The sequence below is a fragment of the Nuphar pumila genome, chromosome 6 (assembly GCF_984573655.1).
Source record: "Nuphar pumila chromosome 6, dmNupPumi1.hap1.1, whole genome shotgun sequence".
Taxonomy (NCBI): Eukaryota; Viridiplantae; Streptophyta; class Magnoliopsida; order Nymphaeales; family Nymphaeaceae; genus Nuphar; species Nuphar pumila.
This window is the reverse complement of record NC_143254.1, coordinates 98,981,962-99,054,050: the sequence shown is the minus strand read 5'-3', so window position 1 is coordinate 99,054,050 and position 72,089 is coordinate 98,981,962. Positions and strand designations below refer to the sequence as shown.

The 72,089-nt window shown below is 38.9% G+C and overlaps 2 protein-coding genes and 1 long non-coding RNA gene across 3 annotated transcripts; 1 reads left to right on the top strand and 2 right to left on the bottom strand.

Moving 5' to 3' along the window:
• The first annotated feature begins 12,049 nt into the window (after positions 1-12,049).
• LOC149835372 (protein RGF1 INDUCIBLE TRANSCRIPTION FACTOR 1-like) lies at positions 12,050-18,566 on the top strand. Its single transcript, XM_090009573.1, has 5 exons — positions 12,050-12,244; positions 16,600-16,671; positions 17,018-17,266; positions 17,374-17,514; positions 18,240-18,566. The coding sequence occupies exons 1-5, from the start codon at positions 12,050-12,052 to the stop codon at positions 18,564-18,566; spliced, it is 984 nt and encodes a 327-aa protein (XP_089865699.1).
• Positions 18,567-25,381: 6,815 nt separating this feature from the next.
• Positions 25,382-26,657, bottom strand: LOC149835371 (uncharacterized). Its single transcript, XR_016432619.1, has 2 exons — positions 26,452-26,657; positions 25,382-25,627 (listed from the first exon to the last, which is right to left on the bottom strand). It is a non-coding gene; the product is annotated as an uncharacterized LOC149835371 (long non-coding RNA).
• A 13,724-nt stretch (positions 26,658-40,381) lies between these two features.
• Positions 40,382-40,996, bottom strand: LOC149835370 (uncharacterized). Its single transcript, XM_090010510.1, has 2 exons — positions 40,756-40,996; positions 40,382-40,651 (listed from the first exon to the last, which is right to left on the bottom strand). Exons 1-2 carry the CDS (start codon positions 40,950-40,952, stop codon positions 40,546-40,548), a joined length of 303 nt encoding a protein of 100 aa, XP_089866636.1. The 5' UTR covers positions 40,953-40,996; the 3' UTR covers positions 40,382-40,545.
• Positions 40,997-72,089: the final 31,093 nt, after the last annotated feature.

The window sequence follows — 72,089 nt, the reverse complement described above, 5'->3', positions numbered from 1 at the left end:
ACAACATCCAATCCCCACCGACGAAGCACAAAGGCTGCACCCCAGTCATTCACAACTTCCTTGATGAAATGTAGGGCTCGCAGGTTGACCCTCAACGGGAGATCGAGAGCAATCCCCCAAAAACGGCTAGACGAGGGGCGCATAACCAATCGACGAAAGGCACTGATGAAGGGGCCTACGAAACTTTGAAAAAGGGAATATACGAGATAGAGGCACACCTGTGAGGGTTGGGGACTCCGGCTGTGATCGACATGACCAACAAAACTTGGCACAAGCTAGGGCATTCGACGTTCGAGCCTGCCGTTGGAAATGCATACTTTGACACCTTCATCAGACTTCGATCGAGATTGCCGCCGGAAGCCAGTAGCTGAAGCCTGGCCGTTGCAGACTTGTACTCGGATTGCCAACGACTTCCACAGAGGTGAGGAACGAATTTCAGGTGGGCTGAGATGTTGGCGGAGATGTTCCTGGATATCCCGATGAACTGAAGGGCCCCTTTATTGTCATAAACCACATACACGCCCGACTGGGATGTGATTGCCTCTTGCAGCTGCGGTCAATTGCAATGGCCTCCAACTCACTCAGCTTATAAACTGCCCTTATTGACACGGGAAAGGCTCTTCAGGGACGTGCGAGCCCTGACCACAGGCCAATCGACAGGCGCACACAACAGAGGGCAACAAAGAGCGTCCGACGAAGGGCAACCGGTAGAGACTGCACAGACTGGGAATGAAAAGAAGAATGGATTTGGGGTTTTGAGGATTTGGGGTTTTGAGAGAGGGCCGATAGAGAGAGAGAGAGAGAGATGTCGGACGGGAGGGACCAGTCGCCGGCCGAACTAGAGGGGAGGAGGGTGAATGACCGTTTAATGGGGGGCGGAGGGTGGTGCCCTAGCAACGAAACGATGGCCCTTACAATAACGTTGATGGTGACACCCAGTCCGTGAAACCAAAGGAATCATTGAGAGAGAGAGAGAGAGAGAGAGAGAGAGAGAGAGAGAGAGAGAGCTCCATTGCATCTTTATGTGAAGCTTAACGACAGCATTGACACCAACTTGTTGAGTGAAGCAATGATAGAAGTGATGCGTATCATGGTCAGAACCCAAACTTGTCACTTGTGAGGCTCGAGGATACTATTTTTTAGTTGGTAGACAAAGGGAATAAAGAAGGTTTGGGACGGATATAAAATAATAAAAACAAGAGAAGAGAGAAAAGCCACAAGGAGAGCATGTGATGTGCCTTAGCCCGTTCAAGTGAAAGCATCCAAAATGAGGCACAGTCTCTTAAAAGCCTACCACGTGAGGAGGGAGGGAAGCCCAGTGAAAAGAAAAAGAGAAAAAGTGGGGAAGGGCGAGACTAAGTAAGCTGTGCACGCTCAACGAGCAAAGGAGAAGTAGGTGATGAGGGAGCCTTTGAGTCACACTTTTTTTTTTCTCTTTTTTTTTTTGGGTTGGATCCCCACGTGCGCAGCGCACGTGCATAGTACAGTCCTGCGTAGGATTCCCTGACTGTGTGCAGAGGGGCTGACCCACCAATCTTTGACCAATAGACTGCCGATGGGAAGGAATATATATATATATATATATATATAATATAGATAGAGAGAGAGAGATGGCCAGCTGAAAAACCCCAACAAAGAGGTTATTGCTCACCGTGGCTCGAAACTGTGACCACGTCCTCTGTTGAGAGCCCCCAAAACTATGCCTTCTGCATGTATAAGATGGTTGAAGCTTTCACATTTTATAAGCTGCAGAGAGTTTTCACTTTTTTTCCCTCCTCGATATGGGGCTACTATTTCAGAAGCAATTTTTTTTTAACACAGGTTTCAGTGGGAAATGCAATTTTTCCTTTATAAATGCATTCGTAATAATTCCCTCTCTTTCTCAGAGGGCAAGGCCCTCCCAGAGCTTACAAAAGAGGCCTCTTTTATATTTTAAGTAACAAATTAGCAGGTCATTGGCCCGTGTGGAGCTTGGCAGGTCTTGATCTAAAATGAATTGGTAGGTATTAACCAAAGAATTGATTAATACAATTTCGAGTTGAGATTAACCCAATAATTATAGGTCATGTTTTTTTACTATTTAGATTCATTTTAGGGGTTATGTTTTGTTTTTTCCCTTCAATTAGCTAATATTGTATGATTTTTTTAGGGTTTAGGGTTTTGATATATATTGTTTAATAGAATGAATGTTTAGGGATTTAAGGTTTTTGTATTTTTTTCCAATTAGCATTATGCATGAATCTATAAACAATGAGTGGTTGGTTTTAGTCAGAAGGGTTTTGTTTGATTGTTTTTTTTTTAAGTAATTATTTTTTTCCTTTTTTTATTGTGTTTGTGCTTAAAGGTTTGGTTCCAGTTTGGACCCAGATGGGTCTGAATTCAGTTTTGACTTTGAGATGTCAGTATTGGGTTCAGACGTGAGTCCGATGGATATACAATAAGAAAAAACATACCCAGGTGTCATAAGGATTATAGAAACCCGTAAAATAATACATTTATCTTCTTTACATTGAAAACCCATGAATCTTAATTGAAACTTATATTGGATCTAGGTCTCGTATGAAATTTCACAAACTATACCTACCTCAATCTACTAATCGAATCCTTAAGATCCAACCTTGATTCTAAACGAGCCTTCTTTGTCATCAACCCTGACTCCATAAGGTTTGGTATGGGTCGGGTTTGTGTCAATCCCAACCTATTGACATCCCTATTTGTGGCCACTCTAGCTTAGATTCCTAGCTTCGCCCCTAGAGAGAGGGTAGGGTGTAATGTCGAATATCCAAAATGTTTGATGTTACAATGGACGGATGAGTGCGTGCGGCTGATCGCGTTGGCTAATTAGGCAGAAAAAAACCTTTAGCGCTAGTAATTGCTGCTAAAGGTTTTTTTAGTACAAATTGGATGCTCACTAAGCTTCTGACTCGTTCGACGGGAAAGGGGGGTCCGATGATACCTCCTTTCATGCTAAATGAAACATGTAATTGGATTTTCAATGTTTTTCAAAATTTTGACTGTACAAATGGGATCTATATATTTCTTTTAATAGAAGGATTTTTTAGAACGTTTGATTCCAATGCATGGATAAGTTTTTATAAGGTTTAAAAAATAAATGACCTGCAATTTTCATAATTTTTTGAGGCTTCAAATATCATTTTTTCATCCAAAATGCATGATTCAATTATTGATTTTTAGTAAATCAATCATGCTGAATATATCTATTATGTTAGAATTTGAAAAAAAAAACACCAAAAATCCATTTGCATATTTCATTTAGCACGGTCCCTATATATATATATGAGTAATGCATCCTTAATCCTCTTTTTTGTTAGGTCTCATTAGGCCCATTCAAAAATTGTTGTTTAAAGTATTTTTTTGTACATCTAACACTGTAGATGTGATCTATAGAATTTGTTTAGTGGGAACCGGCTTTTGGATTGCCGGAATATGATATGTATACAGGTTTCTCGGATTATTCAAAATCAATGAATATAAAGGTACTAATTTTTCATGACTCATAAAAATAGCTCATTAAAAACATGCATTTTTGTTGAAAAAACATGATCCAAGAGTTGATTCTCACTAAATCGATCACGCTAAACACATCTAAAAGTTCAGATCTTTCATAAAAACGTATAGGGCAGAATCAGAAATGGGAGGCTAATATGTTCAGCTCTCTCTCTCTCTCTCTCTCAGTGTTTAGACCTATATCAGTGTTAGGGAGTTTATATCGCATTATCGCCAAGGTCTTAGCTAACAGGATGCATTCAATTGCTCCTAGGATTTTCTCAGAGGCTCAGTTCGCCTTCATTCCTAACAGAAGACTTCAACATTCCTTCATTTTGGCCACAGAAGTGTTGCACTCTCTCAAGATCAGCGGGGGGGGCTTTTTCACTCTGAAACTTGACTTTCATAAAACCTACGACTCGGTTCATTGGCCGTTCCTCTTCAACATGTTGGCAAACTTGGGCTTCGGTAGGCGTTTCTCTAGTTGGGTGCATGAGCTGGTAACCAATGCCCAATCACAGTTTCAGATCAATGGGGTCAAGGGAAAACAGTTCAAACTTAGTCGTGGTCTTCGACAAGGATGTTCTCTGTCTCCGTTACTCTTTAACGTCGTCTCTGAAGGCCTGATGGTCTTGGTTAAGAGGGCAGTGGAGGGTGATCTAATTGAATCTCTCGGTATTCAAGAGTGTCGTAGTCAGATCCTGACATACGCTGATGACATAATTATCTTCGGAAGGGCCTTCATCCAACAAATGTTAAGATTCAAGCTTGTCCTTCTTTTTTTCCAATCGATGTCAGGTCTATCCTTGAACTACGAGAAGTGTTGTCTTTCCATGGTCAATGCTCCTGCTTCAATGTTGGACTTGGGCCAGCGGATATTCGGATGCTCGGTTTCGGATAACTCTTTCTCTTATCTGAGTCTGCCGCTTCAAATCAGTCGTGTATCAACGGCAGCCTGGAGCACCACTATCCAAAGGGTTCAGAAAAAAATTTTGGGCTGGCAAGCGTCCTACCTTTCTATCGCAGGTAGACTAACTCTCATCAAGCACGTTCTTTCTGCTATGCCAGAATTTTTTATGTCTATGTTCCTGATGCCCATGGGGGTTAGTAAGAAGATAGCTCAGGTAGTGACGCACTTCCTGTGGTCTGGGCGTGGTCATAAAAACAAGCGCCACCTAATAGGGTGGGACACTCTTCGACTACCCCAAAATAGGGGGGGTTTGGGAATCAAGGACCCCCGGCTGAGGAGTATGATTCTTGTCGTGAAGCAGAGCTGGCTTGCACACCAACCTGGGTCTCCATGTGCAAGCGTGCTTTTAGCTAAATACGGTGGTGTGGAATCATTGGTGGGGGCCATAAGCGTGCGTCAGCGATCTATGTCAAAGCTTCAACGATCATGAATCCAAGCATGGTCTGCAGTTCTGTCTCATAATGGCAATGTTGAATCGCAGTCTCTGTTCTTTGGTCGTAACCTTGCTCCGAACGGATCTTTCCGCTCTAAAGAAGGCTACCTCACTCTCCTTCCGTCGAGGGTGGACCAGTTTTCGACGAACCTGATCTGGGGCAAGGGTCCCACTCTGAGATCATGTTTCCTGGCTTGGCTAATCTTACACAATCGGGTGCAGACTGACAACTTCCTCAAATCCATCGGATTTCATCTGTCGAGTAAATGTGTGTTGTGTGAGGCGGCTGAAGAATCTGCCTTTCACCTTTTTTGGGAGTGCTCTGTTTTTCAAAACATCTTTAAGGTGACTTGGAATAAGCCGGGGGTCAGCGTGCGTCAGGAATCGTTCGCCAATGATTTGTTGTGGGGTCCTCAACCAGTTCGTCATTGCAACAAATGGCGTATTATTTGGCGAACTTGGCTTCTCTCGTCATGGTGGGCCGTATGGATGACTCGCAACAATGCTATTTTTCGGCATATTCCGGCAGTGTTCAATAAAAAGGTGAACCTTATTTTGGCGGACGTATACGCCATTCTCCGCATTAACATCCCTGATCTGCAACACCATCTGCCTCCAGGGACCATTCATGATCCTGGGTGATGCTCGTCGCCTAACTGTATTTGCTTCTTGTTTCTTTCTTCCTTTTCTCCTTGCATCTCTCCTTTTCTTTTTTTCCTTTTTTGGAGCTCCTTGGCATGTCTTGGGCCCGTGTTTGGTTTCCCGGTAGGTTCAATGTTGGTTGAACCTGTTTTCGTTTCGTAATGTTGATGGTTATAGTTCGTCTCTCTCTCTCTCTCTCTCTATATATATATATATATATATATATATATATATATATATATATAGAGAGAGAGAGAGAGAGAGAGAGAGAGAGAGAGAGAGAGAGAGAGACTTGTCGGGATTGGCTGACTGGTTCTGTACTGATGCTGATCATACTTTGTTCTTGCACGTGCGGTACTCTGTTGAAACCACAATGAAACCAACGAAAATCGAAAGCAGATCCACTGTTCTGGGCAGAACACTTCTCCCCCTTATGGCTGCGTGAGGCTGGAGAGGGTCAGTCTTGTGAACCTAGTGGACGGATCCAGATGGATCTCCTATCACTTACCGGACAAATGTTTTGCTGGTTTATCAGCCATGCTGCCTCACCTCATGTTCGAAGTTCAAACCCCGCAGCTTGCTAGCTTATCCTAACTGAAGGATCTCGGGTTTTCTCTCACAAAAAAAAGAAAAAAAGCTACCCTTTGACCATGTGTTAACTCTGTTTTTGTTGACGATTTGAGGAAAAATCATGATTTTTGTTAAAAGATAACAGTCAGTTGTACAGAATTTGAACTGATCACGTGAATGCTTGATGCTGATAAAAAAAATGCGGCATTCCTCTCCACTTTGTAGTAATCCGGATACGGCAAGGTCCATTATGTAAAGTGACCATTGTTTAAGTTTCATTGTAAGAAAAAAATATTAATAAAAATTGGTATTAACTTTATTTAGTGAATTAGTTGGTTAATCATGAGATTTACCAATTCATCACACTATTAGTTGAAATTTGACCAGCTGACTTTAACTGATGTTTCTCTTAATTAATCACGATTGTTTGAATTTTCAAGGACAAGAAAAGCTGCCCACAGGGCTCTCGAAAAAAACACTGCACACAAATCTTGCATGCACGGAAAACACGATTTTATAATGGTTCGGTCCAAACGTGACCTACGTCTACTGTTGGGATCTCTCTCTCTCTCTCTCACACACACACACAAACACGAAAGAGAGGAGGTCTCTGCTACTGCAAACAGGTGACAAATAAGGATTTAAAGAAATGGAGATCTCAAGCCTAGAGTAAGATCACTATCTTTAAAACTTCAATCGCCCCACTCCGAAAATTCTGAAGATGCGAAAAATGGTTTGTTACGACTAAGTTCCCAGGATACAACTAGGCTTGAACCTCAAGAGAGTCACTGCTTCGCAGAAACAAATGATCTCTCCCACACTTGAACTCTGCAAGCCAAACCGGAAAGAAAGAAAGGAGAAAACTGGAGAATCAGAAATTTGGATCCCTCAAAAGATGAAAACTAAGAGATTTATAGACTTTTAGAAAGGCCAAAACGTTTTGCGATAAATGATATTAAAGACCATAAATCTGATGATTTGAAATTAGGACGAAAAGGTCCTTGAATGGTCACCCACCATTGATTATTGATTAAAGGCCTTTAAAATCGTCCAACAGCCACAATGCACCATAAACTCTATATAAATGCAATTAAAAACCTTTCAAACAGCCAGACAACTCAAAACTGAAAAGTCAAAATAGACATTTTCACCTCATATGCACCTCGCACCACTGCGAGTGTGCGAAGTGCAAAATGTGCCATCAAAATGTTATATTGTGCCTCAAGCACCCTTGCACGCACACGCGCACGTGCACGTGTGCGCGAACGGTGCATCTGTTGCTGCACGATGCACAACAACGTCCGCAAGCCACCTAAAGACTCAAAAATTACCAAAGTAAAGAATAGAGAACAAACCCTTTATTTAAACCACTAGAAAAACTTCTCTCTCTTAGATATGGGACTAAACATTTTCAAAGCACTTTTGGTGGGAAACAATAAATCACCAAGATTTTATAGTTTATATTTTAAAACTTTTCTAACAATCCTCCACTAGTTTTAAAATATACTTGGCTTGCATAGAAACTTATGCATCAGTGAGAGTGTCTGCATGACTTGAACCCCCACTTATTGAAAGAAAACCTAAATTAACCAAGGTGCTAAGTGGACTTACCTTGAACTTAGCTCCTTATATTGTTAGCGAGTTTTCAATCATACATAGGTTTCCAAAAGTTCAATTGTGTAGATTTCATGTTTGCACATTTTGAGCCTTGTGCTTCCCTGGATTCATGAGTGCTCTAGAGAATTGCCAAATCTCATAAGAAGCGACTCACACTGCTACACTCACATAGGTGAGTTTGTCTAGGTGTATTGTAACATACACCCTACCCTTAAGGCCTACAAACTCATTAAGAGCTATTAGCTCAACCCTCACATTAGTTACAACATATGAGCAAACATCCGTAATGGGCTCACATAAATATGCTCAATATCTGTCATTCACCAATTCATTTCTCATTGAACCTAGGCATGTGGGATCTTCAGCGCTCTAGGTTGGGTATCCTCAGGTGATAACTTAATTGGCTTAATTCTCATTCCCCTCGATGTTTTATTGATGACATTTCTCGAAAGGACTTTCGTAAATGGGTCTGCCAAATTTTGACATGACTTCACATATTTCAATGATATAATATTGTCATCAATCATTTGTCTTATAAAACTGTGTCTTAGACTAATATGTCCAAACTTTCCATTGTATTTCATATTACATGCTTTACATATAGCTGATTGACTATCACAAAACATTGAAATAGCTGATATAGGCTTCTCACCTAGTGAAATATCCACTAGCATATTCTTAAGCCATTCAACTTCTCTACAAGCAGATGCCAAAGCAATAAACTCAGATTCTATAGTAGAATGGGTTATACAGGTCTGTTTCTTAGACCCCCATGCAACTGCTCCTCCACCAAGGGTAAAAACCCAACCACTCATAGATTTGAAATCTTCAAAATTGGTATTTCAACTTGCATCACTATACCCTTCAATGATAGCAGGAAACTCGGTATAGTGGATTATGTAGTCTAAAGTATGCTTAAGATATCTAAGAATCTTGTTCACTGCGTTTCAATGTTGATGACCAGAATTATTAGTATATTTACACACCTTACTCATTACGTAGGCTATATCAAGCTTTGTGCAATTCATTGCATACATAAGACTACCTACAACATTGACATATTTTAATTGTTGAACACTTGCACCAACATTTGGAGTCAATTTCATATTTGGATCATATGGTGTGCATGCCGATGAATTATTAATATATCCATACTTTGTAAGAATTTTCTCAATATAATGTTATTGACATAATGCAAAGTCATTATCGTTTCTTATAATTTTGATTTCTAAAATAATATCTGCAACACCTAAATCTTTCATACAAAACATGGAAAATAAAAATCTTTTTGTTTGATTTATGCATTCACTATTGGAACCCAAAATAAGCATATCATCAACATATAAAAAAACAATAATAATTGAGTTACAATCTACTTTACTATAGACACACTTATCAGCATCATGTATTTTAAAACCATTATTTACCAGAGAACTATCAAAATTTTCACACCATTGCTTAGGGGCTTGCTTTGATCCATATAATGATTTCTCAAGTTTGCAAACTTTGCGCTCTTGCCCTAGCACTATAAACCCTTCAGGTTGCTCCATATATATCAATTCATCTAATTCTTCATTCAAAAAGGTTTTTTTTCATGCCCATTTGATGGATTTGAAGCTTATATATGGTAGCCATGGCAATAAGAATTCTAATAGTAGAAATCCTAGTTACAGAAGAAAAAGTATCAAAATAATCAATACCTTCTCTTTATTTAAATCTTTTTGCAACCAAACGAGCTTTAAATTTATCGATTGTACCATCAACTTTTTATTTCTTTTTGAAAATCTATTTGTAGCCAATAGTTTTGCAACCAACAGGTAAATTTACTAATTTCTAAACATTATTAGACATAATTGATTCAATTTCATCATTTATAGCTTCTCTCCAAAAGACAGCATCTTGACAAAACATCGCCTCTCGAAAAGACACAAGATCATTTTCAATTAGAAAGGTATAATAGTCAGAACCAAAATTAGTTGGTTTTCTAATGCGTTTATTGTGCCTAACTTCAGTTTCTAGTTCAACAACACAATCATTAAAATATCCAATCATGTCATTAACAAGATGTTCATCTACTATAATGTGACTATCATCAAGAAGAGAATCAAATGCATTTTTATATTCTATGAAAGATGCATCTCTAGATTCTACAATAACATCATTAACAAAGTCCAGAGATCTATATGCTTTACTATATTCAACATATCGAACAAATGCACATTTAAATGCTTTAGGTCCAACCTTCTTTTTTTTATTTTATGGAATTTTAACATATGCTAAACAACCCCAAACACGAAAATAACTAAGATTAGGTTTTTTTACCAAAACACAATTCATAAGGTGATTTTTCAGATTTGGAATAAGAAACTCGGTTAAGAATATAACAAGCAGAAAGTATAGCCTCTCTCCATAAGTTGGAATGCAAACTCGTATTAAGAAGCATAGCGTTCATCATTTCTATAAGTGTTCTGTTTTTCCTTTCTACTACTCTATTTTGTTCAAGAGTTTTAGGAGCATATGTTTGATGGATAATGTCATTATCTCCACAGAATTTATCAAATTCTCCACCTAAGTATTCACCTCCTTTATCTGTTCTTAAATGTATAATCTTTGTTTTAAACTTATTTTGTACTTCAGCAGAATAAAGAAGAAATTTTGAAAATGCTTCAGATTTATGCTTCATCAAATAAACATAACAGGATTTTGAGTAGTCATCTATAAAGGTAATAAAGTACTTATTGCCACCATGACTCAAAACATTATCCATCGTACACACATCAGAATACACTAATTCAAGCAATTTGTAATTCTTTTTTACACTAGAAAACGAGAGTCTAGTTAGCTTGGTTTGAATGCATGTCTCATACTTATGATTATGTTTTATTCTAACATGACAAGGAAGAAGACCAAAGTTATTCATATTATGAATGCAATGAGAATTTATGTGTCCTAATCGTGAATTCCAAAGAAAATAAGAGTCAATCATATAAACAGAAGTAATAGATTCATTTATGCTTATCTTGAACATACCACCAGTGGCAAACCCTTTTCCTACAAAGATTTTTCCTTTGGTCACAGTTACAATCACAAACTCAATAACAATCTTGAAACCATTTCGTAACAGTAGATCTACAAAGATTAATTTTTTTTGAACTTCTAGAGCATAGTGGACATTCTCAAGTGTTAGGATTTTTCCGGAGGTGAACTTAATTTCCACACTCCCTTTTCCCAGCACTTTAGTTGAGAAAGAGTTTTTCATAAAGAGATTACATCCCTCCCCCACTACTTCATATGACTTAAACAAGTTTTTGTCGTTTTCCACATGAACAATACTTCTAGTATCTAGTCACCAGTCCTTATTTGTTGCCACCATGAAGGTTTAAGAGATTACAAAAACAAGCCTCTCCTCTGACTCATTTGGCTTAGGACCAGTCCTCTTCCTTTCTCTGCACTCTCTAGCAAAATGGTCAAACTTGCCACAAACATAGCAACTGATTTTCTTTTTATCGGTTGGCTTTTTCCTTTTCATGATTTTTTATTTTTATTTTCTGGGTTTTCATGATTTTCCCACCCTTGTTACTAACAAAATTCACTTTAGGATAACCCTCTTTAGGACTCAAATTCTTTTTTTCACGAAGATGAGTCTCTTCCTCAATTCAGATATCCTTAAGAAGACCATCTAAAGTGATTTTCTCATTTTTATGTTTTAGGTGATTCCTATATTCTTTTCAGGAATCTGGTAGTTTCTCAATGATGACAACTACTTGAAAGTCATCATCAAGGTACATACCTTCTCCTTTGATCTTATAGGCCAATATTTGCATCTCATGAATTTGAGCAAATATAGGTTTATCATCAACAATAGAAAAATTAACATACTGATCTACAATAAACCTTTTATTACCAGCATCTTCTGCATTGTACTTGATCTCGAGAGCATTCCACAACTCTCTAGTCGACTCCAATGGTGAATACAAGTCAAAGAGAGAATCGACTAAAGTGTTCAGAATATGCCCTTTACATCGGTAGTTGTCAGTATGTCACTTCTCTCGCTCTTTCTTTTGTTCTTCTGTCTTAACTTCTCCAACAACAATAGTGGGATAAGCCTTTTTTAGGACATAGTCGATATGCAGCTCAGACAACAGGAAGGAGACCTTTGATTGCTACCGCTTGAAGTTTGACCCATCAAATCGATCGAATTTTTCAAGGTCATGGCTAAGCAGATTGATAGAGTTGGATGTCAAACCAGAGGCCATGTTGAAGTTCTAAATTTGTTATTGCAAACAGGTGACAAATAAAGATTTAAGAAAATGGAGATCTCAAGCCTAGAGGCATGTTCTAAAGATCACTATCTTAAGTCAAAACAAACATTTGCACCTCAATGCACCTCACACCGCTGCGAGCGTGTGAAGTGCGCCATCAAAATGCCATATTGTGCCTCAAGCGCTCTTGCGCGCGTGTGCATGAACGACGCATCTATTGCTGCACGATGCGCAACAATGTCCGTAAGCCACCTAAAGACTCAAGGATTACCAAAGTAAAGAATAGAGAACAAACCCTCTATTTAAAACACCAGAAAAAATTCTCTCTTTTAGATATGGGACTAAACGTTTTCAAAGCACTTTTGGTGGGAAATAATAAATCACCAAGATTTTATAGTTTATATTTTAAAACTTTTCGAAGAGTCTCCTCTCTTTTATAGATATTTTCAATAGTTACATGATTTGTAAACTTGAATACAAGGAGTTCATAATATATTTAGATTCCTTTTGGTTACAATCATATTTAAGAATAATCTCACTAGGAGTCTTTATTTCCTTCTTCTTGGCTTGCCAATTTCCTTTTCCTTCCTTCTCATTAGTTGTCTTGTGAGATTGGTTTCCTTGTTTTGTAACCTAATTGGATCTTTTCTTCATAATATTGAATCTTTCCTTCATGATGTGTGGTCCATTCCAATGTATTGACCAACATGGTAAGGATCCGTTTTGACATGTGGACCATCTTGATGAGGATCTAAGATAATATTGACTGGATATAGATATGGATTTGGATTTGGATTTATCTTTACAAGGATGATGGTAATTTATCAGGTGTACTCCTCAATTGGTAGGGAGACTTCAATGGTCCATATTGTTAGCTAGGTGTTTCTTAGAATTGCATTTTCCTCGTTCTTCTATAGAGTATCCTCCCATATTGTCAATTGCATGGAATAGACTTTCAGTTGGACTAACCAAATGTGCTATATTAATTAAAACACAACTTCTCTAGGTGGTTTCCTTAAAAAAAATCCAATTAAAAAAACAAAAAATCTCTAGATGGCTGATCGGGAGTTTTGTTTCGATAGAATTGGATCTGACCTAGGTGCATATTGACTTCTATCATATTCAGCAAAAAAAAAGAAGTAAATTTAACTTTGCTTTTCTCTTTTAAGAACGATTGTCAGCTCATGATAAACTAACACCCATGATAACAACAATAATTGGTGGTACTTTAAAAATATCATGAAGAATTTCAATATTATCAAAAAAATTGAAAATAAAAAGTGATTTTTAAAAGTCTATTTTTTTCCTCATTTATTTATTCAAGTGAATTTCAATAATATCATGAAGAATTTCAATATTCTCACTAAAACTACCATGTAAGCACAATTTCACTAGGTGCACTGCCATTGGGCAAGGGGACCTCAAGGGTTTTACCAAATGTAAGCCTTGCTAATGTGTTGTCCGTATGATGGGCTTTTTCCTTAGCATAGTAAAAAAAAGTGTTGTTTGAGACCCTCTCAGAATCTGATGTCAGATGGGGTCCGCACTTAAGTCCCAGGCATTCAAGCAACATAGTAATGTGTAACTTTCATACCACTTATTTTCAGGATTGTCTCTGTCTCGAACTGATCTTTCAGAATGGGGGCAGTTGTAGTGCAAAAATCTAATGACTGGAAAATGCATCGACTGTAAGAACGTGCAGTATGCATTGGCTTGTCGGTGAGGTGCGATGATAGCAATATGGCACATGATAGGCAACATTATCGTTGTATGGTGGCACAAACATGGAGTATTGTTTGGTTAAACTGTGCCAGTAGATCAGAGGATGTTGCCTTTAGAGATTTGGTTAAGGACCTCTCGGCTTGCAGTTTTCCACGCGTAGCGGTTGGATGCATAGGGGTGTATGTGGGTTAGGGATAATTCTCCCAGGGATCACATTAGGTGATTCAAACCAAGTATGGTGACTTGGGGCTAGGCGAGTGAATGCCTAGATGTCAACGAATGAGTCTGGGTGGTGCTCTTTGCAATGGTGTTCAATCATCAACTAGTCTTTGGACTGAAGGTAAGCAAGGTCTTGTTTATTTAGTGGTAAGGTTTTGCTGTAGTGTGCGCATGGAGTTGTAATGTGCTCCATGGAAAGCAAGGCTAAGGCAAGTTCATGTTCTTTTCAGAAGTGATAACTGGTATGGAACGACCATTCACTAAGCAGCATGGACTACATAGAGTATACATTTTGGAAATCCGCTTGATCAGATTTTGCTAGGTAACTGTGCATGGGGTGTTGTCCAGAGCCAATGAAAATGATTCAACACATGGAAAGGTTTTGGTGTGCGGCCTTTGGCCGTTAGGCTGATCAGATTGAGCAGCTTGGCACGTCGTGAGTTTGCAAAACATTCTATACCCGTGATTGAGCAATAGAAAGACTTGTGGGGGTAAGGAAGGACCGCCGCACCGCACTGCCTTATTGAAAATGTAAGCCTGTGACAGTCTCAAACTTCTTTAAAAAATATACTTGCATGTGTTTTGGCTTAATCTAGACCTGTAGATGTGTTTATCATTATTTATTTACTAAAAACTATGCTTTGGATCAAATCAATTTAACAAAAATTTTTTATTTTTAGTTAATAAAGTTTTTGACGTAGTATGAACTATTATTTTTTTATTGAGCTGAAAACACATTTGAACATGCAAAATGTTTAAACTAATATATGTTTTGCACTAAATAAATTAAGCATATAGATCACATCTATGGGTTTAGATTAAACCAAATACATATACATGTATGTTTTATAAAGGGGTCCAAGAGGGTCTAAGAGATAAACTAAACATTACTCTCAAGCCACATATCTCAAATCCTTATGATTTGAGAATAAAAAATGCATGCTTGAAGGGAAACACGAGTCTTTAGCCCAACCTGAGCTAGAGATCGTCAGTTGTCAAATTTGAGGTTCTCAAATATCCCAATCCCTCGGATTTGAGAACAAAGGCTTTTAAACATGACCTAAGGATTTATGAAATCTAGGGACAAGGAGCCACCATTCTTAAACAAGGTGTCTTCATTTATCTTCTTTTTCTGATTTTGTAAACACAATCATTCTTCTCAAACATCAGCCACCAAACATAAAATTCCTCCACTGAAAATCTTTTCTTTTTCTATCAAAATCACCCGAAGGCAAATTTTCAAGCATTAATTTGAATGGTGCAATTCCTGCTCCATAAGGAAATCTGCAGAAAATAAAGTCATGCAAACAGAGCATTAATGGTTCGATGGAGTCTTCAGGCTCCTAGAGTCTTCCATTGGTCTTAACCTGGCTTTAGTGAACGGTTGGCAGAATCATCACTAGGCTACAAAGGTTTGAGCAATATCAGATTATTATCCCCCATGTTTCTTTTCCTTGAAATATTCATCACTCCCACACGCAAGGGCACGTACATGGGGACTCGCACTATAGTGTGGTCCACTACTCTTCATCATCATATTTAATTTCATAACTTGAAGATACTTAACATTAAAATAATCAACATTTGCATTAACCACTGTGATACTTGATGAGTTTAGCATCGTTCTAGTTCATTCCTATTTACATGGCTGATAGGACTTCAAACGAGTTGGACCATGCCATAAGGTGTTGGGCTAAGTCTCACGATCGAGCACAAAGACCTGGTTGCACTGGTTCAGCCTGCCATACCTATGGTCTTCGTGTCAGCTGCGTAAAACTTCGAGGCTAGGACTCCCACCCCTTGGGCCTATTCACAAGCCCTTCCAACCAGATGGGCGGTGTCCAAATGGGTAAGAACCAGACCAATTATATCAGCAAATCAGGATTAATCCAAGCCATTTATTGTGTTGATCGTGTGATTAGTCATGTGATGCACCTTTCATGCCATTGAAAAGCTAGTAACTCACATGCACGTGTATTGCTTCTACCTTTCTATAATCTTATGAGCATCTTTGACTGAAATTTTGACTGAAAATAATCTTATGATCATATCAGCAACTACTCCCATGTTGACTTGTTTAAACCTTGTGATACCGACCGTGCTTAACAATTCTGAACCGCCTCCTGGTTTATCATGATTTTGCTGGCCAAGTTCCTATAAGAAACTGCCATTGCATTTGCACTGTCGGTCTTGAAGACTGAGGATCCTATGAGAGTTCACCCAGGTGCACATGAGCACAAGAGCCATGCAATTGAACCTTTAAATAAAATATTATGCTCATCAGGGTCATGCTCAAACTCAAAAAAGTAGACACAAATATATGATGTTTATAAGTTAAATTAAGTACATTACTACACAGAACTTGAGATATTATTAGTGCATAACCTAAACTAAGGATGGTCCCTATGTAACCCCACCTAGATGGTATTGTGAACAAATATTTGGACATGTCAAATTAGTGAGGTGACCTAGTTGCTCCCCCTAAGAGGAATATGGTCCTCTCTCAACTCAAGCATAACACACAATACAAGTAGGAACAGATAAAAAATTTCTAGGGTTGGCACTATGGCCCTCTCTTAAACACTACCACACAAACAAGTAGGAAAAAAATCAAAGCTTTCTAGGGTTGGCAACCACTGTGACTATTGTTTATTTAGGGCTCAAATTCTCGAGACAAGGTAAGAAATGTTAAAAAGGAAGAGGGTGGGAGACACGGAAACAGTGGCCACGTTCTCTCTCACACACTGCATCATACTTTAATCCAGGCCTCACACAACAATCTCTTGACAAAATGAGATTTGTATTGCACCAAGGAATAATAAATGTGTACCTAATGTTGAATTCCAAACCTCCATAAATAAGCTCTCCCCCTCCTATTCTTTTCTCTCTTGCCCCGTCTTCAATTACAAGTCCGTGTTCTAAGCTAGGGAGTGAAGAGGGAGAACAGGCTCTAAATGTTACTATGGTGAGTCCAATTTTCACCGTTTTACCTTTTTATGTCTTTGTTTTGTCCATTAGGTGTGCAACTCAACATGTGTATTTTGTGGCTGAATTTCCTTTCTTTTCTTTCTTCAGGGGATCATTCAGAAGCCTGCTTGGCTAGAAGCACTCAACACGCAGAAGTTTTTTGTTAGTTGTTCTGCACATGAGAGTGCAAAGAAGAATGAGAAGAACATATGTTGCTTAGACTGCTGCACTAGTATCTGTCCTCACTGTTTGCCTGCTCACAGACTCCATAGGCTGGTTCAAGTTCGACGTTATGTTTATCATGATGTTGTTAGACTTGAAGATCTGGAGAAACTCATTGATTGCTCTAATGTTCAGGTAGTAAAGAGTTACAGACAAAACATGCAGTGAATTATATTTTGTGTTTACTTTTGTTTAAAGGCTTTCTTTTACTTGGTCATGTTTCTCATTCATTGTTATTGCAGACATATACAATTAACAGTGCTAAGGTGGTGTTCATCAAGAAACGGCCACAAAATAGGCAGTTTAAAGGGTCAGGCAACGTTTGCACCACTTGTGATAGGAGCCTGCAGGAGCCTTATATTCACTGTTCCCTTGGTTGTAAGGTGAACTATGGAAATAATCCGCTTCGATATAGTCTCTTAATTCATTTTCCCTTTATTAAGTGCCCGTGTCTTGTTTTTTTTACTTTTTCTTTTTGTTCATTGTTTGGCTTAACTTGAATTGTTTTTCCCTTTTCCACCTGAACCAAGTTTTTGTTTGTGGCCTTAGTTGATATAATGCTCTCTCTCTCTCTCTCTCGTTTCTGTTTCCCTTTTTATTTTTAAGCACAAACAGTTATAATGCCACAGGAAATTATGGATTTTAATCTTTGAGTATGAAAGACACAACTCCATAGCTCCTATCATGGTAGGAAATAAGCATATTATAACACTGAGCTATGTCCAGGATAAACATTAAGATGTAGTACAGTGTTTTTAACTGGATTTGGATTTAAACAAAACAAAATTGAACATGTAAAAAACTATAAATATTATGTAAAACAAGCACAAGTACCCCCAAGTCATAAGTGAGTCTGGACTGTCAAGCAAACAGAAAAGTTCTAGTGCCTTTTATCAAATCTATTATGTGCAGAAACTTATGACCTGCTCTAACTATATTTCATCATCTTAAACATCAAATGCTTTATTTCCAAGAGACCTTCCAAATAACAGCCAACATCTTGGTCCTCCGGCTTCGCTAAATATATCCTTTAAATGAAGTTAGCAATGAAATTTTCTGTACCATTAAAGTTTTTCTCATGTTTATTACTAATTGGTGTGATTAACAGGTGGACTTTGTATTAAAACAAAAGAAGGATCTCTCTGCATACTTAAGAACATGCGAGTCACTGCAGCTCAGTCCTGATTTTCTCATCCCTCATGAGCTAGGAGATTATGACATGAACTGTGCTGAAGACTCTGATGAACTAATGGGATCATCTGCTTCTTCTGGTTGTGAGACCATCAGCTTAGCATGCAGCCCAACAACAGAATTAGTTCGAAAGAAGCGAAGCGGGCTCTATATATGTGCAAGATCAGCAAATGTTAGCAATGAAGATATGGCAACTAGCCTGAACAGAAGAAAAGGCATCCCCCACAGATCTCCTCTATGCTGAAACAAAGTCTTCCTTCAAACCTCATCTTTACTAATCTTAGTTGCTTCCCTTGATTTTACTTAATTTAAATGGTTTTGTCTTAATGGCTTCACGTGCCAAAGGGTTAGTTTCCCAATTCCAAATTTTGTATACAGTTCCCAATGATCATACAGTGCTCCCAAGGACAATGGTTTCTATAAAAATTTCAAGGAAGAAAATAGTGAATTGGGGTCGGGTTTTTTTTATTTATTAGTGGTTTCTCTTTGTATCTTGCACGCTTAATTGGTATGACTCGAGTGTGCAAAGTTGCATGGTTAGGAGTAGAATTGGTAGATGCATTGGTTTCTTATAATTAATGCATTGTGGCATGCAACATCATCATGTGCATATTTTAATCCAAAAATCTGTCACAATTGGCTTGGAGATTATAAAGTTGGGGCTTTTTTTTTTTTAATTCTCTAGTTGGTGTAGAGTTCAAAACTTTGACTGTTTTTTCTGGTCATCGAAGTTCAAGAAGCCGGAACTTTGCATTAGTGTGTTCCGACTATATATGGCCTAAGAAAAGGTGCCGTGAATTCATGCTTTGCACACTTTCCCAATTCAGGATCTTTTGTTTCTCATCATTCTCCTGAAACTCAACCGGTACGAGGGTGCCTTCAACTGGTAGGTTCCATAAGGGCTTGAGTGTTGGTGACCACACTCGGGGTTTATCTTGCGGGGCGGGCCCATTAAGTGTCCCAGTTCTCGATGAGGGTCTCATCATTAAAAAAAAAAAATTCTCATTTTTACGAGAGACCTTCAATTCATAAACCACTGATCTATTTTTATCTCAGATTTTGTAATCCTAGATAACAACAAAAAACAGCATGCTTTCAATGGAAAACTCTGGAAACAAGGACTCACGCCTGTTAAACAATCACACATAAAATGGTGCATCTTTACCCAGGTGGCACCATTGATAAATGCTGAACGAGAAGGCTGTGCTTGACTCTTGAAAATCGTTGGGATGCCCACGAGAAGTATAGTGGACTGTGTAGGATGGGTGTATCCCCTATGACCATGCTTTATTAATCGACAAGTAGGCTAGTTTATTTACTTATAACGGATTTGGCCTAAGAATGCAATCTGGATTATAATGAGATTATGCTTCCTCTGATTTGATTTTATTGGTAAAGATGGGGAAAAAGAAGAAGAATATTGACTATTCCACTATTTTAGATCGAGCAGAAAAAGTGCGCAGAGGAGAGGCAAATATATGTGGGATATAGCCATCCATATTGAAATGTGGATACATCAATGATAGAATTATTTTTAGTTCAGATTGAACCAAACTTGGATAGAGCTGAAAGGGGTAAAAAATAGGAGCAAACACTTTTTTTATATCAGATCAGTATTTAATGAATTAAATCGTTCCAACAAGAAGGAAAGAGAGGAATGTGATCATGTTTTTATGTCAGCAACAAAAGCCCAAGATCATGGCATTGTTGATCTTGTAGCGGTAAAAAATAGCATGGTTTTTGTGTAAATCAATAATTCTACTTCGTATCATGGTTCATTCGAACCATGATTCAAAGTAGAATCTTCTAATCAAATGAAACTAATTCATAATCATTAGGTCAACATTGATCTAAACCAACCTATTCTATATACGATTATTCAGCATGCCAACCATTAAACAACTTATTAGAAATATAAGAACCAAAGAGAAATGCAACAAAATCTCTTGCGCAATTTGAGGATGTCCTCGACACAGAAGAACATGTACTAGGGTGTATGTGTGACTCATTCTGATCATAAATCGTGACCTCAACTAAACCATTTTTTCAGTATCAATGACCAGTAACAATGAAAATGAATAGGGGTCTTGTCTTCTTTCCTTGTTAAGGAAATACAACCATTATCACCCAAGAACCCCACTAAACTGAATTAAAATTATGGCGATATAATCTTGTGATAACCTTTTTGAAATAAGTAGCAATCTGATTTCACAGTCTATAAATCGATTGGACCAAGATCTTGCAATGCACATCTTACTACTACTTAAAGATGAAAGGGGAGCATTGGTGGGCTAAAACAATTTGCTTTAATTTTTTTTTAAAAATTACATGGAGGTTTCTTTAGGTTCCAATGTCATTTTTAAGTTCTCAAAACATTTTTTGTAATAATGCCCTAGCTTAGTAGTTTTGCCTCACACATTTGTGGTAGTTTTGAAATTCACACTATTGTCATGTGAACCTTCTTTAATTTCAAAGTTGTGAACCTTCGCAAATATAGCATGTCATAGGAATCTCTTTTAAGTAAATACTCTTCAAGGAGCTTCACAAATGTGTGTTGACATTCGTAGTAACCGATTGCAAATGTCTCCAATGTTTGTACTCTGATTCTACCTCTATAAATATATTACGACATTCACAAATATAGTATGACCTTCACGAAAAAGCCCTGCAAACTTCCTTTAACTAAATATTTCTCAAGGCGCTCCATAAATGTATGCTGACACTCCCAATCAACTGTTGTGAATGTTTCCAATGTTTGCATTAAATACTCCTTACGTACGTTCGTAAATATGTGTTGACATTCACAAATACCTGTGGTGAATGTTCATACATTTACATGCTTGTTGAATCATATATAAAGTCATTGCTATCATTTTTATTTATTTATTTATTTGTTTCTCATTAAAATCCTAACCCTTTTTTTTTCTAGAACTTTAACCCTTTTCCCTCTCTCTTTTTTGGTAATTTCTGTAAAATCATCTTGCAACATTCTGGAGAGGTTGCAACATCCTTTTGGTTAACCTTTTCATCTTTCGATTTCTTTCATTATGAAGCTTTTTTTTGTATATATATATATATATATATATATATATATAATACAACATTGTAGTATTTGTGTTTGGTTATTGTTGTGGATAATTTATGTATGTTTGATGGTATTTTATTTAATATTTGACATTGAATTTTCTATTAAGGGTTTACTATGTTTAGGGGTTTTTAATATATATGTTGGTGTTGTAGATTATGTATATTTATTTTTTTGTCCTTTATTTAATATTTAATGGTTTTATCTTGGTGTAATGAGGTTAGAATTGATTGTGTACAAGTATTTAATTATGTAATGGGGTTGGTATTGACCGTGCACAAGCATTATGTAAGAGTTAGGATTTTTTTAGGTAACTAGTTTTTAGAGTAGTTATTGTAGGTAGTTTTGTTAATTGAATAGATGAAGGATATATAGATGACCTTTTGGTCACATGTTATTTTCATTAGATAAATGATTTGTTATGTGGTTGCTATATGTAGTTTTGTTAATTGAATCAATGAAAGATATATAAATGACTTTTTTGCACATTAGATGAATGATATATTATGTGGTTATTATAGGTAGTTAATGGTGACTTCTAAAAGGGTTAAAGTATACTATCATAACACTTATTACCCTAATTAGAGATCTATATTGGTTTAAAAAATAGTAGCTTTAAGGAATTTATGACTAATATCTCATAAAACTAGATATGCAAAAGAGTTATTGAGCCTCTAGTATAATTATTCTCCAAACGTAAATAACAAAAAAATATGAATAGATGTTTTGGATGATGATTACATATAATAGATGTTATTTAATGATGATGTTTACTTAGATGCTCACAAAGTTAAACAAAAAGCAGTAACTTTTGAAGCTAAACAAGAAGCAGTTGAGGATGAGAATGAGAAGAGATTGTATGCTTATACAACTTTTGCCCTTTTAGAAGAGAGATATTTTTTTGCTGAGAATGAGGCGAGATATCATTTGGTTTGTTCAGTCTTATCGTGTTTGTCAAATAGCAAAAGAGTACAAGCAAAACTCAAGATTTTACACTCATCTTTCTATCTTTAATAGGCCATGGGATCATGTGTTCATGGATTTCATTCTTGGGTTATCTAAGACTGTGAGAGGTTTTGATTTGATTCTTGTTGTTATTGATCATTTTTTTAAAATGATAATTTCCGTTCCATGTAAACGAACCATGAATGCTTTTTCAATTGCTTCTTATTATTTTAAGAAAGTGGCTTGTTATCATAAACTCCCTTGCACTGTCACCTCTGATTGAGATACTAGTTTTTGGGTCTCTTTTGGAGGCCACTTTAGACCCATTTAAAAACTAAACTTTAGTTTAGTAGTGTACATCATTCTTAGACTTATTGACAAAATGGAGTTGTTAATCGTACTATGGGTAATTTGCTTCAGAGTTTAGTAGGGAACCATATTAAAACTTGTGATCTTGTTCAACCATAAGTTGAATTTGCCTATAATAATGTTGTGAATTGATCTATTGGAAGGTTATCTTTCAAAATTGTTTATGGGCACTCCCATCCATATTATAGATTTGGTTCATTTGCCTAGCTAGATTGAGAAATCATGTGCTTGTGGCTTTTAACATTGTAGATTACATGCAGAAGGTTCACTCTTAGGTTAAAGCGAAGCTTGAGAGTCATGTTCAGTACAAATCCCATGTATATAAGGTCGACAACATGTGAATTTTGAGGTTGGTGATTTAGTCTTGGTTTACTTATGATTGAAATGGTTTCTTGTAGGAACATACGAGAAATTGAGTCAACGTAAGTATGGTCCTTTTAAAACACTCCAGAAATTAGAAAATAATGCATATCTACTTGAGTTTCCTGATGATTGACATATCTCGTTGATCTTTAATGTTTTTTATCTGTATTCCTACCATGATCCAATTGATTTGTCAAAGCCGAATTCTTTTCAGTCAGGGAAAGATGATGCAGAGCAGACTTGCAATATTGGTGACCATAATTTTATGGTTTTGGGTCTAAACCATAAGCCTACCGATTTGGCCCCCAAAGTGGATCCTTGTACGGATTCATAGCCTAGTCATGGTGAGTGCCCTGCGCGTAGGTCCAGTAGGTTAACAAAGTAGCAATGGAAGAGACCATTTAGTTATTTACCTCCCTAGTTGGATCTGAACCCAACATGGTTAAATGAGCTCATGCATAGCATCCATCACATGACCCAAATCCCCATATATATGTTCTCCCGATCCATATTCAGTTCTACCACAAAGATGGACTATTTATTTATTCTTTTGAGATGGGAGAACAATTCAGAGATTGAAAAGAAAATGCTATTTGTTGTTTTTTTAATTGTTTATTGTGATTTCATTCAATAGATCATAGTTTCTCTAGTTTTGATATCAATTTGTGGAGTTCAGAAGGGATAAAGGTGGGTTGCATTCTCTCCTTTTTTGAGAGACTAAAGAAGTTGAATAGGCTTTCACAAATTTTCAATGGAGTTCTCAAGTTGCCATCCAATTCGACGGCCAATGCTTTCAATTGGCTGCATGAGAATCAAGATTGTTTCATGTTTGCGTTGTTCACAATCAAATTAATTAGGAAGGACATGCAAGCCCAAGTAACTTTATAACGGTCCCTCAATGAGAGTATTAATGGTAATTTTTCTGTATTTAACTGAGAAATTAGATGGTTGTAAACCTTAGGGACGATTTTGAGAGAGTTAATGAAAAGGCAGTGACATTTTTGCTAAAACACAAACTTTTTTGCAAAACCTCAATAAGGTAGGGACTATTTTGCAAAATACCGTTAAAAGCTCATAATCATAATGAAAGACATAATATCTATTGTTTGGATGGATTTTATGTGATGGGTGAGGAGGAGGTTTTCTAATTAATGCATCCATTAAAGGGGAATGTGCTCTTATTCTAGGTAACTGATCCTATGATCACCCTCCATATTTGAATCGAAGATTCTTTTTTTTTTTAAATCGCCTGATCTGTAAGGATTGGCTAATGATCTAGTGCTGATTAAGTCATGACAAGGTAGATAGAGTTCAATCAACTTTTCATATATAGTGTTAGTTTAGATAAGAGGAGTAATGAGGTTTGATTATTTTCTAAATTATAGAAAGATTTTTTTTTTTATTACTCAAATGCAGTATGTATACATAATCAATTTAGACTTTTTTTATTTTATTTGGAGGAAAACTTTTTTGAGGATTTTTAAATTTCTGCTTAGCAATATAAATAAAAAATAAATGGAACATACCAATTTTCATAACCGACGCCTATTGGTAAAACCCTTAAAGCCCCCCTGCCCACCGGGGAGTACAACCAGCTTCAACCTTGGGACAAGGGATGCCACCCATGGGTTTCAAACTTGTTAAGTCCCATCAATTTGGTGACATTTGGAAGTCGTAGCTGCCAGATGAGTGGAGCCCTTGTGGGCGGGAGGGTGCTTATTTATTATATATGTTCATACTTTTTGTTTAAATTGCACTCCCTAATTAATCAACTCAATTTGGTTCAATAGTTAATGTAAAAAAAGTACAGACCAACTTAGGCTGACACTCTAAGACATTAGGATTCAGTGGTTTGGCAAGATCCAACTCTTGGGTCTAATATAAAAGGTCACTACAACAGAGCAGTAGATTAGCGACGACCACCTTTCGTCGCTAATCCGTCGCTAATCCGTCGCTAACCATGTTAGCGACGGATTAGCGACAACGCGGCGACAGTATGCTTACGTCGCGAATATTTCGACGCTAACTGGCGACGGAATAATTCCGTCGCCAAGTCCGTCGCTAATTGGCGACGGAATAACGAGCGCTATATTCCGTCGCCAATCCGCCGGTACTAAACGGTGACCACGGCGTGGCGACGGATTTAATTTCGTCGCTAAGCCGTCGCTAGATTAATATGAATAGCGACGGAATCATCCGTCGCTAATCCATCGCAAAAACGAAAAAAAATAAAAAAAAATTTATTTAAAAATTAATTACGGAGAACTGTACAATTTATATTTTCTGTACAATTTATATTTCTTGTAAATAAAAAACAAACCACACAAAAAAATTCATATAACAAGTATCTATAATAATTAATCGTTCCACCTTAAAACTAAGAAGTTTAATTATTTACAATTCAACAATTACAATTAGGAAAAATAAAAAAAATAGAACTTCTTCAACACAGTCCTCTAATCATCGCCAAGATTTTGTGCGTCTTCTTGTTCATTGTCTTTATCTGTCCCTTAAGCTCCACTACCCTGATTATCGCTAGCAGCCTACACAAGAAAAGAACAGTCAGTATTGATAAACAAAATATAATGAAATAAATTACACACTATATGTGATTCTATCATGTGCTCATGTGTGATCTAAGGCAATAAAAAAACTCTATATGTGATTCTATCATGCTCATATGTGTGCTAAGGCAGTCAAAAAATTGAATATGTGATTATAGCATGTTCATATGTGTTCTAAGGCATATAAAAAAACTCTATATGTGATTCTACCATGCTCAGATGTGCTTTAAGGCAAGCAAAAAACTATATATGTGATTCGATCATGCTCGTATGTGTGCTAAGGCAGTAAAAAAATTGAATATGTGAATATAGCATGCTCATATGTGCTCTAAGGCAGGCAAAGCCAAAAATTTTATATGTGATTCTATCATAAATGATATATAACATGTTCATATGTGTTCTAAGGCAGTTAAAAAACTCTATATGTTATTATAGCATGTTCATATGTGTGCTAAGGCAGTCAAAAAACAGAATATGTGATTATAATATGCTCATATGTGTTCTTAGGCAGTAAAAAAACTGAATATGTGATTATAGCATGCTTATGTGTTCTAATGCAATCAAAAAAACTTTATATGTGATTCTATCATGCTCATATGTGCTCTAAGGCAGACAAAAAGTTAAATATATATATATATGTGATTCTATCATGCTCATATGTGTGCTAAGGCAGTAAAAAAATTGAATATGTGATTATAGCATGTTCATATGTGTTCTAAGGCATCTAGAAAAACTCTATATGTGATTCTACCATGCTCAGATGTGCTTTAAGATAGTCAAAAAAACTATATATGTGATTATACCTGAGAGGGACCTGGAATCGAAGATCCCCTATCCTGAACAGCGGCCTTGATCTCATTTCGGAGAAAGGGGGCGACGGTGTATTGGAAGTAGTTATTCAGTGATTCATTAATGATCTCGCGTACATCATCACCGGAAAGAATAGTCGGCTGCTTGGAGCTTATGTCGGCGCAAGAAGTTGGTGAGCCGTAACTGGAAGAACCAATAACTGGTGAAGTGTTCATATTACTCCCAAACCCGAACACGCGACCTTTTTTGGGTTCACCTGCTGCAGTCACCCATGCTGTAGGATCAAATGATGGATGTTGAGTAGCGTCTTCACCATATCGCTCTACCATTTGTTGCTCATATGCCTCCTACAAAATAATGTTTAAAGTATTCATTAATAATTAATGATAACATTATGATGACTTGCATATATATTGCAATGATTATTAATAGAATTAATACATACCGTTGTCGTTCTCGCCTTCTCTGATACGAAGACTCCCGTGGTCTTCCGTTTATTGTGATCACGATCAATTAAGTAACTTAGTGTTGTTTATAAGTACAAAATTTATGTTAGCTTCTTTACCAACTGTTTCAACCACTCCACAAACTTAGTTTCACGTTCTTTTTGTACTTCTGCATTAGTGAGATGTGAAACTTTGCTTTGCAACTCCAGATCAAATCGTCTGCAAACCACAAATACTTATATTACCGAGCCATGTATCCACATATAGAACATAAAAGGATTTATAATTGAGTTGCATATACATATACTTACTCGATGTATGGGTCGATCGCTGAACAATTAAAAAGAATATAGATGTGTGCTGCATCTTGCTCTCGATCTGTCAATAGCCTTGATCGGCAACTACCAAATGCATGCCCAAGTCGTTGAAATATCGACAGCTTGTCAGCTACAGTTACTTGTTCTCCATCATCGTTACGGGGCGGGCATGTGTAACGTGTTGAAATATGAGGTTCGAAGTACATAGATGAGAAATTTGAAATCTCTTCTAAAGTGTACGCCTCACAAATAGAGCCTTCTACTCTTGCTTTATTACGAACCTTTTTTTTTAGGTCGAACATGCATCTGACAAGAATATACATTTCAAATTTTAAATATCTGTCATTAAAGAGACAAATATAAAAAAACATATACCTTTCAAATGGGTACATCCATCGATATTGCACAGGGCCACCAACCCTTAGTTCATATGGCAAATGTATGATCAAATGTTCCATAACATCGAAAAATGCTGGCGTAAATATCTTTTCTAACAGACAAACAATGGTGATGACAGAGTCCTCGAGATTCTTTACATCTGATACAATGACCTCCGATGCGCACAATGTTCTGAAAAATCCGCTCAACTCAGACAATACCCCCCATATAGGTTTGTCTAACATATCATGGAATGCTAGGGGTATCAATCGTTGCATAAAGATATGACAATCATGGCTCTTCAACCCATATAACTGTCCATCGTCAATCTTCACAGCCCGAGCAATGTTAGAGACATATCCATCTGAAAATCTCAGTTGTCTCAACCATTGACATACATGTTTTATTTGATCAGGTCCGAGCACGTACTTCGCCTTTGGTTTCAGTACTTTGCCATTATACTCTTTGAGTTCCAATTCTGGTCTTTTACATATTAATTTTAAATCCATACGGGCCTTCAGATTATCCTTCGTTTTTCCTTTAATATTCATTACTGTATTGAACACATTATCAAACACATTTTTCTCTACATGCATCACATCCAAATTATGTCGTATCAATAGGGTCGGCCAATATGGTAGTTCCCAAAAAATAGATTTTTTCGTCCAATTGTGTTCCTTCCCAAATCCACGGAAGGGTGTAGGACTGCGGGCATCTGTTAATACATCTGGAAAGTATCGCAATCTTCTTAAAATCTCTATGCCAGACAATCTTGAGGATGGACCTTCCATTTCAGTTGTGCCTGCTGTAAATGCATTCTTTTGACGTCGGAACGGATGATCGCTGGGTAGAAATCGACGATGGCAATCAAACCAGCAAGGCTTCCTTCCATGCCTCAATCTAAAAGCTTTGGAATCCTCCATGCAGTACGGACAAGCCAACCTCCCATGTGTGCTCCAACCAGATAACATACCATATGCAGGGAAGTCACTGATTGTCCATAGAACAGCGGCCTTCATGTTGAAATTTTGTTTTTTGTGGGCATCATACGTGGTAACACCGTCATCCCACAGTACTTTTAATTCATCAATCAATGGCCTTAGATATACATCAAGATTTTGGCCAGGTGAGGTCGGACCAGGGATCAACAGAGACAAGAAAAGATTTGGACGTTTCATACACAAGCTTGGTGGAAGGTTGTATGGAGTTACAAATACTGGCCAGCATGAGTATTGAGTTGATCTACCCCCAAATGGATTAAATCCATCTGTACATAGACCGAGTCTAACATTTCGCACTTCCATTACAAAGTTCTGATGAGTACGATCAAAGTGCTTCCAAGCTTCAGCGTCAACAGGATGCGTGATCTTGTTTTCATCGTGTCGAACTTTATTTGCATGTCATCTCATGTGTTTAGCTGTCTTTGAAGACATATACAATCGCTGCAATCTAGGAGTGATAGGAAAGTAGCGGAGCGACTTGTATGAAACTTCCTTTGATCTCGTGCTACCATTGCCTCTTGTCTTTGGCTTGAACCGAGGATGCCCACATGACGGGCATGATATGTCGTTTTCCTGCTTCTTGAAATACAACATGCAGTGATTTGGACAAGCATCAATCTTTTTGTAACCCATACCTAGAGCGTTGACCATAACTTTCGCACGATAGAAATTTTGTGGCAATTTCTCATCTTTAGGCAACATACGCTTCACAATCATGCACAAACGGTCAAAACATGATTGACTCAAATTATACTCGGACTTCAAATTCATTAGTTAAAGAACTGCAGACAAGATAGTGTGACTCTCACAACCGTTCCAAAGTGGCTCATCAGCATCTTTAAGTAAATCATAAAATCTACTAGCTGCATCGTTTGGTGATTCTTCATCTACGACAGTTCTTACATCACTAGAACTCATAGCAGAACCCAGTTCTGTTCCTGCAGCATCAAATATCAAATTCGTATATGGATTATCGTGCACCACATTCACCCGTGCATCAAAATCGTTTCTAAATTCTTCTCCATGAAACGCCCAGTTCTGATAATCACTCACAAAACCCTTCCTGTATAGGTGATGTCTAACGCCATGAGGTTCTACAAATCGATTATTCTTACAAATCTTGCAGGGACACCTAATCCGACCTGTGGGATCTACCGTACTGACACTCGCCGTTGCAAATTCAATAAAACTATCGACACCATCCATATATTCATGCGATAACTCATTGTCCACTATCCTACGGTACATCCATTCACGGTTTGCAGTCATTCTGTCGTATGATGTTACGAATAGTATCCTAACGAATTAAGAAAAAAACAATCAGAATGCGACGATGAAGAAAATATCAAATTTATCATGCAATATACTATGTCAAACAATAACAAGAATTTTGATGCATGCATTGATAACTTAATATTTTCATGTGCAAACTATTAATGACATGATACAATCATTTGAAGCATGCTTTTATTATAAAATTTCACATGGAAGTCAAAATCAAATTGAAAGTAACTACATGCAAGCATGGATACAATTACATCAAACATTGCAATACATCATAATCATTCATATCAAATAAATGGCAAACATGTACCTGCAACAAACACACTTCAATATCTCACTAACTACTACCATGCTTAGCATGGACTCCGTACTCCAAAAATAAGAACACTTCCATATTTCTACATTAAAATCATGCTCAGCATGATCTCCGAACTCCAACAAAGCAGTCCTAGATATCAACAACTAAGTGAGTGTGTGAACAATAAAGTGCTGCATTCAATAAATTAAATAACATGTGATACGTTTGCATCACTTACTCACCACGGGTATTTACCCGATTTGCATTGTTTTTGTCATTTACTTACCACAGGTGGCCGAGCACGAGTTGGTTCCGTTGAAAAATCTGCACAAAAACAAAACAAATTAAGTAACAAACTAACTAATCATGAAACAAGATGAAACACTAACTAAAAAAATCGGGTATTTCTCTCAAGGTACGGGCATTTTCTTATGTGAAACGTTTGAGAAATCGGGTAGAGGTAGGATTTCCATGCATGTTTTGATGGAAATCCATGGCGAATCAGTGGATCTACGAATCCACTATGTTATATTGATATTTTTCCTTGTTTTTCATTTTTTTTTTCAAAAAGAAATCCATGGCACGATCGATGTGGTATGGGTGTCGGCTGACAGACCAGCCGAAGTCAAGCCGTGAACCCTCGTTGTTGGCCCAGCCGAGTGATCGGCTGGGTATGATCCCTTTATTTCAAAAAAAAAAATCTTTTTATTCACGTTGGTGGCTGTTGGCTGGCTGGCAGCCAGCCGAGTAGCACTCGGCTGACTGCCAGCATGCTGGCAGGTGCGCCAGGCCCAGCACCCAGTCGGCTGGGTGCTAGGCGAGCCTATGACAGGGCCATAGCCGGCCCAGCCGGCCCAGCCGACAAAAATTCTTTTCAAAACAGGGAAGGGGGTTAAACCCCCTGCCGGAAAGGCAGTTCCGGCATGGGGGGTTGACCCCCTGCCGTGCCTTTACGACAGGGGGGTTGACCCCCCATGCGTTTCCGGCAGGGGGTCGACCCCCCATGCGTTTCCGGCAGGGGGTCGACCCCCCATGCCTTTCCGACAGGGGGTCGACCCCCCTTGCCGGAAACGCAGGGGGTCGACCCCCCCTGCCGAAAAGCACGGCAGGGGGTTAAACCCCCTCCGTTTCCGGCAGGGAAGGGGCGTACCCCCTGCGTTTAGAAGAAGAAGAAGAAGAAGAAGAAGAAGAAGAAGAAGAAGAAGAAGAAGAAGAAGAAGAATATTACCTGCGCTTCGCCGGACAGTGGCGGGAGGTTGACGGGGAGCGGCAGCTGGCGAGCGCCGGCTGGCGAGCGGTGGACGGGGAGCGGCGGCTGGCGAGCGGCGGTGGCCGGACGGTGGCGAGAGCCGACGGGCGGCGGGAGGGAGCAATACAGCGAAACAGGGAAAAGAGAAAGAGGGATGGGATTAGGGATTTACGCGACATTTAGCGACGGCTTAGCGACGGAAAAATTCCGTCGCGAAGCCGTCGCGAAACCCAAATACCAAAAAAGCGACAGAATATATTCTGTCGCTACTTTGTCGCTAATTAGCGACGGAGTAGCGACGACAGAGTTCCCTCTCTAAATCCGTCGCTAAAATGGTGTTCTTGTAATCAAAAGTAGCGACAAAAACATGCAGTCGCTAATCCGTCGCTAAGTAGCGACAGATTAGCGATAAAAGTCGTTTCCTCGCTAATCCGTCGCAAATTAGCGACAGATTCTATCTCTAGCTAATCTGTCGCTAAGTAGCGACGGGAAAAATCCGTCGCTAATTTCCGTCGCTAATTAACAATTTTCTTGTAGTGGGTGCATGTGTCCATAATAAAGGTCAGTGCCATGCAAGAGTGAATCACAAAGCATTTATTTCCAAGATTTCCCTTTAAGATTAGGGCCGATAGTATATGTAGCTATGGCCACTTATTGATTTTCTCTCATCACAGTACCTTGACAATCAACATCAAATTATTAGATCAAGAAAGAGGTAGACCATTCAAAGAGAAAGCCATAGGATACCCATACAATCCCCTTGTTCTTCTTTTAAGAACCAGGTTAAACCTTAGAGTTGAGTTAAGGATTAGATTTTAACGTTTTTGGTCATATCTCTCATGAATGGTTACTAATTTATTTGTGTTGGTGGTTAGTCAATTGTAATTGGAAAAAGAAAATTCAATATTGTTGCCCTCCCCCAATATTTAAGAATTATGTTACCTTGTTTGCTTGTTGGCACCTTTGATATTTTCTTTAAATATAGAATGTGATCAGAGTTAAAGATTGTATTTAATGTTTTTGGTCATATGCTTCATGAACGTTTACTATTTTTCTGCTGATTCAAACAGTGCAAGGCTCCTTGGAGTGAAGAAATGTAACCGCTTTGTCAGGTTGGCATCATATCAAGTTTCTGCGGATATGATATATGTATTGGCCGATACACACCAATACTGACAACATTGGATCATGTACTCCAAGGAGCCTTGCACAGTTTGTGCGTAAACTCGATGCTCACTCTAAGGTTTGTGATGCTTATTTATATACGTAGCTAATTATATCGACTCTCAGCTGCTTGTGCGTTTGTCACAGGAAGGCGATACACTCGTCTCTCATAGGCTTGAAGACTCTTCGCACCGATAATTAGCATTGCTCAACTCTATCGACCAGTTTGACTTTGTCGCTTTCGATATTCTGTCGTGCTAAGTGTGCATGGGATATGCAAAGTTCATCTTGAAAATGAATGGCAACCAAACCTACAAAATTGTTTCTATTTGGACAATTTTCAGCTATGGATTTGTCCCTCTAACATCAAAGATTTTTTTGTGGGACCCATCTAGGTAGAGCCCGTCCCTTCAGATTCATGATGAAGGGCATCCAGGTGCCTTGGGCAGCTTGTACCATCACCAACTTGAAGGAAAGTCATGAGTTTGAATCCCAGTGTGGTTGTCCTTTATCACAATTCTGAAGTTGAGCAATCAGTTTGGCTCACCCACTATGTCATCCCTATCTTCATACTCCTTAAGATTTCATTGCTGCAAATTGTTTTGATCAAATTGGACTTCATAGATGTAATCAACATCATTCATTCAGTGAAGATCAACATTTAAATCACCAAAATTCAACTATGTGCAAGATGTTTTTGCAATTAAAAAAATCAATGGTTTTATGATTTCAAAGGCTGTTTTTATTTTGTAGGAAAAATACGATCCAAGGGTTGATTCTTATCAAATCAACCACGTTGAATCCATCTATAAGATTATATTTGATAAAAAACAACTTGCATCATAAGATTTAAGATAGGTACGCAGACTGGGGATGAGTAGAACGAAACTCGAAGTTGAATGTGTTCCTTGATGGGCCAAGCAGGCTTGGGGTTTTATGCTGACAGATGCAACAAACAACCAGTAAATTTTCTTTGCCCTGAAGCTGGATGTGCTCTCTAGTGGGGTTTTATGCTGATGGGCACTGCGAATAGTTGAAAGATCACCATAATTTTATTTTATTTTTAACAGAAAGATAATATGTTATTTTTCCCGTACTATCCAAAGATTAAAAAATCAATTAAATACAAACAACATCACAAATGAAAATAGGAGGAAATCTGGGTAAATCTGTCGTGACCCTTTGAATGTAACCATTGTGAGCAGCCACAAACCGAGCAAAATGCCTGCAAGCCCTGTTGGCGAAACTTTGAAAAGAACAACATGATAGGGAGCGTACCTGGATTCGCCATTGTCCGTGTAGGTATTTCGGCGTTCTCCTCAACCGGTCGACGCCCACAATGAGCCCAGGCCTTATGTCGACGGTGAGCAGGACCCTATTCTGCTAAATTTGAATGCATAACTGAATTTGGGCAGGGAAGTGTTACGAATCCTCATCATCTTCATAACCGCTAACCCCTTATATAATGGAGGAATTGAGCAGTTATTTGAATGTGGTCTCTCCACATTCACGTAACTCCCACCCACTATCTTCATTATTCAGCCACTTACGTGACTCACTAAGAGGGTGTCAAACCGGGTCAGACTGTGGGTTGGACCCGTAACCCAAAATGTCCAACAAGCCCATCATCAACAAGAAAAGCACCGCGGCCAAGAAAGTCAGGAACTGCCACGATCCAAACAGGTACCTCCCCATGAACTTCCCCACTACCTTGTTCAGCCTCACCGACCTGCTCATCAGGGACAAACCTAAAAACTTTTATTGAGGGGGCTCAAACATAAACCCATTTTTTTCCTTAGGGGTATCCAGCTCCAATATAAGTTTTAAATTCTTGGGAGGGGGGGTACCCCGAGTCCTAATGTAGGTCTAGGTTTGTCTGCTGCTTATGATGTTCCACAAGCAAGCAGCCTCACCATCACTCTTGAGATGGTTGTAGATAGATCCCTTTAATTTCTTCTAAGAACCTTCACATCCTCCACAGTATGGATGATCTCGTTCATCAACTCCGTGTACCTAGTGAACACCAGCTGATCCAGTGGCCCTGAAAGAGGATGATCGACCTCTAACCGAATAGAACAACATTAATGCAAACACACACCTGACTTAGGTAGAGGATAGGAAAGAAGAAAAAACAAAGAATTTTTTTTACGTGGTTTGGTTGAATGCCTACATCCACGATCCTCACTCTCTCTTCACAAACCATGAGAGAGAGGTTCTCTTAACACATAGAATTACTATTAAGGGGGTGATCTTTCCAGATCATTAGATCCTCAATCATTAGGCCATACTTTACACAAATAAGGATTACAAGGAAACTTTATCTTTCTAACTAATTCTTTGACTCCAACCAACTTATCATTCTTATCTTTATTTCTTCCAAAGGTGGACTCTTTCTTGGCTGTCGACCTTATCTTTCTTGATTGAGGTTGAATGAGAATCATTAATTCTAAGCTAGATCATGTTGGATGAGGTCGAGACTTTCTTTAACATGCCCCTTCAAGCTGATCTCCCTAAGATTAAAGTTTGCTTCTTAAATAATTAAATATAGCTCCTCCCAATGGTTTTGTGAGTACGTCTGACAACTGCTCTTGTGATGACACAAATTTAACTTCAATTTCTTACTTGGATACTTTTTCTTTAACAAAGTGAAAATTACTTCTAGCATGAAAGATAGGATTTGCAGACAAATAGGTAGCTCCAAGATTGTCACACCATATGATTGAATCCCAAGTTCTTGCATTAACTGTTGTAACCAAAGTAGTTCTAATACTGCTCTAGCATATGCCTTGTATTCAACTTTCATACTAGATTTGGCAACCGTTTGTTGCTTAGAAGGCTTCCAAGACAACAAATTGGATCCAAAATAGGATAGATATCTATTTGTGGATCTTCTATCATCTGAGCAACCAACTCAATCAACATCAGTGTAGGTAGACAACTCACATGAGTTGGATTTGGATATTTGAATACCCATATTGATGGTGCCTTTGAGATATCTTAAGATATGCTTTACAAGCAACAAATGAGTATCTGTTGGATCATGCATAAATTGGCATGCCTTATTCACAACATGGGATATGTCAGGCCTGATGAAGATCACATATTGTAGAGCTTCCACAATACTGTGGTATTGAGTTGGATTTGTGAGTTTGTTCCCTTCATATTTGAATATTTGAACGTTGGCTAATGCAGAAATTGTAAGAGGTTTGCAAATTTTCATTCCTATTCTAACAAGATTATATATATTTTGTTTGGGTAAGTAAAATTCCTAAGCCATTCTTAACAACTTCTATACCCCAAGAAAAAATGCAAGGCTCCTAAGTCTTTTATAGAAAACTCTGCACCAAATTCACCGAGAAGTTGTTGAACCCTTTCATTAGAACTTTCAATTATTATTATGTTATCTGCATAAACTAGGACACATAAGGTTCCCTCATTCAAGAATTTGATAAATAAAGATGTGTCAACTTTTGAATCAGTAAAACCCAATTTTTTCAGATATTGTTTGAGCCTTTTGAACCAGGCTCTAGGAGCTTACTTCATAAAAAGCTTTATTTAATTTGTAAATGTAGTGAGAAATCTTTCTATTTTAAAAACCAGGGGTTGTGATATATACACTTCTTCCTTTAGAAAGCCATGGAGAAATGTATTGTTTACATCAAGTTGATGTATAACCCAAATATGATTGGTGGCTATGGAGAGCACTGTGCCAATGGTTGTAGGTTTGACCACAGGGTTGTAGGTCTCGAAATAGTATATTCCTTAGCCACTAAATGAGCTTTGCACCTAGAAATGGTTCCATAAGCATGTTTCTTGATTTTACAAACCCACTTGCATCTGACTACGTTAGAGGTGGCACAAGGGTCTAGGTATTATTTCTACAAAGAGCTGCATACTCTTTTTCCATGGCTTGCTGCCATTTTGGTTCATTGAGCGCTTGCTTGAAATCAACTGGTTCATCTTCTTGAACCAACTAAATGATCAAACTAAACCCAAAAAAACAAGGTAATGAATCAGTGGATCTTGGTCTTAGGGTCCCATCCTGGGATTGAGTAACTATTTGGTGAGTCGGGCCTTGGATAAGATGATCAAGATCATCGACCTGTAGTTCATCAGAACCGTGATTATCATTATGCAAGGTCGCAGCTCACTGGAAAGTACACCCAACTCCAACCTTGCATAAATGAGTTTTTTGCCCAAAGACAAGCACCATCTTTCTAAAGATTGAGGGTTGTCCATGGAACACCCCACATTTTGGCGTTGTGGAGCTTGAGGCTAATCCTTCATGTAGAGACCTATTTATAGCAGATAAACTTAGATGTTTGGGAACTAACGAGACTCAGTTTGTCTGGTAGGAGCAGCTAGTGCACATCACCTTGTGTTGGACCATTGCATGTTCAAAACCCAATGGTATAGTTGTATAACTGGTAGGGGTCTGCCTAACCTCAGCTTGCCTTTAAAAAAAGAACTTGGGTGTTTGGGCAACAAAAGGGTGAAGGCTTAATAGTTGCTGTTATAGTGCTCTGTTTTTACCCTGTTTCTGTTGTATCCTTGTTTTCACCTTGCCCTGTAATGTGCTTGTTTTCCGTTCTATGTAGGTCTATGGGTGAGTTCATGTCACGGTTCCTTTGTATCTAATTTGTTGATAGTGTGAATAAAGTGGATTCTTTTTCCCTTTGGTTTCTCGAGAGAAAAAAAAATAGTAGATGGCTTGTATGATCGCTCATAGTTGGATCTATTCAAGGTTAAGACTAAAAGTACTTTTTTTAGATAGGCTAAGACTAGATGCTTTTTTTTAAAGGCAAGATGTGGTCAGGCAGACTCCTACCAGTTATACAACGATACTATTGGGATTTGAACTTGCAACGACCCAACACAAGGTGACGTGCACTAGCTGCTCCTGCCGGACAAACTGCAACCCTACCAATGTGGAGTCTCTGATGGGGGTTTTCCTTGGTCTCGTTAAAAAAGAAAAAATGTAAATTCATGATACTGTCTTTTTATCTCGAATAAAAATTTTATAATTTTATTAGTGTGTTGGCATTGCCTGTTTGGGAGCCTTAAATCGGAGGTTGTGTTGTGGTTTTGCTGTTTGGGAGCAGTGGCGTTGCTGAAACAATGCATTGGAACTGGTGTTGGCGGGCCCAACACCACATTTCAGCACCTTTTACCAGAGGATGTTTTTGGGAACTCCTTCTCTCAACATCACACATTGGCAAGACACTAAAAGAGTGTTTCCTTCACATTGAAACGCTCCCAAACATAGCCTAATTCTTGTTTGGAATGGAAATCCCACTCCATATGAGAACTTCAATGTTCTAGTTGAGATAAAAATGATAATTGCATGTTTTGAAAATTTCTCAAAATTGGGCATCACTTTCCCGTTTGCCTGTTCATTTTAGGTGAAACAAACGGCCCCTCAGAGTACATCTATTTACTGATCTACCTTGCTGGGTTTGGAGTTTAAGCTTGTATGATTACTGGACATTCCTCTTCCATGAAACCAACTCCAATACTCCTCCCCACCCACACAAGAAGCTTTACTACAGATTGGTGGCGTTGATTACGCAGCCCACTTTTCATTGGATCCAAAGTGGGCTCGGACTAAAAGGTGAAGATTTTCATGCCTTTCGGTGGAAACCCACTCTTTTTCATTGGGCATAAATGTGCCCTCAAGCAGTGCTAGAAAAAAAGATGAACTAGCTTGTGGCTCGGCTGGTGATCCACTCATAAAAAGCTTGATCAAATTTAAAAAGTAGGTTCAGCAAACCAAACACGAAGGAAGTTCGACTTGGCTTGGCTCATAGATATAGGCATATAGTATAGACATATTTTACATCACATAGTGTAGTCCAGCACAAATGGTTGAAGTGTTTGGCTTGCAAGAAATATAGTTAAAGAGTTCAAATCCTATTACTTCCAGCTTTGAGACAAGCTTGAGTCTCGCATCTGCTGGAGCTTAGTTAGCTTGCCACAAGCATGAGTTGCAAGCTCTGTTTGTTCTGCTTATTTACTAGCCCTATAACTAGGGGTGGCAATCGGGTCGGGTTGGCGGGTCAGAATACCTCAACACGAACACGACCCGTTTATTAAATGGATCGGATGTGGCAAACACGAACACGACCCATTTATTAAATGGGTAACTCGACACGACACGGTTAACCCGTTTAATAAACGGGTCGGGTCGACACAACATGATTACACGACACAGCGACCCGTTTATTAAATGGGTCGACCCGATAACATAAACACGATAACCACACACGATTACACGACACGGTGACCCGTTAGGGTTAGGGGTTGATCCGCCCGCCTAACCCATTTATTAAACGGGTCAAACGGGTTGGCGGGTTGGCATACCCCTAACACGAACATGACCCGTTTAATAAATGGGTTAGGTAGGTCGACTTGTTTACGACACGAACCCGTTTAAGCCAAACCCTAACCCGGCTAAGAAGCGGGTTGGCGGGTCGGGTCAGATTTTGCCACCCCTACCTATAGCGTGGTTAGGAAGATTGGCCATGGCGCTGTGGGCTTAGACGTTCTGATCTCTTGGAAAGAAAATCATTCCATCTCCCCCTAGAGAGTTTAATGCCGGCCGAGATGGAGCTGGGAGCCAACCTAGACTTTCCTTGGGCTTTTCAAACATTTTCAGGGGTAAATGTTGATGAGCTGGCAAGAAAAGGCAAGCTACCTTTCTCATTGTTGAAACAAACGCCCAAAAAGGATTGCAGATCAGGTCCAAGGAACCTTGGATGGAAATGCATCCAGTTCCTTGAATGTCGGCTCATTGCCAAGATGAACGGCTCCCAAGGCACCACCAAACTCTCCATGTTTTCAGCTAACCCTGTCCATCCATTTTGCAACCGTAGATGCCGTTCATCCTTTAAATGAACATCAACAAAATTTGTAGAACCCATCCATGTCGAAACCTCTCATTCAGGGGTTTTTGGGTGATTTTTTTTTTCGCTAGGCCAAGGGAAACTCTTGAGACCACAAGTCGGCTCATCGAATAGGGGTTATTGTGAATGTCACCAAGCTGACGGGACGTCATGAGTTCAAAACCCATATGGGGTGTCCTTATTTTGCAAGGTCCAAACTGGGTATACTCTCCGATGGGCAGGGAAATCAAGGGTTTTACCTACCAGATGGGTCGTTATCTTAGCAACGAACAACATCCAAAAAAACATTGGAAGCTTTTTCCCTGGGAATTGATCCACACTCCCTAAAAAGTATGTGAAAAAAGTCCATGCTGGGCATGCTGTGGACCCCAACTTTTCCCACCTACCTTTCTTTTTCATATGTAATTAAATCAAATCCATTCATATCTCCCCACTGGAAGAAAGTACTTTACGAGAGTGACAACCTAACAGGAGCTTTTAGAAACTCATGACAATCCCGTCAAATCCATTTTCCTTCCGTGAGAAAAAAAAAAAAAACAGGAAAGACAAGGATTTACAGACAGAAGCTTGATTCGGGCCCAAATCTCATGTTAATGGGACATAAAAACTAATAAACCCTCTTTAACATAAGGCATTAAACTTTAAACGAATGAACCATCAAAAGATTGAAAGCTGTCATTTCTTGTGTGTCCCGTAAGCACATGGAAATGCAATAATGTTCATCTTATGAGAAAAGAAACTATGGTCCCACTCAAGATCACGGTTGTCAATTTTCATGGGTCATTTGATTTTGTCTAATTATTCAACCAATGAGGTAATACCCAAACGGGTATTTTCCTATTTTATTCAATTTGGAATCACCAAGTTCATAGATATGGCTGACTTGACCAATTCATAATTCATAGCAGTGCAGTACTATTGTTGTTTGAATGCTTACTCAAACTCAAAGACAAATGACCACAGTGAAAATCTGTAAAAGACACCAGAAAACCACAAGAGCATGTTACGATTGCCACTGCATACCAACTTCCGAGCTCTTTAGGCAGGACTAGAATGGAGGCGGTGGCGGAGGCGGCGGTGGTGGTGCAAGCGGCGCATAGAGCGGTCCACCAAAGACGGACTCGAACAGCCAGCAGCAGCAGATGGCTGACAGCCTGAAAGGTCAGCAATTCACATTCATTTTTGCATCAGGAACTGATTTTCTATGGATCCACAGAAACAACAACAGTGGAAGTATTGAGGAAAATGTATAACTTACACTCCTGCACAACAGCCCCAGCATTCATCACATGGTTCAGGAGGTGGTGGTGGTGGTGGTGGGTATAGTGGTGGTGGCAGTGGTGGTGGGTATAGTGGTGGTGGTGGTGGTGGGTATAGTGGTGGTGCATATCCAGGTGGAGGCCAAGGTCCACCCGGAGGAGGAGGAGGAGGAGGAGGAGGATCTCCAGGCCTCATTGGTGATATGGGGATTTTTTGCTGCTACTGGGGTGGTGGTTCTGGCGGAATGTGAGATTCAGAGGGGAGTTTTAGTAAGGAATGGGTTGGCTGGTTGGTTGGTAAAGCCATGGAAATGAACTAAACCTGCCGTTCACCCTTTGACTGGTTGGTATGTGCCTAAGATTCACAATGCTTTTCTGTTCCATTTATCCCTAGAACAAGGGGAAGCGGATCGGTGGGAGGGAAGAGAGAGGAATCCTGCATCCCTTCAGGGTTTTACTATTTTATTTTTTTATTTCTGATTTCAAACTATATTTCACAAACGTGCGTGGACACGAGGACACGTGATATGGTTTCGTCTATGGAAAATAGGATACGAGGGCACGGAAAATCTCTTTACTTTTTCATCAATAAAAGCCTATTTTTGGAAATTTTGATAGTAAAAAATACGTTTTTACTAAAAACATTAAAAAATATTAAGGTATTTAAACAATGTCCGTATGTGTCAATGTCCATGTTTGCTACCCAAAATAGCGTGTCCCTGTAACGTACTTCAAACCATAACAGAGCAGCTGACGAGCTAACCATCTTGTGGTAAATTTGAAGGGCTTGTTTGCAATTTGAAAAGGCTTGTTTCCACGACTAAGAACAGCAACACTCGGCTTCCTGTTCCGATTCCTCAAAATATTGAGCTTCTTTGCCAGGTGTGAAAGCAGATCAGGTCCGTAACCAAATCCTCGGTTATGTTCAATCCTCACCGCACATCTTACTTGTTGGATGTGAGTGAGCCCCACTCTCACAGTCCCCAACTGAGATTCAAAGTTCTCGAGTGAAATGTGCAGTAGGGATTGGATACAACCAATGATCGATTATATACAATATGAATTGATCTAAGCTCACCAGATCAGGATACAAAACCAGCATGAAGTATGTACTGAATTTGACCAACTAGGCTGCTTAATTAGTCATGGCTGTTCAGCTCCGCTAAGCTTGTATGGGCTCATTACTTTTTTCGTGTATTTTATATCATTGTAGATATATTATTGAAGTGTTTGGCTTGCAAGCAATAAGTTTAGAGTTCAAATCCTATTGCTTACAAATGTGAAACATATAATTAGTTTTGTGAAGGAGCTAGTCCCAGCTTGTCTCAGTAGGTTTACTATTCAAATTTTATTAGTTTCAGCTTTATATATATTATATTATAAATGAGCTGGCTCATGCTCGGCTCATTCAGGTCAGGCTTTTCATGTGTTCTCTTGTCCCTATGCGCAGTTTGACTGTAAATGGTCAACTATAGGTGAGATAAATGAATAGTTGACCATGTGGAGTAACACCCGAGCTAAGGAAACCTAGACCCAACCATATTGGTGACTCACCTTATCTTTTTCACATTGAAAAGTTGTAGATCTTAGTTGAAACTTGAACAAGCTTGGGTTTGGTATGAAATTTCATAAATCTTAACAGGATCCATGTATTAATTAGTGAAATCATCTGATGACTGATTCTAATTGGACCTCCCAGTGTATTACCAAATGCTGACTCTATAGGGTTTGGTACAGGTCGAGTTTGGGTCAAACACGACCTATTGACACCCCTACCCAAGTGGTCACGCATTATGCATCAAAGTCACTGGCTGATGATGAAGTGATAATCTTGAGAGGGTGGTGTATGTTCACCCCCGATGATTCACTGAATCCCACGTCTGTGTTCGGGGCTTTGAATGAGCACCACGTATACAAGCACATAGGGCTCGTATTCCCGTGTATGTTGGCATAACTTTGCATTGGACTTTGGTGTTGTTGCAAAGACTTAAGTACCCTTTCTTGCTATTCTTCTCATAAAGTGATGGTTTGAAAAAATGACAAAAATGCCCTTCATTCAAAAAAGAAAAACAAACAGTTCAAAAAAAGGACAAACATGTCCTCCATCCAGAAAGTCGAGGATGATGTTGACTCTTCAAAGTCTTCTTCTTCTTTCTCCGTTCAAAAAAAGGACAAACATGTCCTCTATCCAGAAAGTCGAGGATGATGTTGACTCTTCAAAGTCTTCTTCTTCTCCGTAAAACACTGTAAAACCCTCTCTCTTTCTCTAGAGAAGAAATCAAGAGAGGCAAAGAGTTCTCCCTGGAAAAGGCCATGAACATCAACCCTCTCACTCTCTCTCACTTCTCTCTCTACTTCTGTGCACATCCAACAGACGATCCTACATTGCTCCATCAAACATCGACTGACCTGCACACTGACTGTAGCATCGTTCAACTTGAAGAGTTTATATGTATAGGAGAATACAAAGATGTCTCTCGGATTCATTGGAACCTGTTATTTCTTTTTCAATGTGCAGTTGACTCTTATCATTTTCAGTTGCTTTTTAGATTATACTTTCAATTCTAGTATATTTTAAATCCATTGATTTGTATATAATCGGAGCTCATTTCAATCTGAATTTTTTACTGCAACTTCATGCATATGTCTTCATGCTCTCCACCAAAAATCAGATCATTCTGAGTTTGTTTGACCCACTTTAAAAATCGAGGTTCAGAACCTGTTATTTTGCACCGTCAGGATTTTAGCAGAATCATGACCAACTTGCGGGAGTGATTTCTCCCTAACCAAAGATGATCTTTCCGATCCGTAAAAAGGGTTGTTTTTTAAATTAAAAATAGTTTGTCCATACCAAATTTCAGCGATTTCTTTGGTGTTTTTATACCAGTTTTGGTTTAAAAACCACAACCCTGTCACCCTGTGTCATTTTAAAGGCTCAGATTTTGATCCATTTTGTCAGAATTTTATTTCCCTAATGAGAGATTATTTTTCAATTTCATAAAACAGGTTCTCTTCGCTTATGTGTCTAGTTCATCTCTATAAATTTTCAAAATTTTTCATGATCAATTGCTATTTTATTTTGATTTAATACCAAAACTCTATATTCAGATTTTGTAAATGTTCTGATTTGGCCCCCATATCATGACTGTTGTAGCCCTCCTTCAACAAATCGCTATTTGATTGACAATATTCTTCAGCAAATCGTTGTTATAATTTTTTTGGGTCTCTAATGTGTCCCTACTACGATTTGTAGTATTTTCGGGTCTCTAACGACCCCTACAATGATTTATAGTGTTGTCCGGTCTTTTAACAACGATTTGTAGTATTTTCGGGTCTCCAACGACCTCTACAACGATTTATAGTGTTGTTCGGTCTTTTAACTACAATTTGTAGTATTTATGCTTAGATTAGAATGAATGAGCATGTAGTTTAATTTTTCATTTTTCATAATCAATATGTTGCATTTTTATTTTCATTTTCAATAACACTATGGTGAAACACGAATGGCACAAGCACCATTCTAATAAAAGGTGATTAAATCCTAAGTTGACGATACCAAATTTTGGGTCAAAAACCACAACCCTGTCACCACAACAGGGTGACAACCCTGTCACCACAACAATAGCGATTTATAATGTTTTTGAATTGCACTATAGTGATTTGTAGTGTCTTTCACAAATCGCTATAGCGATTTATAGTGTTATTCAATAAGCAAATCGCTGTAAATCGCTACCCGAATTAGGACAAACTTGTTAAAATTTATAACTGTTTATACATATTTGATATTTTAAATTTGTTAAAATTCAGGACTGGTTACAGATTAATCTTATTTAACCATGATTAAACAAAATATTTCCGGTTTTTTATATATTTGAAATATCAAATAAATATATAAAGTTATAAAAATTTTCAGATATAAACTAGACAAATAAAGCAAAAAAAATGTTTTTTGCAGATTTGAAAAATGATCTTCCGTTGGGGAGATATGACTCTTGCAAAATGAACTAAAAACATGAGTAACTTAAACGATATAGAGTATAATAGGGTCTTGGTTTTCGACCAAAAATAGGTATGAAATGACCATAAAAATTGCTGAAAATTGACAGGAATAAACTAGACTCAATAAAAAAGACACCGCTTTTTACGGATTTGAAATCCGATCTTCGGTTAGGGAGATACGCCCCCGACAAGTTGGTCTTGATTCAAATAGCGATTTACGCGTGACGGCTATAGTGATTTGTAGTGTTAATCGCTATAGCCATCACACGTCTGTGTTCGGGTGGTCGAATGAGCGCCACGTATTCATGCACATGGGGCTCGTATGCCCATGTATGTTGACATACCTTTGCATCGGACTCTGGTGTTGTTGCAAAGACTTAATCACCCTTGCTTTTCTTGCCCTGAAATGACGGTTCGATTAAATGACAAAAATATCCTCCATTCAAAAGCTGTGAAACGATCGTTCGAGAAAAGGACAAAAAAGTCCTCCATCCATAAAGTTTGATGTTAACTATTTAAAGTGGAGACGTTCCCTATTCATTAAACTCTTGCGCGATCTGCTGTAACAGTAGCTCCCATTATCAACCCAAACTTTGCCTTCGTCTCCAGTCGAGTTTTCCGCCTTGTTTTTTATCTTGTTTTACAACACATTGTCGCCTTCTCGTGCCTGCCTTGTGTTACAAAACATTCATGTGTCTTCGCTTCATTTTTGTTGTCGTTAGGCATCATGGAAGAAAGCAATGATGCACAAACATTCCAACAAGTGTCATTAAGGCAGCGTGAGTATCCTTTCATCTCATCATGCTATCGATGAAGAAGGCATGTCGTCTGGTGTGCCATTAAGGCATTGTTTGGTTATTGCAGGTAGATCATGTTCTTACAATGGTTGGAAACTTATCGATATTTGTAAGACGCTGGGACCTGTTGACAAGAATGCTTGTTTACAAATGCTAGGAAGGGCCTCTACCCCATCAGGTATCCTACATTAACTCATTATATGCATTGTATCGATTTGTTTGCTATTGTGCTCAATTTCTTTCTTATCGATTTGTAATTTATTGTGCGATATATTTATCGACCTTTTAGATAGTATGGTTTTGATTGTCGAGTTGTAAGTTATTATGCTGAACTGCCATATCGATTTTCAATATCTTACAAATCGATATGTATATCGATTTGTAAGATATTATATGTTATGTAATATGTATTTCTAAGATATTTGTACACAGACTTTAAAAACGTGTGCTTGCTAAAACACATCGTTACTTGCATGTGGGGGGTAGGGGGGGCGATTTTCGCAGGCATGTCGTTGCTCTTTCAGCGACTTCGATTGGACTCGCTTTTGAGCCTAGTGGATGTAGTGAGAGCGTTATCGTCAACACACATGTACGACATGTGTATTACAATTGGCATGGTAAGCGACAACTCGATGCTCAGTATAAGCAAACATCAAACCGCACTTGCTTTGATACTGTCATTCATTAAATCGTTGCCTTGACTTGCTTAACCTTATCGGTATCTGTTGTTATATGAATCCTGATTAAATCGTAGTAAACGTATACGCTTGCTAACTCCACTATCTTCTCTTCTTTTTCGTTGCTTGTAGGCATTATGGAAGAAAGCAATGATTCACAAACATTCCCACCAGTGCCATTAAGGCAGCGTGAGTAGCTTTTCATCTCATCATGCTATCGATGAAGAAGGCATGTCGTCTGGTGTGCCATTAAGGCATTGTTTGGTTATTGCAGGTAGATCATGTTCTTACGATGGTTGGAAACTTATCGATATTTGTAAGACGCTGGGACCTGTTGACAAGAATGCTTGTTTACAAATGCTAGGAAGGGCCTCTACCCCATCAGGTATCCTACATTAACTCATTATATGCATTGTATCGAAAACCCCCTGTTTTAGTAACATACTTCCATTTTTGTGAGATACATTTTTGTTAGTTAATATCGATTTGTTTGTTATTTTGATGCAAACACAGATTGATATATTGCTTAAAACATTGTTGAGCTTATCACCAGGTTGTAATAAAGATGATGTAGCTCAATCAATCGAAAGATCTGGAGAATTGAATATCTATACTATTGACGCAACCGAAGAATTGAACATTTGCACTAATGATGCACATGAAAAGAAGGGTGCAGTCATTAGACCCACTCTTGACTTGAATGTTCAAGTAGAAGAAATGCAATTCAATAATGAGGTAGACTACCACGACAATACACATAATAAAAGTGTAGGCACCAGGAATGTACATGGAAGTACACTTGATGTCAGTACACACAATAAAAGCGTCGGAACTGGGAATGTACATGGAATTACACTTGACTCTGTTCCTGTAGAAGGAATGCAGTTTAATAATAAGGAAGCTGCATATAAATTTTACAATGATTATGCCTTAAAAGTTGGCTTCAGTGTGAGAAGGTTTTTTTGGTCAAAAAATGCACAGGGTGTCGTGGTTAGAAAGACATGTTTGTTCCAAGCAAGGTTGGAAGAAATCAATGAGAAATTCAACAAGGAGCATGCCAGAATTAAGATGTGGATGTCAAGCGAGAATGGTTTTGAGAAGACATCCGAATGAAAAATTTGTCGTGCGTACTTTAATCAGTGATCATAATCATGAGTTATCTGCATCATGTATGACTCCTATGCTAAGGTCACATCGTAAAGTAACTGTAGCGCATGCTGCAATGGCTGAAATAGCCGATAGCGCCGGCATTGCACCAAGGAAGACATATAATTTGTTTACCCGCATGGATGGTGGTCGCGAAAATGTGTCATTCACACCTTTGGATCTAAGAAACCACTTGAGAAGGAAGATGACAGAAAACATGAAGAACGAAGAAATATGTTCTTTGGTTCATTACTTACAAAATAAATCAAGCAATGAACATGGTTTCTTTAGTGCAACGCAAGTGGACGAAGATGGATATGCTGTGAATATGTTTTGGGCAGATTCAAAGTCAAGAGGGGATTATGAATGCTTCAATAATGTGCTTGTGTTTGATACTACAGTAAAAATTAATACTGAACAATGGCCATTTGCGCAGTTTGTCAGAGTGAACCATCACGCACAGAGTTGTATATTAGGCGGGGCATTTTTGTATGACCAGACCAAGGAAAGATTTGAGTGGTTGTTCAGAGTATTCACACAGGCAATGAACAGGAAGCATCCTGAAACTGTACTTACAGATGGTGATCACGCAATTGTGGCTGCAGTGCTTCATGTGTGGCCAGATGCACATCATCGCCTATGTTTGTGGCATATCTTTCAAAATGCAGCAAGGAACATAGGACACATATTTAATCAGAATACAGGGTTTGACAAAAAGTTTACAAGGTGTGTACTTCATAGCGCAGACGAGGTCACCTTTAAGTCAGATTGGGAGCAAATGATTAAGACATACGACCTTATTGACTATCTGTGGTTACAAAATTTATATGCAGAAAAAGAGAAGTGGGCATTGGCATATGAAAGACAATACTTTTGTGCAGGTATGATAAGCACACAAAGAGCTGAATCTATGCATGCCACGCTGAAGAAGACCCTGTATTCATGTTTGACAATGTTTTGTTTCATGGAACAATATGATTTATTTGTAGACGGTCTAAGACAGAGTGAGCTTGAACAAGACGTGAAATGCTTCAATACACGACCTCTAACTCTTGGCATGAAAATATTGATGCGACCTGCAGCACTGTATACACTGACTGTATTTGAATGGATCAAGAAAGATGTGTTACATGTCATGAATTGCAAAATAGAAGGACTCGTGCAAACCGAGAATATGCATAAATACCATATTTTATGGCAGGGCGAAAACCATCACGAAAGGCAAGAAGCACATGTCACGTACAATGTTGACAACAGAAGAGTTGAATGTTCGTGCAAAATGTATGAATTCAAAGGTATTCTATGCTGTCATGCATTAAAGGCACTCAATCAAGAGAAGATACAAGAAATACCTGAGTCTTACGTAATGCGAAGATGGAAGAGACGCGCAAAGATTGAAATGCTCGTTACGGACAATGCGAGTAAATATGGTGTTGACCAGAAGTGCCACATAGCCTCTCGTTACCAACAACTGTGTAGGTCATTCATGCATGTTGCTGATTTGGCATCGAGAAGTGAAGAATGCTATATATCTGTGAGAAAAGCTGCAATGGAGTTACTTGAAAACGTGGAGTCAATTCACATTAAGTCTGTTGCAACGAATGAATACCAGCCGAAGATAATGGGATCGAACATCGTAGGTGAAAATCATGTTTCGCTTGACACTCCCGAGAAGTTGCGCCGAAGCGTAAACATTATCTTCAACAAGTCAGTAGTGAACGTTGTTGATTATGATGGACATATTCATGAAGTGCAGGGTATCAAAAGAAAACCTGCCTCTGATCGCAGTCGTCGGAGGTCAAAGGGTGCACTAGAATTGGTTGGCAAGAAAAGGACTAAGAAACAACCAAACTGTAATAAAAAACAACAAAGCCCTTCGAATCATTTAAGTAGCGGGTTTTTTTTTTCGAAAATGGGCGGCATGGGAAAAGACGTAAGCTATCACCACGCAAATAAAATCTTACTTAGATCATGAAATGAAACGCAACCTCGATCAATGCCCCAAAAAAGCTTACTTGAACAACCCTTCGCATCCCACTTAGAGTGACAATCGAACAATACCCCCAAATCATTATGCTGCGGTGCCAAATATCGCTATTCGACGATAACCAAAAAATCGCCAATAAGTTATGTCATTAACCAACAGAAGCAAGAAATCGCTATTTATCGATTAAAGCAAAAATACAAGCACAGACCGCAAGTCGTCAATGACAAATCTCTATAAACTCGTAACAAATCCGACGATGTTGAAATCGGGTCATGCAAAGAGGCATGACAACTAAACTAGTAGCCCACACGAGATTCCTATCCAGCTGATAGCACAATCGCTTTCCCGCGATATCCACAACTGGCTATGCAGCGATTACGAAGTCTACTTACGCAACTCCAAGCGATTGCGAGAAATCGAACCTTACATTTCAACGGCGCCATTCCTGGACGAAGAAAGATCAACCATGGAACAAAGAAGGAATTTCGGTCAATTTACCAACGTCAGTTGGTAAAGCTATGATTGTAAATAAAAGGCGTCGATTCAACTTCTTCTGCAGCAATTCTTTCGTGTTCCCAACACCTCCAATTGTTATCTTGTGAAAACTTTTAGCCATATGTTGTAAATAAAAGGCTAATCAATGTGTCGTTTTTCTTTCTCACTTCATTTCTTAATTGGTAAGTAAACCTCTTCGTCTGTTACAGGGTGAGCTTTGTTCGCTTTAACAGTGGAAGTGCAAGTGTGAGTGGTACTCCACAATTTCTCACAATCACTTTGGAGTTCTTAACGTGAGATCGTTCAGATCCCTCTGGTTTTTATCAACAAACGTTCATTATCGCTTTATACTAGTATCGTTTAACACCGCAATTCGATGTTGACTAACACCGTTTACAAAGCTACCGCGATGTAGGCCGTGAACAATAATTTAACAAGTTCTGACGTCGTAAATGACATTAGTGAATAGCGATCAGAGAAGATTGATGCGAAAAAATCACTACTGATGATCATAAGTAAACTGTAAGTAAATTGCAATCCTGCAATAGGATGCCGGCCAGCCAAAATCGGTACGATATTGTTGTCTGTTAGAAATCGCTTAATTGCGAGGATTTCAATTCATGAGGTCAACAACGCAAACGGCAATGGCTTGTCCATTTGTAAACGTTGTAAGTCAACAAGGATTTGCGATGTTAAATGATACTAGTATACAATGACAATTAACGTTGTTAAAAAACTGACAACGGCTACGATATTTGGCATGAAGATATCGCTGTATCCATGTTTGATAATCAATTGAGTAATCGTCAAAGATTATTCATACCTGGAAAACGGGTTTGTTCGGGTCGGGTCAATCTCCCATTCAACCATTGTTATAATATGAAGTCGAAACGATGGTTTTTTAATTATTTAAAACTCAATCATTTAAGTTGTGGGTTGTTTTCGATAAAGGGCGGTAGACGAAACGACAGTTTTTAATTATTTAAAATGAAATCATTTAATTAGCAGGTTTTTTTTTGAAAAAGGGCGGCATGGGAAAAAACGTATTTTGTATTATTTAGAACACAATCATTTCATTTGCGGGCGTTTATCGAGCAAGGGCGGCATGTGAAATGACGTATTATTAATTATTTAAAATGCAATCATCTAGTTTGCGGGCGGTTTTCGAAAAAGGGCGGCATGTTAAGGGACGTTTCATTTATATTTGACTGACGACGTCGATTCAGTATCTGCGTTGCAAAGATGGCATTGATATCTTCGTCCAGGCATGGCGCCGAAGAAGAGGACTATGGGAGAAATACGACCAGGCATGGCGCCGAAGAAGAGGACTATGGGAGAAATACGACCAGGCACGACGCCGAAGAAGAGGACGATGGGAGCAATACGACCAGGCATGGCGCCAAAGGAGAGGACGATTGGAGCAATACGACCAGTCATGGTGCCAAAGCAGAGCACGATGGGAGCAATACGACCAGCCACGTCACCGACGAAGAAGACAACCACTCTCACAGTACCAGCTTTAGCGCTTAAGACGTATATTTCTGCCTTTTCATGTCGTATTTCATCTTTTGTTGTTTACTGTAGAAAATAATTTCAATGTCGAATTCTGAATACTACACTCATGGTGCACTCAGTGCAACATCCACAGATAAGGGTGGGCGGCAACTCCCTAAGGAGGTCCTAGATTACATCGAGGAGATGCAAGATGAATTTGCAGACGGGAACACTATCAGTAATTTTGTACGTACGCAACCAGTATCATTTACTAGGTCTTCGGTTTGTATGTTCTCAAGTTTGTAAATTTTTTCAACGAGACAATGTGTGATTTTGTCAATTATATTCAAAGCAACGCAACGAGCAATGCAGTACGCATCATCACCCCTTATTTCATGGTATGTCTGGCCTGCCATTATTTTAATTGCTTTTATGACTTACTCACTTTTTTTGGTGGTTAAACCTTACTATTACGTGCAACAGATGTACGTCCGGCGAAAGTCATACACCAGTGGATTCGCAAGTGCACTACATTGTTGGAACAACGGTGAAGAGTTCATAGACTTTGCGAATTTTGATAAGGTAAGTTAACAAACCTCTTCTCCAAGTTTTAGTCGTTACATCTCCATCAGGATCCGTCTATGGAATTATAAATTATTGTATCGATTCGCAGATTTTACTTCCTACGCTGTGGCAAAATCCAAAACATTGGGTCTTATACGAGATGAATTATGTGGAAAAACAACTATGGTGCTACAACTCATTGGACTGCCACAGTGGTGTAGACCGTGACGCTATGCATTTGGTAAGCTTCTGCTTATAGGTGAAGCCTAGCTATTTGTGGTGGACCGGATTGTACTATATTTTTCCTTTATCACAGGCGGGATTCCTGAAGGACTATTTGGGTGTCGACATTGCCGAGTAGATGTTGCTCTCTGCTGACGATGCTCCTGTACAAACTAATGGGTTCGATTGTGGCATATTCGTAATGAAGCACATTGAAGCAATATACAAAGGAGAAGAAGTTGTTTTCATCGCTGTATGAAATTTGCACCCGCTGTTATTGGGGATTCCTGTTATATATTGGTTTCACATTACATATTTTTGTTGCAGGAAGATATACCGGATTTACGCGAGGAAATATGCGAAAAATTGATTGAGTTCAAAAAGAACGGGAGACAAAATCTGTAATGTGAAACCTATCAATTACTCTTTGTGTACAACCTAACGAACTCCGCCATCACCGTTCTCGCCCAACTACGACTGTGCAGTCGCAACATGGTGAGGAGCGGTCGACGAAGGTGGAGTTGGCTGACGTGGAGCTGCCGGCGGTGCAGTCGCGGGCACTTAATTTGTGGTCGTCAACGGTGGCGAGGGACGCGGTTGCCGCGCCGAGGGTGACCATCAGGAGCTTCACTGCATCCTTTTCCTCTCGCGAGGAGGAGGTTTCAGAGGAGTGGTCGTTCCAGTGAAGGGGGTTCATCTAACCCGGTTCCGTTGACGGGGGTTCATCTTCTGGTAGGCAAATTTTGTAGGACTACATATATTGTAAATCTGTCTCCGTTGAAATATAATTTGAACATTACAACACACTCTTGTAAATCGTTGTACTGCTACATCCAAGAAAACTAAATCGTATAGAGACATAGTTTTGTGTTGTATGCGCTTAACCAATCCTGGTAATGCTGGTCTTCAGTAATTTAAAATACTGTACAGTGAAAGATATTTTGTTGTTGTTCTGAAATCGTTGTATAGCTCGCTTTCCGTGAACGAAAAGTGCGGAAATGGATTACCGCGATTCCTAGTAACAAAGGCACGTAATGTTCACTCTGAACAAAGTTGTGGTTTTATATAAGACCAAAAAATATTTCTATAATAAAACCCACCCGCTATGTGCTACTGTGATTTGAACTACCAGGTCCCATCGCACTGATTAGTTTTGAGAATAGCTGTCTGACATGCCATTGTTCAAATTCATTAATGCAGAGGGTATTTTATGTGAGATTTGCTCTTTGTTTATTAAAACTGTCGTATTAGTTTGAAAACTGACGGAGGGTGATAGGACGTTTCATTAATATTTGAATGACACATCGCACAGGTTAATGATGTGTTCCATTTTGCTTCGCGAATAAGGAACCGACAAACCGACAATTCCTGCAAAAGCGACTTGTTCTTGAATCGAGTGTATAGGCGCTTCGACGCGGTTGTTGTATCCATGTAGACTTTTTTCATATGTATACAATATCATAATTAAAGTAAATAGTCGTTTGAAATTAAAAAAATTTACAAATTCTTACACAACATTTCATGGTAGTAGTAGTGAAGCTGACTTTAGACCACCATTTCTGAACAACAAACCCGTCTTATCGCTGTGTACTATTTGTAATTACGAAAAAGACATTTTTGGCTCTTGTTCACCGCATTCATCTCAAGTCTCTTCTGCGATTTTCATTTTGTGCGTGTCAGCAATAAGGCGATGTTTACATATCAAACATTTCATAACGATGTTGACTATTATCATTTCGAACATTACAAAGCTTTGTTCATTGCATACATCGCTATCTAATTCTGCGACTGTCAATCATGCATGTTGGGCACCGCTGGTCGCTGCCTTTTACATCCTCGTGGCGACTCTGCTAGTTTCGCCTCCGCAATTAGGAAGGACGCCAATATTTGGCAGAGTTCTTCACGGAATCCAGGTATATCAACCTGCAAAAACAAATTGTAATGTGGAACCAATAGACATGCATTTAATCACTAATAACATAGGACAAAAAATGACATACAGTGTCGAAACAGGGTTTTGCACCATTGTATATCTCTTCAATGTACTTCATTACAAATACGTCGCAATCAACGCCATTATCTTATAATGGAGCATGGTATGTCGTGCGATAGATCCACTCGCTAACATCGACTCCCAAAATGGCTTTGACGAAACCGATCTGAGAATAATGCGACCCAAAGTAAATTCATGACCCCAGTACAGGACACGATACTCATATAGATGGAATCTTACAAGATGGGAAATGTCTAGTCGTAAACCACTGTCAACTTCCAAAGAATTGTAACACCAAAGTTGTTTTTCGTGTAAATCCATCACGTATAAGACCCAATGCTTTTCTGATTGCCAGAGTGTAGGAATCAATATCTGCAAATGGATCGAAAAAATGTTGTTAGCACTGTCATGCTGTAACCTTGCATTCTAGGTTTGTTTGCTTACCTTTTCACTTGACAAAATGTCTCTGCAATGATTACCGTTAACCCAATAAGGTAGGCCGTCTTTAAATCTACTGGAGTATGGCAAACGACATAAGATCGTCTGCATACCGAAACATTATTAACAACAACGTTAACATACGAATCAATCAGACTTAATCAATAACCAAAAGCAACGTAAAATATAACCGATATACCATGAAATACAGGCTAACGATGCTTATAGTCTGGCTTGGTGCGTTGCTTTTAATATAACTAACGAAATAGGATATAGTCTGTTTGAAGCAAATATGGTGTTGTTAACGCACGTACACATGGCTTACGTATATATACAACTCCTACTAGTTTCATACGAACAAAATTACTGATCATGTTGCATTCTGAGAATTCATTTCGCATTCGTTTGATGTCCTCCACGAGTGATTGACTAAGTTTTTGCCCAACTACGTCGGTGGATGTTCTACTGAAATGAATAAGGACATTGCAATGAATGATATGGAAATTACATTACATAGTACACAACACAAATCGCAAATAACGGCTTGAAAGAGACAAAATTTGTTGAAAATGGAGACGATGTGAAGACAATATACGCATGATTCGCCATTGTTGGTCGTGTAGCTGTCTTCGTCTGCCTCACCGACCACAATTTTCTACGTTCGGGGGGGGGGGGGGGGGGGGGAGTCCAGGTTTATGAAGGAAGCGTCGGTTTGATTGTTGCTGGTTCATGAAGTAGAAGATAATCACATCGTCGAGTACTTGTGCGACTATTTATGACCCAAAAGATCTACTGCTCAACCAACATGATCAATGAATATTGTATGACGAATCCAAAATTTATGGCAATCGGTTGGAATTGCGTAATTCGACTACATATTCGCTGCATAGCGAGTTGTGGTTATCGCGGAAAGCGGTTTATGCTGTAATACGGTACCTTTGTAAACGGTGTTAGTCAACACTGAATTGCGGTGTTAAACGATACTAGTATAAAGCGATAATGAACCTTTGTTGATAAAAAACAGAGGGATCTGAACGATCCCACGTTAAGAACTCCAAAGCGATTGTGAGAAATTGTGGAGTACCACTCACACTTGCACTTCCACTTTTAAAGCGAACAAAGCTCACCCTGTAACAGACGAAGAGGTTTACTTACCAATTAAGAAATAAAGTGAGGAAGAGAAACGACACATTGATTAGCATTTTATTTACAACATATGGCTAAAAGTTTTCACAAGATAACAATTGGAGGTGTTGGGAACACGAAAGAATTGTTGCAGAAGAAGTTGAATCAACGCCTTTTATTTACAATCATAGCTTTACCAACTGACGTTGGTAAATTGACCGGAATTCCTTCTTTGTTCCATGGTTGATCTTTCTTCGTCCAGGAATGGCGTCGTTGAAATGTAAGGTCCGATTTCTCGCAATCGCTTGGAGCTCCGTAAGTAGACTTTGTAATCGCTGCATAGCCAGTTGTGGATATCGCGGGAAAGCGATTGTGCTGTCAGCTGGACAGGAATCTCGTGTGGGCTATTAGTTTAGTTGTCATGCCTCTTTGCATGACCCGATTTCAACATCGTCGGATTTGTTACGAGTTTATAGAGATTTGTCATCGACGACTTGCGGTTCGTGCTTGTATTTTTGCTTTAATCGATAAATAGCGATTTCTGGCTTCTGCTGGAAGTCGATTCATGACATCACTTAATGGCGATTTTTTGGTTATCGTCGAATTGCGATATTTGGCATCGCAGCATAATGATTTGGGGGTATTGTTCGACTGTCACTCTAAGCGGGATGGGAAGGGTTGTTCAAGTAAGTTTTTTTTGGGCATTGATCAAGGTTGCGTTTCATTTTATGATCTAAGTAAGATTTTATTTGTGTGGTGATAGCTTACGTCTTTTCCCATGCCGCCCATTTTCGAAAAAAAAACCCGCTACTTAAATGATTTCGTTTTAAATAATTAAAAATTGTCGTTTCATCTACCGCCCTTTATCGAAGACAACTCGCAACTTAAATGATTGGGTTTTAAATAATTAAAAAATCATTGTTTCGACTTCATATTATAACAATGGTTGAATGGGAGATTGACCCGACCCGAACATACCCGTTTTCCAGGTATGAATAATCTTTGACAATTACTCAATTGATTTTCAAACATGGATACAGCGATATATTCATGCCAAATATTGTAGCCGTTGTCAGTTTTTTAACAACGTTCATTATCGCTTTATACTAGTATCATTTAACCCCGCAAATCCTTATTGACTTACAACGTTTACAAAGGGACAAGCCATTGCCGTTTGCGTTGTTGACCTCATGAATTGAAATCCTCGCAAATGAGCGATTTCTGGCAGAGAACAATATCGTACCGATTTTGGCTGGACGGCATCCTATTGCACGATTGCAATTTACTTACAGTTTACTTATGATCATCAGTAGAGATTTCGTCGCATCAATCTTCTCTGATCGCTATTCACTGATGTCATTTACGATGTCAGAACTCGTTAAATTATTGTTCATGGCCTACATCGCGGTACCTTTGTAAACGGTGTTAGTCAACACCGAATTGCGGTGTTAAACGATACTAGTATAAAGCGGTAATGAACCTTTGTTGATAAAAACCAGAGGGATCTGAATGATCCCACGTTAAGAACTCCAAAGCGATTGTGAGAAATTATGGAGTATCACTCACACTTGCACTTCCACTGTTAAAGCGAACAAAGCTCACCCTGTAACAGACGAAGAGGTTTACTTACCAATTAAGAAATGAAGTGAGGAAGAGAAATGACACATTGATTAGCCTTTTATTTAGAACATATGGCTAAAAGTTTTCACAAGATAACAATTGAAGGTGTTGGGAACACGAAAGAATTGTTGCAGAAGAAGTTGAATCGACGCTTTTTATTTACAATCATAGCTTTACCAATTGACGTTGGTAAATTGACTGGAATTCCTTCTTTATTCCATGGTTGATCTTTCTTTGTCCAGGAAAGGAATGGCACCGTTGAAATGTAAGGTTCGATTTCTCACAATCGCTTGAAGCTGCGTAAGTAGACTTTGTAATCGCTGCATAGCCAGTTGTGGATATCGCGGGAAAGTGATTGTGCTGTCAGCTGGACAGGAATCTCGTGTGGGCTATTAGTTTAGTTGTCATGCCTCTTTGCATGACCCGATTTCATCATCGTCGGATTTGTTACGAGTTTATAGAGATTTGTCATCGACGTCTTGCGGTCCGTGCTTGTATTTTTGCTTTAATCGATAAATAGCGATTTCTGGCTTCTGCTGGAAGTCGATTCATGACATCACTTAATGGCGATTTTTTGGTTATCGTCGAATTGCGATATTTGGCATCTCAGCATAATGATTTGGGGGTATTGTTCGACTGTCACTCTAAGCGGGATGGGAAGGGTTGTTCAAGTAAGTTTTTTTTGGGCATTGATCAAGGTTGCGTTTCATTTTATGATCTAAGTAAGATTTTATTTGTGTGGTGATAGCTTACGTCTTTTCCCATGCCGCCCATTTTCGAAAAAAAAACCCGCTACTTAAATGATTTCGTTTTAAATAATTAAAAATTGTCGTTTCATCTACCGCCCTTTATCGAAGACAACTCGCAACTTAAATGATTGGGTTTTAAATAATTAAAAAATCGTTGTTTCGACTTCATATTATAACAATGGTTGAATGGGAGATTGACCCGACCCGAACAAACCCGTTTTCCAGGTATGAATAATCTTTGACAATTACTCAATTGATTTTCAAACATGGATACAGCGATATATTCATGCCAAATATTGTAGCCGTTGTCAGTTTTTTAACAACGTTCATTATCGCTTTATACTAGTATCATTTAACCCCGCAAATCCTTATTGACTTACAACGTTTACAAAGGGACAAGCCATTGCCGTTTGCGTTGTTGACCTCATGAATTGAAATCCTCGCAAATGAGCGATTTCTGGCAGAGAACAATATCGTACCGATTTTGGCTGGACGGCATCCTATTGCACGATTGCAATTTACTTACAGTTTACTTATGATCATCAGTAGAGATTTCGTCGCATCAATCTTCTCTGATCGCTATTCACTGATGTCATTTACGATGTCAGAACTCGTTAAATTATTGTTCATGGCCTACATCGCGGTACCTTTGTAAACGGTGTTAGTCAACACCGAATTGCGGTGTTAAACGATACTAGTATAAAGCGGTAATGAACCTTTGTTGATAAAAACCAGAGGGATCTGAATGATCCCACGTTAAGAACTCCAAAGCGATTGTGAGAAATTATGGAGTATCACTCACACTTGCACTTCCACTGTTAAAGCGAACAAAGCTCACCCTGTAACAGACGAAGAGGTTTACTTACCAATTAAGAAATGAAGTGAGGAAGAGAAATGACACATTGATTAGCCTTTTATTTAGAACATATGGCTAAAAGTTTTCACAAGATAACAATTGAAGGTGTTGGGAACACGAAAGAATTGTTGCAGAAGAAGTTGAATCGACGCTTTTTATTTACAATCATAGCTTTACCAATTGACGTTGGTAAATTGACTGGAATTCCTTCTTTATTCCATGGTTGATCTTTCTTTGTCCAGGAAAGGAATGGCACCGTTGAAATGTAAGGTTCGATTTCTCACAATCGCTTGAAGCTGCGTAAGTAGACTTTGTAATCGCTGCATAGCCAGTTGTGGATATCGCGGGAAAGTGATTGTGCTGTCAGCTGGACAGGAATCTCGTGTGGGCTATTAGTTTAGTTGTCATGCCTCTTTGCATGACCCGATTTCATCATCGTCGGATTTGTTACGAGTTTATAGAGATTTGTCATCGACGTCTTGCGGTCCGTGCTTGTATTTTTGCTTTAATCGATAAATAGCGATTTCTGGCTTCTGCTGGAAGTCGATTCATGACATCACTTAATGGCGATTTTTTGGTTATCGTCGAATTGCGATATTTGGCATCTCAGCATAATGATTTGGGGGTATTGTTCGACTGTCACTCTAAGCGGGATGGGAAGGGTTGTTCAAGTAAGTTTTTTTTGGGCATTGATCAAGGTTGCGTTTCATTTTATGATCTAAGTAAGATTTTATTTGTGTGGTGATAGCTTACGTCTTTTCCCATGCCGCCCATTTTCGAAAAAAAAACCCGCTACTTAAATGATTTCGTTTTAAATAATTAAAAATTGTCGTTTCATCTACCGCCCTTTATCGAAGACAACTCGCAACTTAAATGATTGGGTTTTAAATAATTAAAAAATCGTTGTTTCGACTTCATATTATAACAATGGTTGAATGGGAGATTGACCCGACCCGAACAAACCCGTTTTCCAGGTATGAATAATCTTTGACAATTACTCAATTGATTTTCAAACATGGATACAGCGATATATTCATGCCAAATATTGTAGCCGTTGTCAGTTTTTTAACAACGTTCATTATCGCTTTATACTAGTATCATTTAACCCCGCAAATCCTTATTGACTTACAACGTTTACAAAGGGACAAGCCATTGCCGTTTGCGTTGTTGACCTCATGAATTGAAATCCTCGCAAATGAGCGATTTCTGGCAGAGAACAATATCGTACCGATTTTGGCTGGACGGCATCCTATTGCACGATTGCAATTTACTTACAGTTTACTTATGATCATCAGTAGAGATTTCGTCGCATCAATCTTCTCTGATCGCTATTCACTGATGTCATTTACGATGTCAGAACTCGTTAAATTATTGTTCATGGCCTACATCGCGGTACCTTTGTAAACGGTGTTAGTCAACACCGAATTGCGGTGTTAAACGATACTAGTATAAAGCGGTAATGAACCTTTGTTGATAAAAACCAGAGGGATCTGAATGATCCCACGTTAAGAACTCCAAAGCGATTGTGAGAAATTATGGAGTATCACTCACACTTGCACTTCCACTGTTAAAGCGAACAAAGCTCACCCTGTAACAGACGAAGAGGTTTACTTACCAATTAAGAAATGAAGTGAGGAAGAGAAATGACACATTGATTAGCCTTTTATTTAGAACATATGGCTAAAAGTTTTCACAAGATAACAATTGAAGGTGTTGGGAACACGAAAGAATTGTTGCAGAAGAAGTTGAATCGACGCTTTTTATTTACAATCATAGCTTTACCAATTGACGTTGGTAAATTGACTGGAATTCCTTCTTTATTCCATGGTTGATCTTTCTTTGTCCAGGAAAGGAATGGCACCGTTGAAATGTAAGGTTCGATTTCTCACAATCGCTTGAAGCTGCGTAAGTAGACTTTGTAATCGCTGCATAGCCAGTTGTGGATATCGCGGGAAAGTGATTGTGCTGTCAGCTGGACAGGAATCTCGTGTGGGCTATTAGTTTAGTTGTCATGCCTCTTTGCATGACCCGATTTCATCATCGTCGGATTTGTTACGAGTTTATAGAGATTTGTCATCGACGTCTTGCGGTCCGTGCTTGTATTTTTGCTTTAATCGATAAATAGCGATTTCTGGCTTCTGCTGGAAGTCGATTCATGACATCACTTAATGGCGATTTTTTGGTTATCGTCGAATTGCGATATTTGGCATCTCAGCATAATGATTTGGGGGTATTGTTCGACTGTCACTCTAAGCGGGATGGGAAGGGTTGTTCAAGTAAGTTTTTTTTGGGCATTGATCAAGGTTGCGTTTCATTTTATGATCTAAGTAAGATTTTATTTGTGTGGTGATAGCTTACGTCTTTTCCCATGCCGCCCATTTTCGAAAAAAAAACCCGCTACTTAAATGATTTCGTTTTAAATAATTAAAAATTGTCGTTTCATCTACCGCCCTTTATCGAAGACAACTCGCAACTTAAATGATTGGGTTTTAAATAATTAAAAAATCATTGTTTCGACTTCATATTATAACAATGGTTGAATGGGAGATTGACCCGACCCGAACATACCCGTTTTCCAGGTATGAATAATCTTTGACAATTACTCAATTGATTTTCAAACATGGATACAGCGATATATTCATGCCAAATATTGTAGCCGTTGTCAGTTTTTTAACAACGTTCATTATCGCTTTATACTAGTATCATTTAACCCCGCAAATCCTTATTGACTTACAACGTTTACAAAGGGACAAGCCATTGCCGTTTGCGTTGTTGACCTCATGAATTGAAATCCTCGCAAATGAGCGATTTCTGGCAGAGAACAATATCGTACCGATTTTGGCTGGACGGCATCCTATTGCACGATTGCAATTTACTTACAGTTTACTTATGATCATCAGTAGAGATTTCGTCGCATCAATCTTCTCTGATCGCTATTCACTGATGTCATTTACGATGTCAGAACTCGTTAAATTATTGTTCATGGCCTACATCGCGGTACCTTTGTAAACGGTGTTAGTCAACACCGAATTGCGGTGTTAAACGATACTAGTATAAAGCGGTAATGAACCTTTGTTGATAAAAACCAGAGGGATCTGAATGATCCCACGTTAAGAACTCCAAAGCGATTGTGAGAAATTATGGAGTATCACTCACACTTGCACTTCCACTGTTAAAGCGAACAAAGCTCACCCTGTAACAGACGAAGAGGTTTACTTACCAATTAAGAAATGAAGTGAGGAAGAGAAATGACACATTGATTAGCCTTTTATTTAGAACATATGGCTAAAAGTTTTCACAAGATAACAATTGAAGGTGTTGGGAACACGAAAGAATTGTTGCAGAAGAAGTTGAATCGACGCTTTTTATTTACAATCATAGCTTTACCAATTGACGTTGGTAAATTGACTGGAATTCCTTCTTTATTCCATGGTTGATCTTTCTTTGTCCAGGAAAGGAATGGCACCGTTGAAATGTAAGGTTCGATTTCTCACAATCGCTTGAAGTTGCGTAAGTAGACTTTGTAATCGCTGCATAGCCAGTTGTGGATATCGCGGGAAAGTGATTGTGCTGTCAGCTGGACAGGAATCTCGTGTGGGCTATTAGTTTAGTTGTCATGCCTCTTTGCATGACCCGATTTCATCATCGTCGGATTTGTTACGAGTTTATAGAGATTTGTCATCGACGTCTTGCGGTCCGTGCTTGTATTTTTGCTTTAATCGATAAATAGCGATTTCTGGCTTCTGCTGGAAGTCGATTCATGACATCACTTAATGGCGATTTTTTGGTTATCGTCGAATTGCGATATTTGGCATCTCAGCATAATGATTTGGGGGTATTGTTCGACTGTCACTCTAAGCGGGATGGGAAGGGTTGTTCAAGTAAGTTTTTTTTGGGCATTGATCAAGGTTGCGTTTCATTTTATGATCTAAGTAAGATTTTATTTGTGTGGTGATAGCTTACGTCTTTTCCCATGCCGCCCATTTTCGAAAAAAAAACCCGCTACTTAAATGATTTCGTTTTAAATAATTAAAAATTGTCGTTTCATCTACCGCCCTTTATCGAAGACAACTCGCAACTTAAATGATTGGGTTTTAAATAATTAAAAAATCGTTGTTTCGACTTCATATTATAACAATGGTTGAATGGGAGATTGACCCGACCCGAACAAACCCGTTTTCCAGGTATGAATAATCTTTGACAATTACTCAATTGATTTTCAAACATGGATACAGCGATATATTCATGCCAAATATTGTAGCCGTTGTCAGTTTTTTAACAACGTTCATTATCGCTTTATACTAGTATCATTTAACCCCGCAAATCCTTATTGACTTACAACGTTTACAAAGGGACAAGCCATTGCCGTTTGCGTTGTTGACCTCATGAATTGAAATCCTCGCAAATGAGCGATTTCTGGCAGAGAACAATATCGTACCGATTTTGGCTGGACGGCATCCTATTGCACGATTGCAATTTACTTACAGTTTACTTATGATCATCAGTAGAGATTTCGTCGCATCAATCTTCTCTGATCGCTATTCACTGATGTCATTTACGATGTCAGAACTCGTTAAATTATTGTTCATGGCCTACATCGCGGTACCTTTGTAAACGGTGTTAGTCAACACCGAATTGCGGTGTTAAACGATACTAGTATAAAGCGGTAATGAACCTTTGTTGATAAAAACCAGAGGGATCTGAATGATCCCACGTTAAGAACTCCAAAGCGATTGTGAGAAATTATGGAGTATCACTCACACTTGCACTTCCACTGTTAAAGCGAACAAAGCTCACCCTGTAACAGACGAAGAGGTTTACTTACCAATTAAGAAATGAAGTGAGAAAGAAAAACGACACATTGATTAGCCTTTTATTTACAACATATGGCTAAAAGTTTTCACAAGATAACAATTGGAGGTGTTGGGAACACGAAAGAATTGCTGCAGAAGAAGTTGAATCGACGCCTTTTATTTACAATCATAGCTTTACCAACTGACGTTGGTAAATTGACCGAAATTCCTTCTTTGTTCCATGGTTGATCTTTCTTCGTCCAGGAATGGCGCCGTTGAAATGTAAGGTTCGATTTCTCGCAATCGCTTGGAGTTGCGTAAGTAGACTTCGTAATCGCTGCATAGCCAGTTGTAGATATCGCGGGAAAGCGATTGTGCTATCAGCTGGATAGGAATCTCGTGTGGGCTATTAGTTTAGTTGTCATGCCTCTTTGCATGACCCGATTTCATCATCGTCGGATTTGTTACGAGTTTATAGAGATTTGTCATCGACGTCTTGCGGTCCGTGCTTGTATTTTTGCTTTAATCGATAAATAGCGATTTCTGGCTTCTGCTGGAAGTCGATTCATGACATCACTTAATGGCGATTTTTTGGTTATCGTCGAATTGCGATATTTGGCATCTCAGCATAATGATTTGGGGGTATTGTTCGACTGTCACTCTAAGCGGGATGGGAAGGGTTGTTCAAGTAAGTTTTTTTTGGGCATTGATCAAGGTTGCGTTTCATTTTATGATCTAAGTAAGATTTTATTTGTGTGGTGATAGCTTACGTCTTTTCCCATGCCGCCCATTTTCGAAAAAAAAACCCGCTACTTAAATGATTTCGTTTTAAATAATTAAAAATTGTCGTTTCATCTACCGCCCTTTATCGAAGACAACTCGCAACTTAAATGATTGGGTTTTAAATAATTAAAAAATCGTTGTTTCGACTTCATATTATAACAATGGTTGAATGGGAGATTGACCCGACCCGAACAAACCCGTTTTCCAGGTATGAATAATCTTTGACAATTACTCAATTGATTTTCAAACATGGATACAGCGATATATTCATGCCAAATATTGTAGCCGTTGTCAGTTTTTTAACAACGTTCATTATCGCTTTATACTAGTATCATTTAACCCCGCAAATCCTTATTGACTTACAACGTTTACAAAGGGACAAGCCATTGCCGTTTGCGTTGTTGACATCATGAATTGAAATCCTCGCAAATGAGCGATTTCTGACAGAGAACAATATCGTACCGATTTTGGTTGGCCGGCATCCTATTGCGCGATTGCAATTTACTTACAGTTTACTTATGATCATCAGTAGCGATTTCGTCGCATCAATCTTCTCTGATCGCTATTCACTGATGTCATTTACGATGTCAGAACTAGTTAAATTATTGTTTACGGCCTACATCGCAAATCCTTATTGCGATGTATTTTCGAAGAGAAGACAAATACAGCGATTGCTGGGCAGAAACGCTCTATCATAACGATGGCGACCTTATTCAATTCAATGCCACGCATTCTGAACAATAGACATCTATTTTCGATTAAAATTTATTTATTTACGAGATCCACAGACGAAACGTGTCTGTTACATGTAATAATAAAGAATTAAACAATAAGAGAATGTCAAGTTACGACAATTAATTATACAATTACAACAAATAGCTATCGTGATAAAAAAGAATGTCCATGGTTTATTACTAGGCACTTGACGAATCAGATGAAATATCATACACTTGTCTTTCTGTTTTTATTGGTAGACCCTCTATCCTGGGTGGCCTTTGGGTTGCGTGCATCTTACTAAAAAAGCTGGTCATCATCTTCACAACTGAGTTCAATTGTATCCCCATATTGCTAACTTTTGTCCTTAATTTCTTATTCTCCCTCTCCATAAGATCGAACCTTGCGGCAGAGACAATGTGCTCTTTTGTAGCAATTGTTCGCTCTTCATCGCGCTTTGTTGCTGAGGGAATCATTGTTGTAACAGAAGAGAGATGACATTTTGGTTGTAGAGGCTGGGTTGCAACATGAGAGGGGGAAGTTGGGATGCATGGGTTCCCAATTTTATCAATCGAGAGATTTCGGCGCATTGGTTCCCAATAGCGTTCGAAATACAAGGGATCAAATTATCGTCCATTAGAATCATACAATACGGTAGGGACACCACCCGAGTTCCAAATGAATAATTCATCCCTGTAGAGTTTGCGTCAATTCACGTTCCTGCACCCACCACTATTCAACTTCCTTCTAACTTCCAAAGGCATATTTGGGATGGACTGCCCTAAGCTAGATTGTAGAAGAACTCGACTACCATGCTGCAACTCGGCTTCATAATTGCAAAACAGCCACAAATCACGGTCAGACAATCTAGCAGTCTCTCCAACAATGTCTTGGTCATCGGCCTCCCCATCTCCATAAGGTCTCCACAAAACCTGTACATTGCTAATTCTTTTTAATAACGGGTGACAAATATATTACAATTTACTTAAGCATGATATGGCGACAACAATATGTACTACGAAAAACATTCATGCAATGATGATTACTTAAGAATGCTAAACATTACAACGATTTATAATACTCAATGATAAGTAAATAATTTTAGAACGTTTACCTCATTCAGTTGCAGCCCATCTAAAATGGACTTAGCATTATGCACTGTGACGTTTATTCTAGCCCACTGACTGATCTTTGGAAAACCACAACTCGCAGGGGCAGCACGTGGACGCAATGGGATAATATGTTCTCACGCCCAAGCCTAACAAAAACAATATTATTAGTAACACTACAAGCTTCAAAGAAATTAGTCTACAATTACTAACTATGCAATCAACAAATACCTGAACAAATGACCAAAATCCCCCAACTGTTTTCGTACCATTACTCGCACGGTAAAGTTGACTGTACAAGTGTGCGAGCATAGTGGCACCCCAGGCATAGTTCTCGACTTTGTCTAAGTCTGCCAGGTACTGCAGCCACATGGAACTTATTCTCGAACCAGAACAATCGAAAAATAATATAAGAGCAAAAAAATAAAGAAGGAAGACGCGCAACTCTTGGTCAGCTGTTTCAGATGCACAAGTAGCTGAGCGACCTTCCCATTTATTATGGATAAATGACATTTTCATTGATGTGGACTTCATTCCACCAGAAATACATTGACTTTATTCGTCCATCGACATTCCCAAAAGGGTCGTGCATTCTTCCCTTGCGTTATAGTTTGAATGTCGTAATAGGACAGCACTGTCATCGCACTTAAGGCCAGTGATCCTCGCCACATCTTCTAGAGTCATGGTCATCTCAAAAGAATCAAACTGGAATGTGTTAGTCTTATCATTCCACTTATTTACCAGGTGGGTCATGGTATTCCAGCAAGTTTCAAAATATTGCTGGTCCAAAAGGGCACCGAAGTGCATATTTCGTAATTGGTCCTTCTGATATGCACTCAGCTGACCATACCATGACAGAACTACAGGCCATTGACACCGGCCTCCGAGCTTTTCACCTGGTGCTCTACTTCTCCTATGACCTCCCTGTAACAAAAAATAACATATTATTCATACCAATTGTCAATTAGTTTCATTTGTACTTATAAATACTATTCTACTAATCGCTATAAATAATATTGGTTGCACACAGACTATCGCAGTAATCGCTATAGATATTAATACCTAACACAGTAATCGTTGTACCAAAATCGCTAAACATGTTATTAAATCTTCAAAGACAGGCCAAATTTATTTACCTTGGTCACTCTTTTCTCCTGTTCTCCCTCCAACCTAGGCCTTTCTGGTGGGTCCACTGCCTCCAATTGTCTTTCCCTTTCCTTCACTACCGGCTCCACCATCACCTTCCTTTCTCTATCCTTTTTTTCATCCTTCTTCTCCTTCATTATTCTCTCCTTCCTTTTCTCGAGCTCCTTCTCCTTCCTTTCTCTCTCCTTCCTTTCCTCGTCCTCCTTCTCCTTCATTATTCTCTCCTTCCTTTTCTCGTGCTCCCTCTCCTTCCTTTCTCTCTCTTTCCTTTCCTCGTCCTTCATCTCCTTCCTTTCTCTCTGCTTTCGCTCCTCCTCCCTCTCCTTCCTTTCTCTCTGCTTTCTCTCCTCCTCCTTCTCCTTCCTTTCTCTCGCATTTCTCGCCTCCTCCTTCTTCATTTCTCTCTCTTTCCTTTCATCGTCCTCCTTCTCCTTCCTTTCTCTCTCCTTTTTCGCCTCCTCCTTCCTTTCTCTCTCCTTTTTCTCGTCCTCCTTCTTTCGTCTCCTTTCTTTCTTTTCCTTTTCTTCCTCCTCCAAATAGTGTTTCCTTCTTTCCAGCACTTCCTCCTCCTGCTTCTTCCTTTCTCTTTCTTTTTTTTCCTCCTCCTCCTTTCGCCGCCTTTTTTCCTCTTCTTCCTCCTCCTCCTTCTTCCGCCGCCTTTCTTCCTCCTCCTCCTTCTTCTTCCGTCGCCTTTCTTCCTCCTGCCGCCTTTCTTCTACCTGCTTCTTCCTTTCACTTTCCTTTTCTTCCTCCTCCTCCTTCCGCCACCTTTCTTCCTCCTCCTCCTTCTCCTTCCGCCGTCTTTCTTCCGACTGTCGCCTTTCTTCCGACCGCTTCTTCCTTTCTCTTTCCTTCTGTTCCTCCTCCTTCTCCTTCTGTTGCCTTTCTTCCTCTTCCAAGTCTTGTTTCCTTCTTTCCTGCACTTCCTCCTCCTGCTTCTTCATTTCTCTTTCCTTTTGTTCCTCCTCCTCATTCTCCTTCCGTTGCGTTTCCTTCTTCTCCTTATCCTCCTTCTCCTTCTGTTGCACTTCCTCCTTATTCATTTGCCTTTGCCTCTCCTCCGCCTACTTTAGTAGCTTTGCATTGTTTCGCATTGCTTTATTGTCCAAGATCCAGTTATCCATTACCGACCTTGACTCAATCTGTACCTTGTTAAAATACCTTTCTCAATCCTCCGCACTCTTTTTTTCCCTTTCCCTCTGTTCTGCCATCTTCCTCCGCCTTCTCTTTTCATTCTCCTCCGTATTTATTTGCTTTGCCTTCTCTTCGTCATCCTTCTTCTGCATCTTTCGTTCTTCAGCATTCTTCCTTTGGTCCGCAGCCTCGATATCTGATGGATAATCCTCCACATAATACAATTCCAACGCTTTTTCTCTGTCTTTATCGTTCTCAATCTTAAGTATATTTTGGTATCTTTCAAAAACCTTGGATAGATGGGACTTGCGGATCACTTCTCTAATACACAAACCATAGAACGACGGGGCATCTCTTCTCTGATGAGGCGCAGACATTGCTAACCTGCACAACAAATTAAACGATCATCATGATTACAAATCGTTGCAACATTTAGGTTCATAAGTACACATCTTTGTAAGATTTCTCAAACTTACAAGTCGTTGTATAAGAAAAAACCTACTGATTGAATAACGAAACCTTACACGAAACTCACCAAAACGATAGGATTTTGGATATTCCAACTGTAGAGTAAGCAACAGTAACAACTAATACGCAACAGAAGGTGGCAACAATGTTGCGACTGCGCGTAAGACGGAAATGGATGCTCTGGAACAAAGGAAAGGATGCTCTGTTGTACACAGATGAAAGCAAAGAATGCTCCGGTAGAGTTTTCTGCTTTGGGCGAGAATGAATTGTTTTGAACTATTTAAATCCTACAACATACAGCTTGCTGCATACGCAAACTTTGCAAAACGTTTTGGCGCGATAACGATGAAGGGCATTTTTGTCCTTTTCACGAACCGTCGATTCAGTTTTCTAGATAAAGGGCATTTATGTCCGTTCAAGGAAGAGGAAGACAATGACGGTAAAGGGTACTTAAGTCTTTGCAACGGCACCACATTACGATGCAATATGATGCAGACACACATGGGGATACATGTCGGTCTGCATCTTATACGTGGCGCTCTTTAGGAACACCCGAACATGAGATGGAGTACCGGCCCTGTTCGGGGGGGAACATATAACCTGCTTCGGATAATCTTTAGTATATATATGCTCTGTCTCTAGAGGTGTAGGCCCACCCTCTGACATGACTGCCATGTGGCTTCTGTGTTGGGGCCCACCCTCCCTTTGGTTCAGTGTGTCGAGTACTTGGCAAAGTACAATCACACCTCACCATACCTTGTATGTATGACATCTTTTAGGGCTAGTTTGGAAGGGAGAAAAACTCACAGGAAAAGAAAGTTTTGCCTATGATAGTTTTTTATATGAAAAGTTTTTCAAAAGAAAGTTTTTCTTTTGATTGTATAGCATGCGAAAAACAGAGTGAAAAAATGAGAGGAGGAGGAGGGTGATGGTGCGATAGATGGTGGTGGTGAGATGGTGGGTGGTGATGGTGAGATGGGTGACGGGGAGTGTAAAAATAATTTCTCTTGGTAGGAAACATCTCTCCACCCAACCCATGGAGGAATGTTTTCTATCAAAAAGTATACTTTTTAGAAAAAATCTCTTAGCGAAAAAGACTCGTTTGAAAATGTCAAAAAAATTGCATAACTTTTCATACATCTTTCTTGCTTTCAAAGAGAGAAAAACTCTCGTAGGAAAAAAAAAAGTTTTGCCTATAAGAGTTTTTGATACGAAAAGTTCTTCAAATGAAAGTTTTCTACTTGTTTGTGTAGCATGAGAAAAATAGATTGAAAAAATATGAAAAAATGAAAGAGAAGAAGAAGGTGGTGAGATGGTGGGTGGTAGAGAGTATAAAATATTTTTTTCTCTTGATAAGAAACATTCCTCCACCACCCCCAATGTTTCTTATCAAAAAGTGTACTTTTTAGAAAAAGTCTCTCATTTGAAAGGATTAAAAAATTCATATGAATTTTTCATTTTGCGTCACTTTTCCAACATCTTTCTCTCTTCCAAGCATGCCTTTAGTGCTCGTCTCATTTCTCTCTGCCCTAGCCAGAACTAGAACTACAAAACTACTTAGTGTAATTCAATTGAGCTCTTCTATAGCAGTTAAAGCTCATGTCTTAGTCAGCTTTAATTTCAAGAGTGCTTATGCTAAGTTCTTTCAAACCCAGCACCACCCCTTCTTTTTTTCTTGCCCTTCCTTGATCAGTCACTTGAAAGTGGGGCTGTACTTTAAAGAAGCCTGAGCTACAATTATCTCGCTTGGTTTTAGTCTTTTCTTGAGGTCGATAGGTAAGCCAATCAATCATGTGTGACACTTGCTTTGCAATGCTTGGTGGGGCTCACTAGGGCACTCGACCCCCTCTTCTTTTTCTTTCTCAAACATAATATTTGACACCCTATTCCTCTTCTCCTCTCATTTTGAGAAAACCCCTTCCCCATAGTTAAACCCCTATTTCCATTTTCTTGGGATTTGTGCCACCAACAATAACCTCTCTCTTTGCATTGGGATTGGCACCAATAGTAAGGACTAATGCCATTGGTAAGTTTTACTTTTTTTCTTCATCTTCTTCTTTATCTCTTTCCCTTTTTAATGGTTTTCTAGTAGTCGACCCCTTATTCTCATTGTCTTGGGTTTGTGCACAATATCCCAACCTTGGGAATTGTGCCCAGTAGATTGAGATTCACATTCAAATCATGCGGTTGTGAATGTTTCACCCTCTTCTACTTATTCTTCTTCTTCCCCTTTATCTTAGTGTTCTTCTTCTATCTTCTTGCTTGCTCCATAGTTGACCTCCACCATTAAAAGGCTACCGCAATGGAAGGCATGCAACAACAAGGGCACGTTGGAAAGCATGTCAATCATAGGAAGGATGCCCAGTAGTGAGGAATTCAGCCAACCAACCCAACCCCCTTGTCGATTTGGGGTTTTTAGTCAATTTTTGGAAAATTGCCCTACCTGATTTCCTCTTTGTGTCAATTTATGTGTGGGGAAGCCTTTTGACACCACCTCATGATTTGTATTGTTTTGTAGCACTCTTCATCAGTGTGAGAGAGCTTTCGCTGGGCCTTACTTGCTGATTCTTCTTGGTGTTGCACATGCACACCAAGTATTTAGTGAATTGCCAAAGAGGTGATTCATTGCAGAGTTTACAAAACTCTTTAATTTTTTGTGTTTTGCCAAGCGTATATACTAGATCTATGAGGGTAGGAACCCTTAACTGAATTTTTAGAATGCTTATCTAGGTTATTTTGGCCCAATCTCTTGTGTTTTAGCATCAAGTTAGTTTACACATATAACATAGTATCATGTTAGCATAATTAGGTTTTGAGATGACTAATTAGATGATTATGCTAGAATTTAATTAATTAGTATAACAATCATGTAATTAGAGTTGTTTAATTAGCATAATTAATTATGTATTACATGTTATAAATTCTAAAATAATTCAGTTTATGCCTTGTAAATTGTCTTGTACGCTAAGTGTTTTGTAAAATGCCTGAGAGAAAAAATTCTAGATTTAGATATGGTTTTAAATG

Bases quoted from the DNA above. Each gene is read 5' to 3' on its own strand.
- LOC149835372 (XM_090009573.1), top strand. From the start codon at position 12,050: ATGGAGATCTCAAGCCTAGAGGCATGTTCTAAAGATCACTATCTTAAG. The intron at 16,672-17,017 runs GTTCTCTCTCAC...TTCTTTCTTCAG, and splicing joins GACACGGAAACAGTGGCCAC to GGGATCATTCAGAAGCCTGC. The intron at 17,267-17,373 runs GTAGTAAAGAGT...TTGTTATTGCAG, and splicing joins TTGATTGCTCTAATGTTCAG to ACATATACAATTAACAGTGC.
- LOC149835370 (XM_090010510.1), bottom strand. From the start codon at position 40,952: ATGAGGCCTGGAGATCCTCCTCCTCCTCCTCCTCCTCCTCCGGGTGGA. The intron at 40,652-40,755 runs GTAAGTTATACA...CTGACCTTTCAG, and splicing joins TGGGGCTGTTGTGCAGGAGT to GCTGTCAGCCATCTGCTGCT.